Raw genomic sequence first — 63,865 nt, 5'->3', positions numbered from 1 at the left:
GTCCAGGCCAGTGAGGGACCACGTCTGAGAAAACAACGCAGGTCTCAAGCCCATGAAGCCAGCTCTCTCACCTTCGTCCTCTCAGATAGCGATTGGTGTCACCTGCCTTTCCCAGGGCAAGAAAGAGAAGCAGAGGGCTGTCCTGAAGTTAGCACCTGGTCATCTAAGGAAAGGCATGGCAATGACCACTGCCACGTCCACCATGGGAAGCCACGAGGTCACTATGGGTAATCTTGACTCAAATGGGGGCAGTTTGCCCAGGCCAGGGTGTATCCAACCCTGTCAGCCTGAAGGAATCCACCAAGCTGGGGATGGCTAGGGAATTAGTCAGATTTGGGGATTTCCAAGGAATCTTGGGAGTCAGCCTCAGAGAGCAGCAGGGGCCTGGCTCTAAGTTCACGGCCCAGTTTTAGATACAGTACCATGGACTTGCTGTGTGACCCAGCCGTGTGACTCTTCCGAGCCTCTCTTCTCCCACCGCTAAACCAATGAACAGATAGTAACCCTAGCTAAGTGCTAGGTTGTTCAACTGACTACATTGACAAAGTGTTGGGGGTTTTTTGGGGGGAGGGATTTCAAGACAAGGTTTCTCCAGTAGCCCCGGCTGTCCTAGAATTTGCTCCACAGTCCAGGCTGGCCTTGAACTCTTAATAGAGCTCCGCCTGCCTCTACCTCCAGAGTGCTGGGCTTAAAGATGTGCACCACCACTGTCCAGCTCTGTTGATTTTTTTTGTTTTGTTTTGTTTTGGGAAGGGTTTCCTGTGCTCCAGCCAGCACCAAACTCGAAAAATAACCAAAGATGACCTTGAAGTCCTGGTCCTCCCACCACCGCCACTGCCTTCCTTCCAAGTACTGGGTGACAAGCACAGAGCACCAAGTCTGCTTTCTGTGCCTGTGACGGGGAGGGGCTCGGACTCTAGAGATAAAGCCTCCTCTAGATAGGCACCCACTCCCCTGAACAGCTCTGCCCAGCCTTTCATCATTGCAAAGGACAGAAAACCCTGCCAGCCATTGCTAAGTACATTCCGAGCCCTCAGCTTCTCCTACTGGAGCACACCCCAGCCCCAGTTTCCCGCTGACAGAGACCCAGCCCTGGGCAGGTACTGAGCGGCAGGTGGGCCCGCCTGGCCAAGCAGGGATTCACTTCCTGTTTCCCCACACTCTGGAAAGTCCCAATGTTCCCAGGCTGCCACCGAAGCCTCTCCTCCTCTCAGAGTCCCCCTGGCCACTTCTGTTTTCTCTACCCACTTCCCCTAGCGGGGGCCCCCAGTCTGGCACTACCTCTTCCCCTCTCCACCTTTGCCACCCTCCCATCCCCTTTTCTCAAGCTCCATCAGGGCTTTCCTATGTGCAGAAGGGGGTACTGAGGCAGGAGCGGCTGCAGAAGCTATGCCTGCCCCCACCTCATCTCCCAGCCTCTCTCTCTCTCCCTCTCTCTCTCTGCCCAACTTTTTCTCCTCTCACACACTGCCCCTCCCCACAGCCAGCATCACCCAGCCCAGACGTCTGCCCCCCAGCAGCACCCACCTGCACCAGCTTCTTTCTTGGTGTCCCCAGATGTCTAGAGGCTGCTGTTGCAGTACCCGGGCTCCTCTCTCCTCGGGCCCCAGGGCACACAGCCAGGTCCTGCTGGGCCCCTGTTAGGGATCTGGTCTGTGCCAAGACTTCAGGGAAGAGCAAACCTGCCCGACGGGTTTGAGACCCACCCAGCCCGGCCTTCCTCCTCTGCAGGGAGAGGCTGGGACGCCTGGGACAACCACTGAAGACGTTGATCCACACGCTTCCCCTTTGTCCCGAGTGGGTCCTGAGGTGACAATGCTGAAGAACAAGAGGGCGTGTGGACAAGGGGCAGGGCCAGGGCTGGACTGGGAGCAGCCAGGAGCAGGGGTACAGCGTACCCAGAGCAGAGCAAAACTCAGGGGAGCCAGGCATGGTGGCATAGTGCTGTGTTGTTATCCCAGGACTCCTGAGATGGAGGCAGGGATGTGGTGAATTCAAAGTCAGCCTAAGCAATTTAATGAGATCTGGTTTTTAAAAAAAAGGTGGGGGGGATGGCTGCTCTTGCAGAGGACCGAGGTTCAGTTCCAGCACCCAGATGCCAACTCAACCATCTGTAACTTCAGTCCCAGGGGATCCGAAGCCCTCTTCTGGTTACCTCCGCCACTGTGTGCACATGGTGTAAGACAGACATGTAGACAAAATACTCATACCCAAAAAAAATTAAGTAAAAAGCAGGCTCTGGGATGTAGCTTACAGGTGGAGTTGATGCTTGTAGTCCCCCCAGTGAGGGGCTGAGAGCCTGGGGGCACATGTGCACACACATACCCGCATGCCAACCCACATATACACATGTATACACACATGCCAACATGCATACATACACACATAGGCACTCATACACACACATATATACACATACACACATGCCAACACACACAAAAAAAGGCTCAGCTATTGACAGACCAAACCTAGAAAAGAGAAAGAAGCCCGAGTTCAGACTCTCTCCATCAGCACCCATAGGAGCTGTGGGTAACACACTGGGGGGAGAGGATGCCACTCAGGGTTCCCCTCACCCCATGTCGAGCTGGCAGCACAGTACCAAGCCATGACTGGACTGAGGGCCTCATACTCCCGAGTGGCCGGCGACCACAGAGGGCACAGAGCATGGGGGAGCAGTTAAGGATAGCCAGGAGGAAGGCTGGCCAGGGTCAGAATTCAAGTGTCCAAAGCACAGAAGACGGGGTGCAAACAGAGTGGGGGTGAGTTCTAGTTTGCTTTTCTTTTTCCCAGGCATGTTCAGTGGGTGCTCTGAGGCCAGCCCCCAAGCCCCGTGCTGGGACCCTCAGTAGAGAACCGGACAGAGACTACTCGACACCTTGACACTAGCCTAGGGCCTCTGGGGGTGATGAAGCCCCAGCCCACTCCCTGGTGCTAACCAGCGCCACCATGCCAGCCTAGATCAATGATTTCACCTGTTCTGGGGATTCCTGGACCTTCACCCAGGAGTCACCACCCTGCCCAAGGGAGATTCCAGGACAGGGTGACTCATTCCCCATCCTGGTGGGACCAGAGGGGCATTAGGAGAAGGGTGTGGATTCCAGCCATCACCAGCTCAGGCGTACCCCACAAGGCTTGGGGTACAGAGTCTGTAATTCCAGCAGATCTGAGGGTTGGGGTTGGAACTGGTCATATACAGAAAGGATGGCGGTCAGAGCCGAGAGCACGAGCTGTCACTTCAGGGTTTGAATCTTACCTCTTCCTCACAATGCTGTGTGGCCCAGGTAAGGTTCACAGCCTGTCTGTGCTGCAATGACCGTCCTTGAGACGAGGTAGCTCTCAGAGGACTTTTATATGAGCACGCGGGTGTTGTGTTTCTATATAAGGAAGACATTGTGGTAGTTTTGGTGCTGGGGATGGAACCTAGGTCCATTTATCCAGCCTTATAGAGACGACTTTATAGTAAAAAGTAGGTAAACTGAGCCTGGACAGTGGTGGCATACGCCACACTCAGGAGGCAGAGGCGGGCGGATCTCTGAGTTCGAGACCAGCCTGGTCTACAGAGTGAGTTCCACCTGTCTCGAAAAAAACAAAAACAAAACAAGAAAAACCAAATAAAATGAACAGATAAAATATCGTTATTCAGGACATGCCGTGGATGGCTGGAGGAAAGGGCCTGGTCTGTAATCACTAGCCTGATTCAGGTAAGCACAACAGTGAGCCAGTCGCCCTGAGTCTGGTGTCCTGTGTAAATGTGCTCCTCCCTGTGCCCTGGGTTAGGAGTTCAGCAGCACTATATACAGCGGATCCTTTGCGCAGGCTGCAAGGAAGGACCAGCTAGCGCTGGAGTTCATGTCCAGACTCAGCTGGTGGCCTCCTGCCCTTCCAGATCCCCGTCCACTGGCTTTATCAGGGCCGTGCTCCTGTTGGAGTTGTTTGTTTCAGTGGTGTGTTTGAGTGCTGTGTCTTCTGTGTCTCTGTGCTCCTCGGGCAGGCCTGGTGCCCAGGAAGGTCGGTTATCTCTCCAGCCCCCACCCCTCACCACAGGGTCTCACTGTGTGGCCCTTGCTAGTCTGGGACTCCCTGTGTGAAGCAGGATGCCTTGAATCTGCAGAGATCCACCTGCCTCTGCCTCACAGGACTAGGATGAGAGGCACTCAGCTGTCATCATGTCCCCTACGCTGCCTTTTCATGCTGCTTCTGGGGGTCAAACTCACGTCCTCATGCTTGTGTGACATTTGCTGACACGCGTGTGAGAAATATGGGCCAGGGCCGTGTGGCTCGGCACTGCCATTCCGGCCAGCAGATGTGGGGAAGACCTGGGTGCACAGAGTACCGTGGCCTTTGTTTGTTTGTTTGTTTTTAAGGAAGAAGTCAGGAAAATTTGAGGTCAGCCTGGGCCACGTAGGTAGGTCTAAAAAAGGAAAGGAGGAGCTGGGCGGTGGTTGCGCATGCCTTTAATCCCAGCGCTTGGGAGACAGAGGCAGGCGGATCTTAGTGAGTTCGAGGCCAGCCTGGTCTACAAGAGTGAGTTCCAGGACAGGAACCAAAGCTACAGAGGAAAAAAAAAAAAGGACTACATGTGTCTGTAGGCACTGGAGGCAGAATTCAGGGTCATCCTTAGCTACATCACAAGTTCAAGACCAGCCCAGGCTACCAGAGGACTCTGTCTCAAAAGAAGCAAATAGAAACCAGCTATGAAGGTCAGGGAAGGCTTTTGAAGGGCACACAGGGGTCATGCTGGGGGGCTTTGGGGAGAAAGTCCTGCTCTTAGAGATGAGACTAAACCAAGACAGAGACTCATATCAGCTGACTGAGACCCCCCCACACACCAGACAGCTGAGTCAGGAGGCTGGCTGTGGACTCCCTCTCATGGGCCAATCCAGGTTTCTCCTATGATGCTTCAGCTTCCCACACTTGAGGGGGATGTGTGTGAAACTCAGCATCCAGTGGTGCCCAGGTGTGACCCTGAATCTCCTATTCAAATTTCCACCCTACCACTCAAGTTAGGGGCCTCGAGGTGGTGATCTCAAGCAAGGGAGTGAACGGATCTCCCTGCCCATTCCTCAAATGGGTCCACTGATGTGCAAGGCATGAACAGAACCCAGGGTCCTAAGCTAGGAGGATGTCATTTGATTTGTATTAGCCAGCTATGGCTGCGTAACAAAAGGAACCAAGGGTATTAGCTTGCTTTTCAACATTTCCCCATTCACTTGCCTAGTTACTGAGTTATTGACTGACAACCACTCATCCATTATTTAAGCTGTTGCCAAGGTCAGAAAGCCTGAAGTTGAGCTTCAGTGAGGCACATGAAGAGTCAGGGTGACAGTGGGAAGCCTGGGGTATGGCATGGAAGGATCCCACATAGCCCAGGCTACCTCTCAATGTAGTGGAGGATGATCATGAGCTGGTCCTGCTGCCACCACACCTATTTAATTTATCCACGTCGAGATACTAGAGATAAAACCCAGGAGTGCCAGGGAATCTACCTACCTCTGAGTCATATCCTGAACCCTGAACCTTTTATGTCATTTTTGTTGTTGTTTTGTTTTTGAGATTCCATTTTTTGTTTCTTTTCTCTCTCTCTCTCTCTCCTCTTTCTTTCTTTCTTTCTTTCTTTCTTTCTTTCTTTCTTTCTTTCGATAGGGTTTCCCTGTGTGGCCTTGGCTGTCTGGAACTCACTCTGTAGACCAGGCTGGACTCGAACTCTGCCTTCCAAGGCATGAACTATGGGCAGTGGTGGCTCACGCTTTAATCCCAGCACTCGTGAGACAGAGGCAGGCGGATCTCTGTGAGTTCGAGGCCAGCCTGGTCTACAGAGCTAGTTCCAGGACAGGCTCCAAAGCTACAGAGAAACAATGTCATGGAAAAGAAAATGCATGAACTACCATGCAGCTATTTTTTTTTTCTTTTCAGAGTGTCTGACCTGCTGCGTGCACCCCTGGGACTGGAGTCACATAGCTGTGAGCTGCCATTGCGTGCTGGGAACCAAACCCGGCTCTTCTGGAAGAGCAGCCACCGCACTGAGCTATCTTTCCAACCCCACAAAACCTTTGTTTTTATGTACTTAATTTTTGTTGTTTTTTGAAAAAAATATTATTTGCGTGTATGTATCTTGAGAGAGCTTGTTAAGTGAGTGGCTGGAAGGAGGCCTGGAGACAGACTCAGATCCACCCCAATTTCAACCTGGAGTTACAGGCAGTTTTGAGTTACCCCAAATTTAGAGACCCACCTGCCTCTGCCTTACTAGTGCTGAAATTGAAAGTGTGTCTCATGGCTGGAGGGACAGCTCCACAGTTAAGAGCCCTGGCTGCTCTTCCACAAGTCCTGTGTTTCATTTCCAGTACCCACACGGTGGCTCTTAAGTGTGCCCCATGACACTGGACTTTAATTTTTAATACAATATTTTATTGAGATTTTCTTTTTTCCTTTTTCTTTGTTTGAGACAGGGTTTCTCTGCATAGCCCTGGCTGTCCTGGAACTCAGAGATCCGCCTGCCTGGAACAGTTTTGTATTTTTATTTTTGTTTTGCTTTATTTTTCCCCTTTGGAGATAGAGTCTCAATCTGTAGCCCAGGCGGGCCTGGGACTGTGTAGTGGAGGATGACCTTGAAAATCTGATTTCCCCCTGCCTCAATCTCCTTAGCGGGGTGACAGCACATCTGACTTCTGTGTGCTGCGTCGAGACCTGGGGCTCCAGTCCTGCTAGGCGGGCACTCTACCCACGACCCCAGCCCCAGACATTAATCTGCATTCTTAACGTCCAGTGTCGGCCTTCCCCTAGTGAACCCCCCCCCCCACGCTTCTCTGCTCTGGAACCTGCTGGTTCTCATTACTAAAGAGGTAGTGAGTTCCCAAATTTCCAAATTAAAAGACTCGAAAGTATAACCGGCAGCTGCCAGACTTGGTACATGCCTGTGATCCCAGCTTCGAGGGGGAAGGAGGGAGTGGGGAGAGAGAGAGAGGCTGATTCCCCCCCACACACACACACTGCCTGATTTTTTTTTTTGTTATTGTTATTTTTTTTTTTGCATGTGTATGACTTTTGCTTGAATGTACGTACACCACGTGTACATAGTTGGAGCCTCTGGAGGCCAGAGTAAGGCGCTGAATCCACCAGGAATGCAGTTACAGTTGTGGGCTGCCATGTGGGTGCTGGGAATTGAAGCTGGGTGCTCTGGTAGAGCAGGCAGAGATTTTACCCTCCGAGCCACCCTCCAGAACCCTGCCCCGCCTCCAGGCTTCTCATCTCTTCTAGCCTGTGTTTCCTTCAACTGGCTTGATTATCTGTTTCTCTGATTTTTTTTTCTTCTTTAATTTGTTTATGTGCCTGCAGTCAGTTCTTCCTTCAGCCACCGCATCCTGCTGGCTAAACTCATGTCAAGTTTAGCGACGAGTCCTTTTACCTGCTCAGCTACCTCGCGCACCCCGGGCCTCTGTGACTTGTCCCAGCCCGCCCCCTAGTGGCCTCTACGGAGATCGTAAAGTGTGTGAAGTCTTGCGTGTGGCGGGGAGTCGAACCGGGTGAGCGCTCGCCCGTCAATTATACCCCAACCCTTATTTTCATTCATGCAGCCCAAACAGGCATACACATGAGAGCAAGCACATTTAAAACACTGGAGACGACATCTCCAAACAGAACCCTGCAGGAAAGCTGAGGCCAGCAGCGACGCCAATCTTACCAAGCTACATTTTTTTTAATGTTTATTTATTTATTTATTATGTATACAATATTCTGTCTGTGTGTATGCCTGCACGCCAGAAGAGGGCACCAGACCCCATTAGAGATGGTTGTGAGCCACCATGTAGTTGCTGGGAATTGAACTCAGGACCTTTGGAAGAGCAGGCAATGCTCTTAACCTCTGAGCCATCTCTCCAGCCCCCCAAGCTACATTTTTGACAGCTGTTATTTTACTTAAAACAAATTTTGTTGTGTGCCTGTGTGTTCCGCGGAGTGCGTTAGGCATTCATAGACAACCTGCGGAAGGAGGGTCTCACCGGGGATCGAACTCGGGTTGTCAGACTTGACGGCAAGCGCCTGCACCCACAGAGCCACCTCATTACCGCAGCTCTGAAGAACGGAGGCAGCTGCCCTGAAGCCCCGCCGGCTCCATTTGTCCAGGCGAGCTTGACCTTTGATCCCGTCCTCTCTCTCTCTCTCTCTCTCTCTCTCTCTCTCTCTCTCTCTCTCTCTCTCTCTCTCTCTCTCTCTCTCCCTCTCTCTCTCTCCCTCTCCCCCTCCCTCCCTCCCTCCCTCTCTCTCTCTCTCTCTCTCTCTCTCTCTCCCCTCCTACTCTCGGCCGTTCCCCGCAAGGCGCAGACGGGAGCGAACCCTAAACCGAGCCCCGGAATTCCGAGGTCACCACCACAAGCCGTCGCCTTTGCTGACGGGCGTCTACAACAACCATTGAGAGAGAAGATCCCGCCCCCACACACTGGCGATGACCAATCCCACCTCTGGAGCCCCACTGAGGGGCGGGTCGCTCCCTTACAGTCGCTAGTTGGCTCTAATTCCCATTGACGGGCGTCTGAGTCGACCACTAAGAACGTAGATCTCGCTTTCTGGGGCGGAACCGAGCTGACATTGACCGCCCACAGGCTCCAAATAGGCCAATCCGCGTTGGGGATCGAGGAGGGGTCGAGGGGCGGGGCTTAAGGCTACAGCCAACGGCCGCGCACGTTAGGCCTGCGAGGGGGCGTGTCCGCCGTTGAGGCGTGCGACGACGGCGCGGCGCAGGGCGGTAAACAAGATGGCGGCGGCGTGTCGGTCTCGGAAAGGGGAGGCGGCTCACGGCGTCCGAGAGTGAGGCGCGCGCCGCGGAACGTGCCGCCGGCTTGGAGTTTTCCTCGCGGGCGGCATCTTCCTGCCCGGACTTCGATTTCCCCCCTCGCCGCTCCGGCCTCCTGCCTGTCGCGCGGCGGCTCGGCGGCGAGGGGGACGCGCCGCCCGGGGTGAGCTTCCCCCCGTCGGTCTCCGGAAGATTCCCTGCCCCGACTTCGGTGCCCGCGGCCTGCGGGTGTCCCGGTGCCCCGCGTCCGGGTGGAGTCGCGGAACTAAGGGGCCTCCCGGGGCGTCTGCGCGGGCCGGACATGGAAGGCTCGGACTGGCCTCGGTGCTGCCGCCTTGGGCGCCGGAGCGCGGGGCCCAAGTGGCGACCATGACCTAGCGGCCCGCGAGCCGCGACGGCGGACCGTCGCCTCCTTCCGAAGCAGCGTCCCCGGGGACCCGAGTTTGGGGGACGCGAGGGTTGGGGGCTCGTTAATTTTTTCATATTTTTATTCTTTTCTGCTCCGTGAACATCTAGAAGAAGGGGGGAAAAATCAAAAGTGAAGAATTGGCTCCCGCGAAGGGGACGTGGACCCGGTTGAGGGGACCGGGAGGTTTGGGGAGGTCGTTCTTTTTTCCCCTTTTTCTTTTTACTTCTTGAACATTTGGAAGAAGCGGGGGGGTGGGGTGGAATTCGAATTCGAAAAGAATTGACATCCCCGAAGGGGACGAGGACAAAGACTGGGCCAGGATGGACGTGGCGGACCCCCAGCCGCTGGGTCTGTTCCCAGAGGGCGAGCTGATGTCGGTGGGCATGGACACCTTCATCCACCGCATCGACTCCACCGAGGTGATCTACCAGCCGCGCCGCAAGCGCGCCAAGCTCATCGGCAAGTACCTGATGGGGGACCTGCTCGGGGAGGGCTCGTACGGCAAGGTGAAGGAGGTGCTGGACTCCGAGACCTTGTGCCGCAGGGCGGTCAAGATCCTCAAGAAGAAAAAGCTGCGCAGGATCCCCAATGGCGAGGCCAACGTCAAGAAGTAGGTGCCAAGGGCCTGGGGCCGGCTCGGGCGCTGCCTTGAGCTTTTGGGCGGCCGGTTCTTCTTCCTCTCTACTTCCTGGGTCTTCTCTTTTTTCCCCTTCTCATTTCCTTCCTACTTTTCCTCTCCCCTCCCTCCCACTGTCCATCTGTCTCCTCTATCCCTGAGCTTCCCCGCGTGCAGAGTGCTGGGGTAGCCCTCCAGACTGCCCTAAGGGGAGGTCGTGTGGCTGACTCCGCTTACCCAATCCACTTCTTTCGTCCGGGTCTTGGCGCTGGCCGAGCTTGGCTTCCTTGGCGGGCGTTGCCAGGCGAGTGGCTAGTTTGTTTACAGAGTCAGAGGGAACCCAAAAATAATGGTGAACACAGGCTGAGGGGGGAGGCAGGGGTAGGAGGTAACTAGCCAGTGTTGGCGTGGGTCCCTGCGGTGTCCTGCCTGGTTGGCGTCTCTGGGTTGTGGGGACTCTTGATCACTTGCTGGGCTTGGCGGAACTTGGGAAACTTCACCTACTGACTTCCAAGAAGGGGCCTTATCTTGGGGCCAGCACTGGCCGGACCTCTCTGCCTGACTGGTGACCTTGCCTGTGGTCCTGTCCCAGGAAAGGCTGGGAACTCCTTGTTTTTGTCAGCAGGACACTGCTCTTGAGTGGTACTCACGGGGAGGTGTGCACCCGGTTGGTGGCCTGGTCTAGCCTGAGACCTGCTTGGCTTCTTGTGTAGGAGTGGTCCTGGGCTGGTCGGGACTGGGGGGTGTTCCTCCAGGTGGGAGTGGCTTAGAGGCCAGAGACCTGAGCTGGGGAAAACCTGGTTCCAGATCACTGTCTTCCGAAGGTGGAGGTGCTGTAGTGCTCACCTCACTTCTGGGTGGTGCCTGCTGGTCTCCCGCGGCAAGCAGCCCCTCCTAGGTCTTCAGTCCCCCTTTGCCTTCAGGGCCCTTAGGGGCCCACTGTGTCTGACTGGACCTTGGCTTGAGGTCAGCAGCACTCCGTGTCCGCATGGCACACCTGTGTGTTGTCTCCGCCTGTGATTGAGGGCTCCACGCTGCTTCAGGTTGTGGCTTGCAGAGCCAGGTGGGTTCAGGTGAGAGAAATTGGTTCATAGGTCTAAAATGGCTCCACCTTAGTTAGTGGGGAGGCATGTGAGTGACAGGTGTCATGAGTGAGCTCAGAGGGACATTGGAGTTTACTGAAGGCCACCAGCTCCTAGATTGCTAGATTGCTTTAAGGAGTTTGGACTGTTCCTCAGGAATGGGAATTGGTCTGGGCAGGTAGGCACACACCTGTCATCCTGATGCTGGAGAGACTGAGGCAGAAGGATTGCTTCAGATTTTAGACCAGCCAGGGATGCTAGCAAAACCTGTTCTCATAAGGGAAACTGGGCTTGGCAAGACAGCTCAGTAGGTGAAGGCCCTGGAGCCCGCACAGTGAAAGCAAACACAGCTTCCACGTGTATTCTATGGTACATGCATATACACACAAGACAAAAGCCAGGAGAAACTGAGGCCAGAGTTGCAGACTGTCTGGCAAACTGCCCTGTACCTAGAGCCTCACATGGCATGACCCAAGGCCAGGTGTCTGCGATGGAGTGCTGGTGTAGCCCTGTTGCCTAAGTGTCTTGTGTTGCAGGAACCTTGCGGCTGTGGGCGCCTGCCTGTATGAACCACAGTCACAGCCTGCAAGGGGCAGCTTGGCTGACAGCTGGCCCTTTCAGAAAGGCCCCTTTGTTTTCAGGAGCTTAATAAACTCCACTCAAGTTGTCTCTCATGGTGAAGTGTCCAGAACCTTCTTACCCAGTCTGCGTGCAAAGCTTTCTCTTTCCAGTAGGACACTATGCATGCCTGCCAAGGCGCCTCCTTTGGGAAGGCTGCAGAGACCTTCTCAGTGTGCTATGGGTGCCTTGCCCTAACTTACTGTGGGACTTCATGTGGGTGTGGCCCCTGGGTTGGAGCCTTGCTGCCCTTTGCTTGTGAATGGAGGTACTTGTGAGACGTGCCCTCAGGGATGGTTGAGGAAGCCACCCCACCCCCATGTGGCACAGACAGGACTCTTCCAAAGCCAGGTCTTGGCAGTTGGACCATGCTTAGCCAAGCTGCATGTCCTTTGCAAAGTGCCTGGCCACCAGCTCTCCTTGGGGACAGAAAGCACCTGCTTGTTCAGAGTGGTCTGTGCTGACTGGCGGCTGACCACTTGGGATGGGAGGGTGGGCAGTGCGCTCAACTGTTGAGTGTTGCCGCCCTGTCCAGCTGGCGGCTCTCCAGGGACAATCGGAGGCCACCCCATGGTGACTGGCGGGCCCTACCACGGGAACTGCACCTAGTTGGAATGCTAGCGAGGTGGGAAGCAGAGCCCCGGGGCTTTGTCGGCTTCCAACCTTGAGCTCACACAGCATTGAGAGCACACTTGACAAGCTGCTCCCACTGTCTGCCTGAGGAGCCATGCTGTGAGGAGGCCTGTGTACCTTCACCTACACCATGGCCTCCTATGGGTCACTTCCTGTGTGAATTTGTGCACATGTGTGTATGTACATGTAGAAGTTACAGGTCAGCCACAGGCGTTCTCTCTCCAGTGCAGTCCTCCTTATTTCAGACTGTGACCTGGAGCCAGGTGACTAGGCTGATGTGCGCACAGTGTGCACCGCCACAGTCAGGTCTTTCTGGGTGTTGGAGGATCAAACTCAGGCCCTTGTGCTTCTTGTCAAGATTTACTGTCTTAGCCGGGCAGTGGTGGCACAAGCCTTTAATCCTAGCACTTGGGAGGCAAAGGCAGGTGGTTCAATGTGAGTTCGAGGCCAGCCTGATCTACAGAGTGAGTTCCAAGGCAGCCAGGGCTAAATATAGAAACCCTGTTTAGAAAAACAAAACAAACAAAAAGATTTACCATCTCAGGCCAGGCAGTGGTGGTGCACGCCTTTCATCTCAGCACTTGGGAGAGACAGGTGGATCTGTGAGTTTGAGGCCAGCCTGGTTTACAGAGTGAGTTCCAGGACAGCCAAGACTGTTTAACAGAGAAACCCTGTCTTGAATAAACAAACAAACAAAGATTTACTATCTCCCCAATCCGCTGTTAGCCACTTTTCTCTTCAAGGAAGTGATACTTTAAGAGAGGGAGCCTTGTTGGTCCACAGAGCCAGTGCTGGGCAGTCAGCACACTGGACTATGGGTGGAGTGCTCTGGGCATCTGCTGCGGCTGTGGAGGACACTGCACCTCTTGTGCTTACTGCCTCTCCTTCCTCCTTCAGGGCTGCTGCCCTGTCACTGCTCCGCTCCCTGGGGGCCTAGTTCACCTGGTGTTGGGATGCCTGTGGCTGAGGTCCTGCTGTTTGTCAGCTCTAGCAAGTTTGTGGTCTCAGCTTTGGATAGTTAGCCAGAGAGCAGGACTATGCATCCTGCCTGGGCCTTGCCTAAGCTGCCCAAGAGGAACTGGGTGGGACCTAGCGGAAGGCACTTCCTCCCCTGCATGTACACACACACACACACATACACACACACACACCCGTGCTCAGCTTGCTTCCTGTCTGCTCTCCTGCCACTGCTCAACCAGCTTCTCTTAGCTGTCATTTTCTGTTATGTCTGAGCAGGGGCTTTCTCTGTAGCCCAGACTGACCTGGAGCTGCCTCTGCTTTACTCTAGACTACTGGTGTGTGTGCATCACCATGCCCACTTCCTTCTCCTTTCCTACTTTTCTTGGTTACTTAACAAGAAACACTGAACATGGGGTGGGTGGCACTAAGCCCTGCAGCTCTGGGGGTAGGAGGAGCTTGCAGCCAGAGGGCGGGGCCTTTGCTTTGCCTGAATCTCCCTGGGCCTTCAGGTTGCCTCCTGCCCTCAAGTACTTTCCTGTGGGTAGGAGTGGTTGCTGGGGGCTGGCTTGGTTATGGCCTTAGGCATTAGATCAAGGAGCCTCTTACAGGCAGTAAGCTTTTTTTTTATTAAAAATTTATAACCTGGCAGTAGTGACGCACTCCTTTAATCCCAGCACTTGGGAGGCCGAGGCAGGTGGATCTCTCTGAGTTCAAGGCCAACCTGGTCTACAGAGTGAGATACAGGACAGGCTCCAAAGCCACACAGAGAAACCCTGTCTTGAAAAACGGAAAAACAGCCGGGCGGTGGTGGCGCACGCCTTTAATCCCAGCACTCCGGAGGCAGAGGCAGGCGGATCTCTGTGAGTTCGAGGCCAGCCTGGTCTACAAGAGCTAGTTCCAGGACAGGCTCTAAAAAAGCTACAGAGAAACCCTGTCTCGAAAAACCAAAAAAAAAAAAAAAAAAAAAAAAACGAAAAAACAAAAAGAAAAACTTTATGTCCATGAGTGTTTTTCCCATGTGTTGTGCTCCTAATGCATACAGTACCTGGAGAAACCAAGAGAATCTCATACCTCCTGGAACTTGAGTTCCATGTGGTGGTGAGCTGCTGTGTAGGTGCCAGGAATTGAACCTGGGTTACCGGAAGCCATCTCTCCACCCTTAGTTATTTGAAAGTGTTTTGCTATGAGTGTAGCTCAGGGTGGCCTCAAACTCATGGTGTAGGCTGCAGAGCAGGGTGCCCTGGTCAGGAGACTGAGGGGAAGTTGGAACATGTTAAGTTGACTGAAGTCACAGGAAGAGTGCTGGGGTCCAGTGACCTGCAAGCACACACCCCACAGATGACACCAAGCCCAGGAACTTGATGGACCTTTGGAGGTCAGGTTCTTAGTGCTAGGGGTCTTGAGGACGTTGGTGAAGCTACTTGATCCCTGAGAAGGAGCCTCCTCGTTTTGCTGTACATAATCCGCAGTGGGCGTATGCTCAAGACTCAAGACTGGAGGGGTGCTACCAGTGCTCACCCCAGGCCCTGCAGAGCCAGGCTGGTGGTGGCTCATTGCTGCCCTTGCAGGTGTGCTCTGTTAGCTGGAAATGGGATGGGGCTCCAGGAGGGCTCAACTGGAGACTGTTGGGTGCACAGTGCATATATGTCATGGCCTGAGTTGGGGCTACTGGACAAGGGCTGGAGCTACAGCCACTGTGTGGTACAGGGGGATGTTGGAGAGCAGTGGCTGTCTCATCACTGGGGAAGCTCTAGGTGTGGAGAATGTGGAGGACTTGGCCCAGCACCAGATTCCCCCAGGAAGAGCATGGCCTGTGCGCGGTGCCTAGAAAGGAGGGTTTCAGCTGCAGAGAGGCATTGTGGCCGGCCTCCGCAAGGCAGCTGATGCTATATCCAGAAAGGTGGAATGTTGCCAGCCTTTATTGGTTTGTGCACATGCATATGCATGTGTGCATGTATGTATGTGTGTGTACCAGCTGCTGGCCTAACCTCTATTGAAGGGTGACCCCAAGCCTGAACTGGGGGTGCTGTCCTGTCCTGGGAGCTCATGGCCTCATGCTTGGGCCTCCGCTTCTCACTTCTTCCTTCTGTGGCCGTGTTGTGCACAGCACCCAGGAGATTGTATGTCCAGGTGGGCTGTCTTGATTGGAGCATTGGCGTCTGTCACAGTGGTACCCACTGATGTGCTGGGTATGGCATCTGCTTCCGCTCTCACCTTCCTAATGGGCTTTAAGCCCTGCCTTTGTAACAGCCCTGCTGTGGTGTGCGGGGGTCAGGGTGGGAGCCTTGATTCTAAAGCGACAGTGACTGCCTGAACTCAGTGTGGAAGTGGGGAGCTAGGGTCTGGTGGTTGGGTCATGCTACATCTCAGCACTGGTCCAGACATATTGAAATAGCTTCTTGGGAATCCCAAAACCGAGTGTTGTGGCTTTCTAACACCAGTGCCCTCTGGCTGTGCATCCAACCTGTGTGGTTTCTCTTTTATGTTTGTGGCCCTTGGAGATAGAAAGTGTACTAGGACTGAGCTCCAGGACCTCTTGTACCATGTTGAAGAAGGACAGTTGTGTCTCACTGGCCTCATCATGCCCCTCGAGGCCCTGAGTGTCCATCAGGCTAGGAACACAGAACAGCTCCATAAATAGCATTGCCAGCCTGAGTGGGCACTGTTGAATTTGGACCCGGGGTGAAAGCATGTCACTCAACAGCGCGTCTGCTCCCAAGGCCCCTCCACACCAAGCCTGTGACTGGAACAGAGCATAGGAGGAATGCCCAGTGGACTCTCTAGGAAGAGTTCTGGAAGAGGTGGGGCAGCCTAGGGAGCAGCGGGTGCTTCCACCCTGCTGAACTTGTTGGTGAGGGTACAAACCAAACTGGAGAGGAGACTCGTGCTTTCCTCACTCCTTGACGGCATGGCAGCCTCAAGGAGACTGTGCATAGTGTAGCTGTCCCCACTGTCTAGTTCCACAGCATTCCCTCACTCCAGAGACAGCCCCCATGAGCCATCCACCCTAGCCATACTCTTGGGCCCCAGCAAACCCTTTTGCCTCTGGATTCACTTGTTCTGTGAAGGCACACCCTGTGTGGCCTTTTGTGCCTGGGTCTCTCATAGGGCATGATTGACAGGCGTCAGAGCCTTGTTTCTATTCACACCGGTATGATGCTTCATTATGTGTCTTATCAATGTGTGGACCCTGGCCTGTGCCTTTTGGTTGCTGGGGGCGTTTGTGTGTGAGACTGTGATGGGTGCCGTGTATGCACGTGGTGGTGGAACTTCTGGTGTTGGGGTGCTGTGTTACTGTCTAGGCATCAGACCTGAGCTAAGGGGAGCCTCTGTGACTGGCTGGTGGCTCCCATTGTTGCACAGTGGTTCTCATGTGGGGCCAGTGTTTTCCTCGCTGGCACCATGGTGGCCGTTCCTGCTGCTGCCAGTCTCTGAACTTTCCTTCAGCCCAGCTGGGGGGATATCCAGGTCATGAGGTGGAATAGTGCTTGGGAGAAGCTCTTGTGGCCCTGTCGTAGCTCATTAGGTGCTGAGCCTTTGTCACTTGACATGGGGCTTTGCTTTTATGAAGCAGTCTCAGTGTCCTGATGGTCCCTGGGATGGAGCCAGGTGTTAAAGGCAAGCAGGAGACTTGACGCCCACTCCCACCCCATGTCCAGTGTGTTCCCAGATGGGCAGCTTCACAGCAGGCAAGGCCGGCTGAGCAGTGTCCTCTGTTACAGGGAGATCCAGCTGCTGCGGCGGCTGCGGCACCGGAATGTGATTCAGCTGGTGGACGTGCTGTACAATGAGGAGAAGCAGAAGATATATCCTGTGGGGTGGAGCGGGGTGAGGTGGTCCCTGTGTGTGGTAGGGAGTGGAAACCCTTTATAGCCAGACCTCTGACTGCAGCTCAGTTCGTGTGTTGTCCTGTGATGCCTGGCAACTTAGCAGACAGGGTGAGCGGGGCGTGAAGCTCCTAACCTATGCCAGTCTGGTCTGGCCACTGTGGTTAGAGCTGGGCACGATCTCGGGTTTCTGGAGCCTACATGCATTGGCACTGCCTCCGTTCTAATGGTTTCCCTTGCTGCCCCTTCCCAGGGTAGAGCTTGCACCGCCTGCTCTGCATCTGGGCAGTCCTGGGAGCACATGGAGAGCCGAGTGCCCTGTAGTTGGCTGCAGCCCAGACTCCCAGGCACCCCTTCCACTCTGGGGCGATGAGTAGACATCCCATTTCTGGTCCATTTGTATGCTATGCTGACTCCATGTGGACCAAGGTAGTGCAGTGGCCCTGTGGACTCTGAGTACTGGTAGGAGCAGGAGCAGTCTGCTGACCCAGCAGGGCCCTGCACCCTCAGCAGTGTCTGCAGTGTCTCAGTTGTCATCGGGTTTCAGGGCATCCCAGACCACTCTTGCTAGGAGCAGGGCTCCTGGAGCCTGGCGTGTGCTGCTTTCCTTAGCACCCTACGTATATGGTGATGGAGTACTGCGTGTGTGGCATGCAGGAGATGCTGGACAGTGTGCCGGAGAAGCGCTTCCCTGTGTGCCAGGCCCATGGGTGAGTGCCCTGCTAGGTGCAGGAGGAGCAGCCAACACTTTCTGTGGCACTTGTCAGCCACATTGTCAGTAAAACCCAGATGTTTCTGGGCCCCCACTTTTCAGCCCAGCCAGTGTGCTTGGGGTCACCTTCCTATTAGGCCCTGTGGGCCCACTGCCCTGTGGAGCCTGACTCTGAGGCCTGGCCATCTCTCCTAGTCTCAGCAGAGTTACGATCCCTTGGTTGACACAGAATCAAGGGAAGGGGAAGAGGTTAAGCCAGAGGGGAGGCTTGGTACCCTGGGCCTAGGCAGTGTCTGTAGTTGCCCCATGTAATTTCTAATGGGCCTTCTGACTATCATGTCTGTTACCTGAACCCCAAACGCCTGTTCCCTTGTGGGCTAGGCCTCGTGACTCTACCAAATTGCACAGCAGGCTTGTGTAGGCATTGTGATATGGGCTGAGACCCTGTGGGGCCTGAGCCGGTCCCACCCATTCAGGTACTTTCGCCAGCTGATTGACGGCCTGGAGTACCTACACAGCCAGGGCATTGTGCACAAGGACATCAAGCCGGGCAACCTGCTGCTCACCACCAACGGCACGCTCAAGATCTCCGACCTGGGTGTTGCCGAGGTAGGCACCGTGTGCAGGGCTCCTGGGCTACTTCTCCTGAGCACCCCTGACTCTCACTGCCCTCCAGGCCCTGCACCCCTTTGCTGTGGATGACACCTGCCGGACAAGCCAGGGCTCCCCAGCCTTCCAGCCACCCGAGATCGCCAATGGACTTGACACCTTCTCAGGTTTCAAGGTGGACATCTGGTCAGCTGGGGTCACACTGTAAGTGTTTTAGACCCTGTAGCAGATGGGGAGCTGAGAGTTTTCTTTAGTGTTCTTGGGCCTCTTTGTCCACGGTGATCAGCAAGTTGGATATTCCAGGTCTATGGATATGCTTCCCCTCGACCCCACCCCACAGGGTGGGTGTAGGTGCTGTGGCCGCTCATCTACCAGTTAACATTGATCCTTCTGGGAGTTGGGCACCTGGTCTCTGGTGTGGCCAGCACTGATTCTGTCCTCCTATGTTAAGCTACAACATCACCACGGGCCTGTACCCATTCGAGGGAGACAATATCTACAAGCTGTTTGAGAACATCGGGAGAGGGGACTTCACCATCCCTTGCGACTGCGGCCCACCACTTTCTGACCTGCTCCGAGGTGGGCATCTTCCTAGTGACTGTGGGTTACCTGCATGCCAGGACAGCCAGAGACAGAGCCTCTGGTCTGTGGAGGGGTCCGGAGTCGGCGGGACTCTCCTGCAGCTCCTAGGTGGCCCGAGATGGCAATGGGGTGGGGCCAGTGGCCTTCCTTGACTAATAGAACAGTCGCTGTCAGCTGGCACTGGAGGTCTCGAGGATTGTCTCCCTGGCTTCTGCACAGAGAATGCAGGGGTCTTGTGTGTCCTGGGCTGTACAGCAGGTGGCACTGGCGTCAGCTTTGATGGCCCCATCCATGAGGGTCTTGGTGCTATGCCCAGGCTGCCTGCTGCTGTCTCACTGGGGCCTAGGAAGGCCAGTAGGATGGATGGTGGGGTAGGGTGGGGCTGTGGCACGGGGAAGGCAGGCACCCATTCCACTGACCCTTCTGTGGTACAGGGATGTTGGAGTATGAGCCAGCCAAAAGGTTCTCCATCCGACAGATCAGGCAGCACAGGTAAGCGCTTCCCTTGCCGTGTCTACCTGCTGGGGTCTGAGTGCACATGAGAGCAATGGTTGCAGATGCTGGGTGGTCACGGAAGCCAGGGGAAGTGCTGTGTGAGCTTGGGGTCTGCAGGTTGCTGGCTCTGCCTCCCTCCTGGCGCCCAGTGCAGGCAGGGGTGAAGTCCCCCAGCACCACCCTATCCCAGGCTCCCTCCCTCTGCTGCCTGTTGAGGTGTGCAGGCAGGGGTGCAGCAGTTCCTCCATGGTGGGAGGATGTGGCAGTAGATGGGAAAGAGCATAGCGGGTGTGTCACTCTGGACCCCAGCTGGCCATTAACCTGTGGAGCCTGACCATCTCGGCATGGGAGTGCAGCCAGGGAGGCCAGCAGGAGGCAGGAAGGCTATGGAGCCTCCATCCTGTTCTTTACTACTCTGTTGGTGGGAACCCTGTGTCCAAGGTGGCCTGTGGGCTCTGCCCCTGCCAGTTGTCTCCAGGGCTTTTGCCACCTCCATGCTGGGCTGAGACTAATTCAGCAGGGTGTTCCCTAGGGAGGGCTTTCAGCCTGTCTCTGTTTGATATAAGTGGGACTATAGGTGCACGGCCTTGATTGTCCACCCTAGTCTGAGGAGCTGTGGTTGCCATCAGTGGGCAGTGGTTTCTGGGGTATTAGTGTGAGTGCACATGTGAGGATCCCTGAACTCCTCGCTGAGACCTCAGCATGTAGCACCCACAAGGGCAGCCATGGGGTGTTTGGGCTGTGGTAGGTCTCATTTTCTATGAGGTGTCAAATGTTCTCACCAAGGGCCCAGTACTGATGGCTCTATTGCACCTGGACTTTTGCAGCTGGTTCCGGAAGAAACACCCGTTGGCTGAAGCACTGGTGCCCATCCCCCCGAGCCCAGACACTAAGGACCGTTGGCGCAGTATGACAGTGGTGCCCTACCTGGAAGACTTGCATGGCCGTGCCGACGAGGACGAGGATGAGGACTTGTTTGACATTGAGGATGGCATCATCTACACCCAGGACTTCACGGTGCCCGGTGAGTTGGCTCAGCTTGGGTCACCCTGGAGCTGGTGCCTTTGTGCTCTCTGGGGCTTGTCCTTTCCCTTGTCCAGTCTGACCTGAGCCATCCTTGGCTGCGGCATTGCATTCTGGGCTAGCGAAGGGCTCCCTGGCTACAAGTTGTGGCAGGAGAAGACCCTGGAGGGCAGTGGGCTGGTGCCCTCAGACAGCCATGTGAGGGAGGGGCCAGTGGCCCTCAGTCCTCGCCATGCCTGACCTTATGTCGCCTTCTTCCCCAGGTGTCGAGGAGGCGGCCGAGGCAGGGCTTAGCGAGGATGCATGCGACACATGCATGTGGAAGAGCCAGGGCGCAGGCCTTCCTGGAGAGGAGCCCGAGGAGGGCTTCGAGGCCTTAGTGTAGCTCCCTGGCTGCTGCCCTGCCCATGTCCTCCATAAAGCTTTGTCCACTGTGTCTGCAGGTGGATGCTTGCCGCGACTGCCCTTCCCTGTCACTACCCTGGCAGGCTTCCTACCAGGGTACCAAAAAACACACCAGGTTCAAGGCCTGAGCCAGGCCCTCAGCACCAAGGTTACCACTGGCTAGATAGAGCTCTGAGGGCCCTTCTCCTTGTGCCCCTTAAGCCAGCCCTACTGGAAGGCATCTCCTGGCCCTTCAAACAGTTGTGTGTGGGAGGGTCAGGCCCCTGGACCCCTGGTGTCCCTGTAGCAATTGAGGGTTCAGGAAGCAGTACCAGCTGGGACCCTGGGTCCGGTATGGACCCTAGCTACAGTCGCTTTCGAGATTCACAGTCCTCCTAATAGCATCTTCTGTTCAGATAGCGAGGGCCCCGTCACCCTGAGCCCTTGTCTGGAATGTGTATTAGCTGAGGGCTGATGCCTGATGCCTGGCAGGACCTCCATGGGAGCTCATCAGTGGGGGAGGGATGCACTTAGGATGCTGACTGCATCTTTGGGACCCTCAGGGAGGCTGTGGTTTGAAAGAAGGCAAGGCTATGGGGGTCTGGGGATATTGCCTTGTGTCTGGGTGGCCAGTGGGGCCCACGTGTCACCTGGAATGGTGCTGTGCAGTGGCAGTACCTAAGGACAGCTCTGCAGGACAAGGGGGCTTCTACCTACCCAGTGCCTTGTGGGGAGGGGTTTCCTGCTACAGAGCCACCGTACCTCATGCCTCAGTCTAGCCCAGAGTGAGAGCCAGGGTGGGTGCTGCCAGTCTCCAGTCTTGGCAGAATCAGAGGTTTTGGAAGGAAGGACTCTGGATACAGGAGGGGCGGGGGGGGGGGCGCTGTTGGGTTCCCATAGTAACATCTCAAACACCTGGTGGCTATGCAGTTACATGCTAGAGACTGCCCACTTGTTGAGGAACTTTGGGAGAGGTGACTTATCCCCACTGTGATGACAGGCCAGCAGAGAAAGCTAGACCTGTAGCCCCCAGCTGGACAGTGTCCCCATGCTCAGCACAGCTAGTAGCCCCCCAGGCTGAGTGCTTCATCTCCATGGGCCTGTTGTGGGTCCAGAGCCTGACTCACTCGGAGAGCTCTGTGAGCTGATGCTTGGGCTATCCTGGCTAGACAGGCAGGTGAGCATGGGTGTGCTTCAGGGGGCCAGGGCAGACCGCTGGAAAGGCTGGGCCTGGCTGCACAGGCCTTTGGAGCCACTGAGGGATGGCACTAGAAGCTAGAAAGCATAGCCTGACCAGCCTCTGGCGCAGTCAGGGCTGGCCAGGTCCCTTGGCTCAAGCCATACCTGCCATCTTCCCGCAGGACAGGTCGTGGAAGAGGAAGTGGGTCAAAATGGACAGACCCGCAGCCTGCCCAAAGCTGTGTGTGTAAATGGCACAGAGCCCCAGCTCAGCAGCAAGGTGAAGCCAGAAGGCCGACCCGGCACCTTCAACCCTGCTCGCAAGTCGTGCTCCAGCAACAAGATCCGCCGACTCTCAGCCTGCAAGCAGCAGTGACTGCAGCCTGCAGGTGGGCGCAAGGCCAGGAAGGATCAAGAAAGACCGGCTTGGTGCTCAGTGGTTGTCTGCTGTGCTCCTGGCTCTTCCCTTGGGGCAGGGCTCCACTGGTCCCATGGGGTGAGGTTTGGTGACTGAGACCACAGCCCTTACCAGTCATGATTGTACCAATGGTAGTGTCTACCTCCCTGCAGAGGCTAGGTACTGAGTAACCTCTTCTACCTACCTGCAGTGTGTCACCAGGATTACCGGGCATGTGCCCAGCAAGGCTGCGGTTCTCGGCCCACCCATGTGGACTGGGCATTGGAGCCGAGGGTGGACCACTGCCCCAGAAAGCACTTTATGTCGAGACCACTGGCCGGCCTCGCCCGCATGCCACCCCGCAAGCCTCGCTGTCTTTGGGTTGGGTTTTTTTGTTGTTGTTGTTGTTGCTTTTTTTTTTTTTTTTTTTTTTAATAAAACAAGTGGATTTGAGCTGTGGCTGTGAGGGTGTTTGGAGCAGGCGGGGCACGGGGTGGCCTGCAGAAAAAACCCAGAGCGAGTGAATATGCAGAGACATTTATGATCAACCAGACAACACAACTACCCACACAGGGCACAGGGCAGGGAGTGGGCAGGCTCTCAAGGCGAGGCTGCCCTACATTTTGGCAATAAATAAAGCTTGGGAAACTTGAAGCTGCCGCCTGGGCTGTTCTGTCCGCGTGTCCAAAGCCCAAGGCTCTTGGGGAGGAATGGGACAAGGTGGGGCCTGTGCACATGCTGAGAGCGGGATAGGCGGTTATTGCTTGGAGAGGGAGGGTACGGCCCGCTGCAAGAGCGCACACCATGGTGAGGTAAATGGATTTGGGGCAGCGAGCTCCTCAATTCTCTGCCCCAAGGTCCCTTCCCCTCCAGTAGGTTCACGCAAGTGTATGGCAGGCAATGGTATCACCAGCACGTGTTCACTAATGGAGGGAACCTGCTTCACCCGCCTCTGTAGCCATGGCTGGGTGCCATGGTCGGACATATAAGGACTCGAGAGTCCGAATGCTTTATCCACCCTGCAGCTGAGCCGGGGTCCTGGAGCCTCGACCTCTGAAGGCCACTGCGACCCGCTAAGTGATGGGACACTGCATGTGTGCAGTTTGAATCGGGCTGCGTGCGCATCACGGCAACCCCAGGTTTCTGCAATCCGCAGCGGCCCCATGTGCCACCAGGGAAGCTGCCGAGAGGTGGGTGGAGTACACAGAGCTTAGGCCGGGCTGTGGTCGGGAGACGTGGGGGCAGCAGCAGCGACAATCAGCACCGGGGAGGAGGTGACTGGCTCAGGGAGACGGGGAGAAAAGAGTCTATCGTCGAGGCTGACTGCCAACTTGTCCAGCAGCGCCCCGGCGGGCTCGACGCACAGCCCGGAGCCTGGGCAACCACCGCTTCCGCCGCCAGGCTCCTCCTCGATGACAGGAATGGACAGGTCATCACCTGTGGTCTGCAGTGCTCGGCCTTCAGGAGGACAATCGACGCTGTCACCACGGCGCAAGGGCGCACGCGCAGGACGGACTGCCCCTGGGGGTGTGGCCGCGCGTGCGCCACCCGGGTCGCTGTGCTGCCGGCCTCTCTGTTGCCACTGTTTACGAGCGTGGGCGTGAGGATGCGCCCGTGCGCGATGGCGTGGCGCGTCATCGAAATGTGGGTCGTGGCGCAGGAACTCGTGGAAAAGTGCGTCCGTCTTCTCGTCGATGCTGTAATCGCGGCGAGGCCTGCGCGGCCAGGCTCGCGGGCTGCGGGTTGGAGCGGGAAGTTCGGAGGCTTCATCACCTGCACCTCGGCCCTCGATGCTCGCATACCCACTGTCCATCTGCAGCAGGCGGCGAGCCTCGCCGTCCTTAGGCCGCAGAGCAGGTGGAGACTCCAGTGGGGGAGGGAAGGCAGGTGCTGGGCCGCCACCCCCGGAGCCCGATCCTGAGCTGTCGCCGCTGCGCACTGAGTCGCGGTCATTGCCGCTGCTGCTGTGGTCCGATGCAGTGGCTGCATTTAGCTCGAGGGAGGTACGAAGGCTCCACAGGTCACGGTAGCTGCACTGTGCATGCTCGGCGTCCTGCGCTTGCTGTGGGTCCTGCTGCTGCGCATGCTCGGGCCCCAAACTGATGCTGTGCTCCGGAGGAGTCTCGGGGCTTGCTCCTCCCGCTGCCTCAGACGCCTCTAGCCTGCAAGGCCAGGCCCACGTGGTCAGAGCCTGCAGGCCTTGCCCTGCCCTGCCAGGCCACACGTTTGTGCATTAGGGACTATGGACATGGAGGAACCCTCATGGAGCCTGGGCCACTCCTAGATACATTCTCTTGATGTGCAAGGGGACCTAAGGGAATGGACCCTGAACTAGACTCCAACCTCTTCCTACATGGTTACTTCACCCATTGGTCATGGGATGGTAGGGCCAGGTGTGAATCACAGAAGCCAAGAGTCACCCCAAGTTTGCCTCTGTCTGTATCCTACTGGTTTTAGCATTTGGGAGTTTTGCTTTTGGGTTGGAGAGGGAGGTTGCTTCTGATAGAAGCAATCACCAAGGCTTGTGTGAGGGGTCAGGCCACTTAGCAGGAGTACAGGTAGGCAGAAGGGTTGCTGGGACAACTGAGGAGCCTTTCAGGCCTCGGAGTCTGCCACAAATTGGCAGGGTCAGGGTAGGCCCAAGCCCGCTGCCCTGCTCTGGTGGATGTCCCATCTTGGAGACCTTGGAGCCATCAACTGCCCACCTACCCTTACCCAAGCTTTCCCTGTTTCCCTCCTTCTCCGGTCTGCGCTGGAGAGGTGGCCCCCATGAAGTGGCCAGTGTGACTCGAGTTCGTGTCCACAGGGCCAGGAGGGCAGTCCCTGGGCCACCTAGGGGGGATGGGGCAGGGCAGGGGCCCACCGGCCCACCCTTAGCATGTCTACCTACTGAAAAATACCTGCCGAGAGTGGGGGGCGGGCTGGCAGGGCTGGCCAGAAAGGGGCGGGGGGGTGGGAAGGCCACCGAATCGCCTGCGCTGGCAATGTATTGAATGAAGTCAGCATGGGGGGCATCCCCCTCTTGCTCCATGCTCTCACTGGCTGCCCGCTGCCGTTGAAAGTGGTGCCGCTTAGGGGAACCTGCAGGGGAGGGGGAGGACGGTAGTCGGTCAGTCGAAGAAACTGAGGCAGAGGGCATATGTGTCCAGGTGTCCAGGCCTCGGGAAAGCAGTCCAGACAGAACACCCTGGCTGGACAGGTATGGCCAGGAGAAAGGACAGCCAGTGGCTAGCACAACCCAGTTCTTGCTGAAGCAGCAGGCACAGCAGGGGAGCTGGAGTTGTTAGGGCCAGGAAGGAGAGAAGGTGCCACCTACACGCTGTGCCCTGGCCTAGGAAGCTTGAAGGGAAACTGCCCCAGCTCCTGGCTAGTAGCCAAGATCTTCCCCAAATGGAACTGGCAGTGGGCAGACCTCCAGGTGGGCTGGGAGCCACCCACCAAACAGGTTGGGGTTAGCACCCAGACCCTGCTCCCACAGTGGTGTCTGGAAAGGGAGGGGTGTGCCCCTCTGCCATTTAGAACCACCCTTCCCTCCCCACAGGGAAGCCAGTGCCTGGGAGCCACTGCCACCCAGGCAAAGCCCGAATGTCCTCCCTACAGTGAGCAACCCTGGATCCTGGGGCTATGAATAGCTTTTACCAAAGCAAAATCCGTATTCATCTGCACACGAAAGTCACTTCCTACAGCAGAGGTTGAGATGGGACAATGTGGCCACAAAAGCCCAAACTGTTAACTGTCCAGGGCCTTATCAAAGTGCACAGGGATTAGCTGGGTAGTTGTGTGTCTGTGATCCCCTGCACTCGGGAGGGTTGCCCCCGGAGTTCAAGGTCTGTCTGGGCCACACAGTCTCTCAACAAACAGCCATTCACAGATCCTAGAATTAGCGCAATACTGTCCCCCCACCTTTTTTTTTTTTTTTTTTTTTTGAGGCAGGCTCTCATGTAGTCATGTAGCCAAGGGTAGCCTCAAGCCTACTACGTAGCTGAGGCTAGCTCTGAATTACTGTCTTCCTCCTTAGTGCCGACGTGGTACTGGAGGCAGAAGCCAGGGCCTTGCCCACTGCAGACCCTGTGACTGTTCTAATCAGGCCAAAGGACTGGTAGAGGCCCAGGGGAGCACCTTACCAGTGCACACACGCCCTGGGAATGTGGGGTGAACACTCAGCCTCGGGTCACAAGTTACAGGATGGTCATCTGCCTCGGAGACGACATGCAGGCCCTGGGAATCCTGCCCATTTGCCAGGCCTCCACCCAGATGGCCCCTGGTCACTCTGGGGTGCCTTACCTCTCGTGTCCAGACTGGACGCTCTCTGGCTGGACTCCAGCTTCCATTTCTTGACTTTGAAGTAGGGGCTTGCCCCATCCAGGCTGGCATGGCGGCGTAGCCGTGTGAAGAATTGCAGCACGGTGCCTGGCCCCGAGGAGCCTGTGCCCATCTCCCCAGGTGCTGCCTCAGGCCCAGGCCCGGCAGCCTTGGCACCCCGGGCACCTGCATCTAACTGGGGAACGTGGGGGAGGCAGGAACGATTGTCAGGCAGGGAGTCCCCCCCAGGTCCCCACTAAGCCTGTGGTCACCCTTCTAGCTTCCTCTCAGGCCGGCTCCGCCCTCCTGGACCCTGTCTAGTTCTCTTCCCTGGGCTGGAGCGGAGCTGAGCACCCTTCCCACCAGCCTGACTCTTACAGGGGACCCTCCTCACCGAGGTACCCTCCCCAGAGTCGCTGGAGCCAGAGGGGCTGATCTCCGAGAAGTCCACAGAGTTGTAGGGATCACCTGGCAGGGCGGAGCTGGGACCCACTGAGTGGCCAGTGAGGGCCTTCCCGGGGGGCTGTGAGATAGAGGGATTGAGAGAGGACAAGTAGGTGAGGGGAGGGCCCACTTCCCCCACCCCAGCCGGCCAGGACGAGGACCAGGGCTGCAGCACTGACCCTTACCTGGAAAATAGCCAAGCTGTCTTTGGGGGTGGTAGCTGGGTGGGGTGTGGCCACTGAGCTGGCCTCGCCCGGGTCACACTCATGGATAGTAGCGATCTTGAGGGGCGGTAGGTGGAGGTGGGTGAGACGGGCATTCTTGAGGTGGTGGAAGTCCCCCTCTGTCAGGGTATACCTATGTTGGGGGACCCCCGACAATCAGCTCTTGGCAGTCCTTAGCGGAACATCTATCTTACCATCTACTCCCCATTCAAGGATGACTTTGAACTTCTGATTCTCTTGCCTCCACCTGTCTACCAGGTACTGGGACCACTGCTTGTTTACTTTTCTAGACGGGGTCTCTCTGTGTAGGCCAGGCTGGCCTTGAACTCACAGAGCACCCTCTGCCTCTGTCTCCTGCCACACTCAACATCCCCCTTTTGGGCTTTTGTTTGTTTTTGTTCTTTGAGGTACCACTCTCAAGCCTTGGCTGGCCTTGAACTTCACAGCAATCCTCCTGCCTCTGCTGGCCACAGGCAGGCAATACAGGCACACACTACCATACCTGGCGTTTCCCTTTGAAGGCAGGTCTTGAAATGCATGGACCCATGCCAGCCATGGTTCTTTCTATGTGGGCCAGTCAGGCCTCAGATTTGCAGCAATCAGAGCTGGAGCAATGGCTCAGGCGTTAATAGCACCTACTACTCTTGCAAACGACCTGAGTTGGGTTTCCAGGTCCCATATTGGGTTACTCAGAACCACCTGTAATTCTAGCCCCAGGGAGATCTGACGCCCTCTTCTGGCCTCTATGGACACTTGCAGCGCCGTGTACATAAACACACAGAAACACATAAATAAACATTTAAAAATAACTCCGGTAATCCTCCTGCCTCAGTCTGCAGTGTGCTCAACACATTAACCAGAGCTGATACCTTAATATCGATACTTACTCTCTACTACCTCCCTGCCAGCCCATACCAAAACTGAGCCAGGGTCCCCAGCTTTCAGCACCAAGCTGTGACCTCCCCCTGGCTTCCCTCACCGGCGGCCCTTGTCCTGAGCCTTGCGGCTCTGTTCAAACAGGGCAGCCTCATTGAAGGACACGCGGCGGCCGGTGGAGCTGGTGGCTAGGAAGCGTTCTGTCTCCGTGTCCTGGCTCTCGGGGTCTTCCCCCCTGCAGTCGGGGTCTGTGAGGAGAGTCAAGAGAGGGTGGGCCCCGGGTGGGCCGCGCGTGTCTTGCTGCCAGGCAGGCTGCTGGGCAGGGGTGGGTCGGGAGGGGGTCGCGGGCCGAGTGAGGGCAGGACAGGGCGGGCTGGGCGGGGCGGCGGGCACTCGCTCATCCGCTCACACACTCACTCGCTCTCAGCACGCGCCTGTGCGCACCTACGCCTGGGCGTTAAGGAAACAGAGATGAGTCGGACTCGAACTGCGCCCAGTCTGGTGGGGGAGACAGACAGACAGACCGTCAGGCGGCCCGAGGGGGCGGGCAGGGGGCCGAGGGGCGGGGTGCGGCGGGAGGCACGTTCGAGTGCAGCTAAGGATGCTGCGGACCACGCGGGCCCCTCACCTTGTATAGGGTGGGTGCCGTTGTCCAGGTAAGTAGTGGTGGTCTTCTCTGCTTCTTCCATGGCCCTGAGTAAGAAAGGTGAGGAGTGAGCAGTGATGGGCATCCCCACTTGTGGGGCTCTGTAGGCACCACCTGGGCGTGTCACAAAGAGGTTCCCTGGGCATGCACCTGTTGAAGCGCTGGTGCACCTCCCAGCAGCGTTTGCAGAGCAGAAGAACGCCAGACAGCACAACCAGCGTGCCCCCGATGAACAGCGACATCACCACCACCAGCAGTACATAGTTGTCCAAGATGGGGTCGGGCTCCGCCTGAGGGGAGTGGGTCAGGTGCACGGGATGGGATGTGTCAGGGCTCCAGGGCTCCTTTCTATCCCACCCCACCCCCACTTCCAGGAGTCACCACCCACCGTGGGGCGACCGGTAGTATTGTCCCACGAAGTCGTCATGGCAACCGTGGCGGTGGTAGTGGCCTCTGTGGCCATGGTGGCCGTGGGCTGCATTTTGAGGCTACAGGTAGGGCATAGAGTCAGCTCAGGTTCAGCTCTGCCAGCCCCTCCCCACAGGAGCCCCTGAAGTCAGCCCCCATCATCCCCGTGCAAGAGCAGCAGCTGCCGTCACTGGGGTGACTCATGGACAGGTGGGGCAATGTGAGCCACACCCCCCCCCACACACACACCCACTCCCTAGGGCGCCTGGAGCCAGGGCTTTTTTCCCAGGACCTCTCTTTCGCCATCTTTATCACATAGAAGGTGGCATTGCGCGCGTGCGCAGGAGTGAGTGCATGCGTGTGTGTGTGTGTGTGTGTGTGTGTGTGTGTGTGTACAAGTGGCTCTCCTACATCCCAGCCACCTCCCTGGCTGGCCGGTGCGGCCGGCCCAGCAAGGTAGCCCAGCCATGCCCAGGAAAGGGAAATCACCCTTGGAAGAAGGGGACATTAAGTCCCAGAGTACATTCAGTCCAGATCCCAGGTGTCCTTCGGGTCTCAGAGTCTTATGGGACAGAAAAGGAATTGAAGGCAGCGCACCTGAGGGAGGGGCTGCACCAGTGACCCCCCACACACACCCAAGTCACGACTCCAGAGGGAATGGTCCCCATGCCCCACAGTGGTGGGAGTGGAAAGGACAAAAGACACTCATCTGTTCCTGGCCTGAAAAATCTGGTTCCCATGGCGACGGTACGCAGGGCCGCGCCGGGGGGCGGGTTGCCAGGCAGAGGGAGGCGGGCGGGGGCGCGGGGGAGGCCGCCCGCAGGGGCGCCCCGAGCCGCGGCCATGATGGTTCCTCTGCCAGGAGCGTGGGGAAACTGAGGCTAGGGCACGTTTCGGGTTGGGGTGGGGAGCAACATTCAGGAAGGGGCTGCTCAAAATTCCACCTGACTCAGTCAGGGAATGGAGATGATTCTGGGGTGTCAGGAGCCGCTCTGGCTAGCCATCCCTAGTTCCCACACCGAGCGTGAGCACGCAAATACCTAACCCCATCGAAAAAGAGCTCGCAGGCTCCAGCGTCGCCAGTGCTTTAGGACTGGACGGCAAGGAAATTGGGGGGGGGGAGACGTAGACCCAGATAAAACAACTGTGCTCCCCCCCCCGTGAGGTTACGTGTCCTCAGCGCTCCGGGGCTGAGAACGGCAGGCCACAATTTTGGCCGGCGGCAAGGGGCGCTAAAGTAGGTCGGGCAATGAATTCAGGCTGTGGGGGCGGGGGGGCACGGTAAGGATGGTGATGGGAGTGACGGGAAGATGGTGGAGACCCAAGGCGAATAAGGCAGAGTCATGAGGGCCAGCGAAGACGCCAGCCTAGACAAGGGGTCCCTATAGGAAGCCCCCCACCCCCGCAGTAGGATAGGGTGCGAGACAGCGCAGAGGACCGGATGCCAGGTTCATGCGGATCCAGGAGGCCAAGGCGACACTGCCCTCGCTCTGTTACTAGGGTAAACTGAGGCCGAGGGCCGGCATGGGCGGGCTCCCTCTCCGGCAACCGACTGTGCGCGGGGTGCAGGGCGGCTCAAGCCTTTCCCACTCTCCGCTCCCTCCCCGAAGCCACGCGCGATCAGGACTGGTGGGTCAGGGCGGGCCCGGGAGTTGGTCGCCATCCCCTGGCCGCGCGCATCCGCCCGCCCGTCCCCGCCCGGCCCTGTGCGCCAGGGCCCGCCGCGCCTACCTCAGCGCCGGGGCGTGCGGCCCATGGGCGGCGGGAGGGCGGGTGGCGGATGCACGGCGCTCCCGGTTGGCTCTGGAGCTCGGTGGCCGCGGAGCCGGCGGAGAATTTATGAATGGAGAGCGCGGAGCGCGGAGGAGGTGTGCGAGAGAGGAGGGGCAGCGCACGTGACTGCGTTGGCGGTGCGCCCGCTCAGGCCCCTGGCTCGGTGCACCGGGTAGTCGCCCGGTCCCGCAGCCTGACCGCCCCCGCCGCTCTCGCCGCCGCGTCTGGCTCGCTGTGCGCTGGCCACCGCCTCCCCTTCCCTTCTGGCGGGGGCGGGGGGCGGAGCCTGAGCTCCCGGCGCCCCCTCTCGCGGCCGGGCGGCCCCGCCTCCCCGCACCGCTGCACGACTCAGCTTACCTGGTGCAGCAGTGCGTGGGCGCACTGCGTCCTTCCCCCTCCCCTAACACTGAGTATCTCAAGTCTGGGGGACCCTAGGCTCTCTAGTTTCTCACCTGCCACTCGGGTGCTCAATTCCAGTATGTAGATCCCCGTAGTCTACAAGCCATGAGGTCTATGTACATTTTTCTCCCACACGCCTGGCTTCTTTCCCCTACACCCCAGATATCCAATGATACCCACACAGCTCAGAACTTGCACCCAAAACTGGTTGTGATGATGCACACCTGCATCTGGGAGATGAAATCAAGTGAATCAGGAGTGCAAGGCTGATCAAACGACACAGAATTCTAGGCCAGGTTGAGATGCCTGAGAACCTTTCTCAACCAAAAGAAGTGTGTGGTGCGATAGCGCAGCAGACAAGGGTGCCTGCCGCCAAGCCCAAGCACCTGTGGTCCATCCCTGGGTTCCACAGGGTAAGAATCCCTACTCCCACAAGTTGTCTTTTGACATCCGAATATTTGCCGCCTCCTTGCCCACTAACTAAATGAATGTATTAAGAATTTTAACTTGCATCTATAGAGGTCTGTAATGGAATGACCCATTCCAGACAATCCCTTGCAACCAATTATCTTTTCTTCCTGTTGATGCTCGGGTTCCAACCCAGGATCTGTCCCATTCTAAGAGCCCACGCTCCCAGGTCCTACCTGTGATGCCTCACAGGCAAGCAAGAGTCTGTCTTGTAGGTGGGCGCCTTACACTGATCTCTGGGACACCAGCCTCCTCTGATTTAGTGAAGGGTATCGACGCAGGGATTCACTCAGGACCGCAGGCTTGTCTGCAAGTCACTATGTAGATAGAGCAGGCTGCCTCTTAAGCTCAGCTGTGTCACCGCTCCCGAATGTTTGTAATACTAAATTCTCTATGTGTGTGCGTCGTGTGTGCGTGTGCATGTGCGCACACACCAGAAAAGGATAGGTCTTATGAAGCTGTCCCACATGTACACTGGGAATTGAACTCAAGTCCTCTGGAAAAGTAGTACTCGTTTCTCCAGCACCCTGGGTTTAGTTTTTCAAAAAGACTCGTTCAATGAAGTTCTGGTGGACAGAACAGGACAGGACACGCATGTCCTAGGTCTGGGTTCTTGCTTCTTGGAGCATTGGGTAGATACGGGGTTCTGGGACGGGGATGTGTGTTTAAGAGCTGAAACATTGGTACAGGAAGCATCTGGAGAAAGGAGTGGAGTTTCTAGCCGCCCACTGCCCAGGAAAAGTGTCCAGGTTATAGGGATTGGGAACCCATTGTCTCTCGTGGCACTTGATTGAGGCCATGACTGCTAGGCTATTGCATAGATCTGAGGCCCAGAGTTTGGAGAATCACAAAAGGAATCACATTCGTATCTGCCAGACCCCGGGTTCAAGAGTAACCACTACCATCTAGCTGCCAGCTGCTTCCTTAAGGTTCAACACTGAATCCTTTAAATCAAGCCAACGATTTTCCTGCTGTGCGCCCACCAACTCTAAACCTGCATTTTTTTTGTGATCCAACATGGGAGGGTGGTATGGGCACCAAGAGCTCAGCAGGGGTTGGAACCTGCGTGATTGCGGGGGCGGGATGGTGACGTCATGGCCGAGAGCAAGGCTGCGCAGACATAACAGACGTCAATGGAGCCTCCCGCCCCCCGCCCACGCTTTCCTGCGTCAGCGGCGTGCGGGGGCGGAGGCCCGCAGGGAGGGTGGGGACTGCGGACAGGAGCGAGTCCATCTCCAGGCTTCGCGCGCCCTCTGCCGGCTTCGGGCTACATGCCACTCTGTAATCTCAATTGCCCGCCTCCCCTCTCTAGACACGACCTCTCTCCAGCATGCACCACAGCCGGCATCATAAATTTGTCTTTATGTATTTATTTATAGACAGGTTCCCATTATGTAGACCTGGAAAGTCTTGAACGCATAGAAGCCCCGCTTGCCTCAGCCTCCGGAGACTTGTGATTAACTACACCTGGCATAAATTTGGTTTTTAAAAACATATTCTGGTGCACCTTTGGAAAATGGCTCTTACTGTGTATCATGAAATTCGGTGATCCTCCTCTGTCGGCCTCCTGAATGCTGGGATTTGCAGGAGTGTGTCACCTCACATGGCTAGTAGTCTAAATTTTAATTATCTCCCAACATATTACAGGTTTGCTTCTTTTTTACCTCGAATGCACGCTAAACTGATTGGCACCTGTCATCAAGCGGGCATCCCTTCAACGTAAACGTCCCCTCCTGCGAGCAGGTGTCCGGTTGCAGAACAGCCTAACCGAGGGCGTCATTTGCAATTTAAAGGCGAAGAAAACTACAATTCCCAGGATAAACCACACTGACTAGGCTTCACCCATTCCTAGGCAGCATTGCAGGCGGTGTTGCTCCCAGAATGCCTAGAGCGCTCTGCCTCACCCGCGGCCTACCGGGAATTGTAGTACACGCCTGCGTACTTGTGAGAACTGCGCCTCCCAGAAGGCTCCGCGCGCGTCGTCGTCCTCCTCGCCCTCCCGCAAGGCCGCCTCTCTGTCCCAGTGTGTCCGCTAACCGAGCCACCGGAATCCGTTGTCGCTCTCGCCGCCATGCTGCCCGCCGCACTGCTTCGCCGTACGGGCCTGCGCCGCCTGGTACTCCAGGCGCGTGCCTACGCTGAGGCCGCTGCCGCACCGGCCCCCACTGCGGGGCCCGGACAGATGTCCTTCACCTTCGCCTCTCCGACGCAGGTGCGAATTCACAGCCCCCAGGGTCTCCAAGTCCCCGACTTGACCCATGTGGGGTCACCTCTATTGGGCCTCAAGTTCTACCCCCACGGGGGCCGCATGGACCCCCAGACTCCGCCCCTTGACGGGGTCACCTAGACCCCAAGCCTGTATTCACTGAAACTTTACGCGTGCCCCCACTTGGGGGTTCACCTATGCCTGAACCCCGGATTTTGCCCTCTAAGCAAATCCTGGACTGCATGTCCTACACCTTGATACAGGTCATCCAAGCCCCATCCTTGGGTGGATCACTGTATTCTAGGCCTTATGAACCCTAGGCCCCATATCCAAGACTTAGGTGGTGTTACCTGAACCGTAGGATTCATCTGAACCACGGACAGGCCCATCCCCTTGGGGTCACATGGATCCTCCTCCCTACCCATGGAGGAGTCAGCAGTACCCACATCTGGAGCTGTTTTTAGTAATTGGCTAGGCCCAGATCCTGCCACTGAAGGGTCGCCTGAGACTGACCCAAGCTACTTGTCCCAAAACCCTGCACTGCCCAGGCCCTAGCCAAGGTTCTGCCAACTGCACCTGGCCTCCTCACAAGGCCACCTAGGGTGTTCTTGCACCGTCCACCCTTGTATCGCAACTCCTGAGTAGGGAGGACAGCCTTAGGGTTTCCCAGAAACCCCATCTCCAAGAGGCCAATCCTGCAGTTCAGATTGGCATCATGCCCAGCATTGCCCTGTTTCAGTCACCTCGACACTGCTAAGCAGACACGGGCATCCCATTTCACAGGTGAGCAAGCCGAGTCCACTGTGGGCACTAGATGGCGGCTGTGGCCCATCGTCCAGCAGGAAATCCCTGTCTCCTCCATGGCACAGGGTAATACCCACTTCTACGCTCTGCACTCTCTTGCAGGTGTTCTTTGATGGTGCCAACGTCCGTCAGGTGGATGTGCCTACGCTGACTGGAGCCTTTGGCATTCTGGCATCCCACGTTCCCACACTGCAGGTCCTACGGCCTGGGCTGGTGGTGGTCCATGCCGAAGACGGCACCACAACTAAGTACTTTGGTAAGTGTGGCCCAGGGTGAATAGAGGCTCAGATCCCCACAGGTCATGGAGAAAGCAAAGGAGAGACTTGAGCAGTTCACTAAGACCAAGATGCAGCCATCTGGGGCAAAGAGAGACCTCACCTCAGCTGACAAAGGAAGAGACATACAGGTGGCTGTTGAGGAACTACAGGGTAGGTCAGCTTTGGTGTAGGAAGGAGCCAGTCTGAAGGACCTATGTTTCCGGGTGGATGGTCTTCTCCCATGTCACCCCTTCTCCAGATGAAGGAGAGTGTCTTGTCTCTTCTCATATCTTAGTATTTAGCAGTACTAAGGCTGGAGCCCAGGGCAGTGAGAAGCATTCTAGACAGGGGAGCCACCTGCAGCCATCACTGGGGGATTCTAGCCTAGGGCTCTAACCCTGAACTGTCCCCAGACCCCTCACTGGGGGATTCTAGGCGGTGCTCCACCCTGACCACGTCCAGCCCTATTTTCACTCTATATAGTTGGTATAGGCAAGTGGCAGGGTGGGCATGGGGGTGAAGGGTGTGTGTGTGTGTGTGTGTGTGTTATACACACATATAAAGGCACTATCCTCCTTTGTAAACTGTCTCAACTCCTCTGAGAGGGACTGAAGCTGGAGTATCCCCCTGACCAAGGGCAGCTGGCCAGTGAGCTGCATCACTGTCCACTCCCCAGTGTTAGGCTTGCAGGCACCTCTGGCCATGCCTGGCTTTCCCATGAGCACAGTAGGTGCTTCTTCTCCTAAGGGGCCCTGGGCCTTCCTGTTCCTTCCCTTTTTGTTTTTGTTTTTAGGGAGTGGTTTCCTATGCCCAGGCTGACTCTGAGCCCCTGATCCTCCCCTCCCCTGAGTGCTGGGGGTGACAGGTTTCTGTCAGCACACCCTGTTTCTGCCTTTTACATAACGGGCAGACGTACTGCCAGCTGAGGACTAGAGGCAGAGACTGGGGGTGTCATGGGGAGGGGTCTGCTCAGCCCTTTCTTCCCCGCAGTGAGCAGCGGCTCCATCACTGTGAACGCAGACTCCTCAGTGCAATTACTGGCCGAAGAAGCTGTGACACTGGATATGTTGGACCTAGGGGTGAGCAGATGTGGAAGCAGGTTCAGGGCTGGGGCAGGTACTGCCTAAGAGGCTGGTAGGGAGGCAGCTTGCAGGAATATGGATGTTTTGCTTGGCCTTGCCTGGCCCTCACCATGGCCCACTCCTCTGCAGGCAGCCCGGGCCAACCTGGAGAAGGCACAGTCGGAGCTGTCTGGTGCAACGGATGAGGCAGCACGGGCTGAGATCCAGATCCGTATTGAGGCCAATGAGGCCCTTGTGAAGGCCCTGGAGTAGGTGTGCAATGTCTGTCACCCACAGGGAAACTGAGGCAGGTACCGGCAGCTGAAAACTGTTTCCTGAAATCCGGACAGAGGGTTGCTGCTGAAGTTCCCACCAGAGGGCAGCAGTGCTCCAACTGCTGGCTTAAGCGTCCTGGTGCCTTGCCTGCCTTGGAGGTCTTTCCCCAGCCTTCACAGCCTGGGACCCCCATCGCCTGGGAGAGCTGGCACTGCTTCCCCCTCGGAGTCTCCTGGACAGTCAGCTTGCCCCAGCCTGCCTCCATTAAACACCAGGAACCAACTGAGCATTCTGGTTTCTGACTCTGCATAGCACAAAGCTAGGACCCCCAGAGGTGCAGAGACAACAGTGGGTGGGGTACATGCTGGCTGGCTGTTGGGCTGCTGCCTGCGGGGTTGGGTGATTAGGCAAGGATTGAGAGCAGGGCAGGCAATGGTGGATGCGGCTACAGCTGCTGGCCAGGCTCAGCGCCCTGACCACCAGCTAGACCAGGCCCTCCCTTTAAGGCCCCCTGCCCTACCCTACAGGCTCTGGGAAGAGGCAGGCACCACCTGCTCCCACGGAGGCCCCGCCCTAGGCACACCCCACCTGTGGGTGGCCCTAGCCTGGCTGGCTACCTTCCCAGTCCCTGGTGCGGTTGGTACCTTCTTAGGCATTTTGGCCTTGGGTGGGGTGGGGTGGCACCACTGCATCCCTTTCTACACTCCACCCTCACCCCAGATGGCTGGTTACTGTCTCACCTGCGTCCTCCTCAGGGGCCTGAGAGGGCACCAGTTTGGGGATCGGATGATGAGCAGGGTCAGAGCCTGCCATTATGAGGTCATCTGAACCACCTCGACAAGTGGCCAGCATGCCAGCTAGGGTCTGAGTACAGCCTGTCACGTTGCATCAGGGCCCTCTGGGTGACTCGCCATGGCCACAGGAGCCTGATCTGGGAGTGAATGTGCTCAAGCCCTCCATGCATTAGCAGCCTGGGGCTATTCCCAGGTAAGTCACGGGTCATGCTAGGTCCCCACTTAGCCCAGCTCAGGCTGAGAGGTGTGTGGGCGGGCCTGCCCAGGTTCCACCCTCTGTTCTCAGGCTGAGAGCCCAGGTCTTGGCTGACCAGGCCATTAGGGACCCTGTCAGACCAAAGATACAGCCTGGGCAGATGTCAACACGAGCCTTTGGAATGGCCTGGCCTGGCTGAATGCACCTCGTAGTGTGAGTCGCTCAGACCCTCCCACTCCTTAGAGGAGGTGTGAGCTTTGGGGCCAGGCCTCAGGACAGGACAGCCTGCGCTGGCTGAGATGGAGCCCAGAGGGCAGGGCCTGGAAAGAGCCACTGAGTCTTGGGGCTTCACACCTGACCATATAGGAATAAGAGCTAGGAAGCAGGAAGTCTAGTCAGCATTTATTACCAGCTTCCAGCTTAAGTGTCCTGTCAGAGCCAGCCCACCTCACCTGCCAGCAGACCACACCACAGTCCCTTCTGAGGCCAGCCTTACCTCTGACCTCCTCACCTACAGCTCTGAATGGTAAATGTCTCCTTACTTCCTGCCTGAACCAACTCCTGCTCTTCCCTCAGAGCTCCTGGGCCTCCAAGTGTTCTCTGGACTGGGAGTGTTGGGGCACACCTCCCTTCTTGGGGGCCCAGCATGCCTGTCCAGAATGATCAGTCAGAGCAGGAAGGAGACCTAGGAAGGAACTGGCCTGGGAGGGGCCCCAGGGTAGGGCGGTGGAGACACTCAGGCCAGATAAAGGCCGGACCCGAAAAGTGGACAGGAGGTGGTAGAGCAGGGTCTAGAGTACCTCGAGGATCCAGCCCCACTCAGTCACCTATGGAAAACCCCCTGCTGAGGCCACTCAAGTGGCAGCCTTGGCCAAAGGGCTGCTTTCCTGATCCACAGGGTTGGTAAGCGTGCACTCCAAAGGCCAGTGTGTGCCAGTGCATTCGTGAGGTGATGACCAGGGGTCACACACCTGGGGGTGCAGGATGCCCGTGGAGTCTCCTCTAGGCGTCTGGCTACACCAAGGCCGATGACCTGGGCTCATTCCTGGGACCCGTATGCAGTGGGGAGAACTACAGGTTAAACCCTGACCACATGTGCCATAGCACAGTGCGTCAGGGACTGGGCTACTCAGGAGGTCACACAGGTGACTGACTGGCCTAGGCAGGTCAGGAGTGGTTGAATCATAACAAAAATGGCCTCTGAGGTCACTGGTAAAGGATGCAGAGGCCAGGCTATCAGGCAGCTGTCCGGGACACCCCACTGTCTGGCAGGTGACACTGCCCTGTTTTCCTGGACCCAGGCTGCTGACTCAGGAACCCCTTCCCGATTCGCCCCCCTTCCCCACGCGGGCGCCCCTAGGCGGAAGCACCAGGGCAGCAGGGAAGGGGGCGGGGCAGGGAAACAGGCCAGAAAGCCCCCACTCCCATGCTAATATGAGGTGTTTCAGAGTACTTGGGGAGTCAGGAGTTACCCCAGCCGGTCGCAGCGGCCAAGGCACTGCCCTGTGGGTGCTGTGAAGCCCTAGGGCCGGGTGTCCCGGCCCAAGGCCAGCAGGCGGGGGGGGGGGGGGGGGGGGGGAGGAAAAGTGCGTCACCATTGCCCAGCCCCCCGCCCCTTGCCCGCCCAAACTCCACCCCAGGGAAGGCGGCGCGGATAAAGGCTCAGGGGCCGCCCGCCTGTCCCCAGACCGGCAGGGCCACCTCTCACCACGACCCGCACGCAGGTCATCTGGAGCAGTGGTGACCTAGGACCTGCGTCCTGCGGCTCCGGGTGAGTAGGGGCGGGGCCACACGAGGGGCAGAAGGGTCTCCACCCGCCGTGGACTCCTTATGCTGTCCCACTCTTTGTTCTTTGAACCATCTGCACCTAGGGTGTCTTGGGACGGGGAGCCCCCCAGCTTGTGGGGTAGGAGGGACCACGCGCAATGGGCACCGCCCTGACAGGACCGCAGCCCACGCCCCCCAACCCCCCCACCCCCGCGCGCACTCCCCCCTTTCTAGCCAGTGACCTTGAACTACTTGCAAATCCAGACTCAGATTCCCCGTCTGTGCGGTCTTAGACATCTCCGCATGTTAAATCCAAAGGTTCTTAACGGGGCCTCCCCACCTGCAGATCTCAAAGTCTCTGCGCCCCCTTTCCTCGACCGAAACGCACGGCACCCCCTCCCCTGTGACTCGGGCAGCGCTCCCCGGCGGGGACTGCAGAGGGCGCGCCGGGGCTGCTGACTCACCGCTGCCCGGAGCGGGGCGCGCGCGGGCGCAGCCGGGGACGCCGCGTCACGTCACGGCTTGGGCGGGCGCACCTCGGGAAACGGGCCGACCCGGGATGGGGGGCGCACAAAAAATAGGGAAGGGTGGATTAGGCTGGGACGCCAAGTGGCACAGGTTCGGTAGGGACGGATCTAATCGGAGCCACGTCACGGAGCTGCAGGGCCCCGCCCAGGCCGTGGGTCCCGCCCAGGTTCTCCAATATCGTTGCATCCACCCACCCACCCACGGGGTGGAGGATTGGCCTGTCTTTGAGAGTCCTGCCCGCGACCCTTGGCCACGAGACTCAGGGCTCAAGCTGCAGCTTCCGCAGGCAGTTGCTTCCCGGACAGACCCAGTGGGGAGGCCCCACGATTTCCTGTTCCTCCCTTAGTCAGGAACAATGGTCGGCCCTTGCCTCTTCCCCAGACCTCTCCCTCTTGAGGAAGGGGGGGGCTGTGCTCGCGCGGAGGGTAGTTGGGGGAAAGAGAGGTGCCAAGTCTTCGTACTCGGGTCTGCTCCGGTCCGGGCCCGCCCGCCCTTTGTTGAGAACTCTGGGCCTTATGAATGGCTCTGGGCGCGGGTGGAGGCGCGGGGGCGGGTCAGGACCCGCATCAGCCCAACCCCCTACGCGTCTCCATTGGATGCAGAAGGGACGGGGCGGTGTTAAGGGGGGGGAGGGTCTCGCTGCCACGTGGGGTAGCCCTGCGGCGATTCCCATTGGCCCGGGATCGCGACGGACTGGGCGATATATGTGTGTTCATTGGCTGCCGCCAGGCCGGCGGAGTAAGTAGTGAATGGGAGGGGGCGGTGGTCCCGCCCATTGGAACGTTGATACATGATAACTTTTTTTTCTTCGTACTTTCACCCCCAGATCTTGCGAGCGGCGGCTGCTGCTGTTGCTAAGGGAAGGGACGCGCGGGGTAGCAAGACCCGAGAGGAATCCAGGCACCGTGCGAGCCGGGATAGCTCGCCCCCTTCTATAGGACCCTCCCTGCGCCGTGCCCAGTTCGCCATCCTCCGCCCTAGAAGAAACCAGATCGTAGACCCCACCCCGGGGCGCAACCCAGGGATCCCACGCGACCCCGGAGCACCACTCGGATTCTTGCTTGCCGGCTCGCTTGCTAACGTTGGGAACCTTCCCTAAGGGGCACACGCACTGTTCCGGTTCCTGAGCACCCGCAGAGCGGAGGAGGACCTAGTTTCGGTGGGGGAGTCCCGACGAGGATTGGAGGCGACCCGCGGCCCCCAGGCCTCCTGCGCTCGCCGGGGATGGAGCCGCAGCCCGGCGGCGCCCGAAGCTGCCGGCGCGGGGCCCCCGGCGGAGCCTGCGAGCTGAGCACGGCCACGGAGTCGGCCTCACCTATGACCCTGGCGATCCACAGCACCACGGGGACTCGTTACGACCTGTCGGTGCCCCACGACGAGACCGTGGAAGGGCTGCGCAAAAGGCTGTCCCAACGCCTCAAAGTACCCAAGGAGCGCCTGGCTCTGCTTCACAAAGACACGTAGGTAGTGCGCCGCCCCCGCCTGCGCGCCCCCTGGCACCAGGCCGCCCCCTCGGCCCGGGCGGAAACAAAGAGCGCGCCGCGCTGGGAAGCTGGGGGCAGCCAGACGGGGGGCGGGGGCGCGCCGCGCGCTCTCGGGCGCCCTCTGTGCGGCCTTACTCGCCGGGAGGCCCCCTCCCCCGCCAGGGTCTGCACAAAGGCAGGAGCGCCCTGCGGGGCCCCAAGATGCACGGGAACTACGGGGGTGGCACGACAGACGTGGGTCCCTGGGATGGCACTGGGAGGGGTCCAGTCTCTGTGCACTTTGGGGGGGCGCACAGCCGCCCCCTCTTGTGCCCGCAGTCTCGCCGCTTCCGCATCTGCTCAGCGGGCCCCCTCTGCGTCTGGCTGTCTCCCCATCACTTACGTCTCTCTGCCCCCCTTTGTTCTCGCTTCCCCACACCTCCCCCAATCCGGTATTTAAATCGCCTCCAGGCCAGGGAGTCTCCCCTCCCCTCATCCCCTCGCGGGCCTCTGGGGACATGCAGTGTCCATCCCCAGCGGAGGGGCCCTGGTGGGGGAGGGGCGATGGGGGAGGGTCTCCTTTGTTTGAGCAGCAGACTGTGCCGGGGAGGGAGGGGGAGAGCCCGGGTCGGCGGAGCCCCCGAAGGCCTTTATCAGAAAGGGCCAGAGCCCCGCGGTGCCCACAAAGACGAGCCCGGGCAAGAATTCGGGAATTGTAGGCAGGAGCTGCCCAGGAGGGGGGCGCGGGGGAGGGTGGCAAAGAGCCCACGGGGGTTCAGGTGATGGAAAAGTCTCTTGTTCCTTGCAGATGGGAGGCTGCTTTAACCTGGAGTTAAGTCAGCTGGTTAATGGGGAGGGCCTCCCCACGGGCACTTGGGTCTGGGGAGAGGTAAGGGTGGGAAGCGCTCCCCTGTTGTTCCCCCCACCCCCTTGCGCATGCACAGCCCTCCTCCTCGGCCTCCGCTTCCGCGTCTCTGTGTTGTCTCCCGTCTCACCCTCTTCCTTCCTACCCCCAGCCGGCTCAGTTCGGGGAAGCTGCAGGAATTCGGCGTGGGGGATGGTAGCAAGTTGACGCTCGTGCCCACGGTGGAAGCTGGCCTCATGGTAAATTACTGAGGGGCGCGTGCCCTGGAGGCTCCTGTCTCTTGGCCACCTCATTGCATAAATGCACCATCCTGCCCCTTACAAAGAGCTCTCCCACCCACCCCAGCACATAGGGCCCCCTCCCCATTCCCTGCTCTAAACCTACACTGAAGACCCTTTTCGTCCCTCTCTTGTAGTCCCAGGCCTCGAGGCCGGAACAGTCCGTTATGCAAGCTCTGGAAAGTTTGACCGAGACCCAGGTAAGCAACCGCCACCCTCTCCCTAACCCGGGGGTAGGAACTGCAGGCAGTGGCTACGCCTAGGGACCATGCAACTCTCTGGACACCCTTAGAGCCTCCCGTTGTTTGTGCTTCCCTGGTGGCCTGTGGGGGAGGGGATGAAAGCCCCGCCTCGGTGCCAGCTTGGCCTGGTCACCACGCTTCCTCTTCCTCCCTTCCTCCCCCAGCACCTGACCACCTGACCTTGAGAAGTTTTCTCTCCCACGGTGACTGCCAGGGAGGGGGGAGTCCAATTTTTTGACCAGTCCTAACCGAGGGTGACCTTGACCTGAGCTGGCTGGAACTTGTATCCTCCACTGCCCGGCACACTCCTAATCTAGAGTTCTCTCCCAGCCCCCTCAAAAAATCTGAACCAAAACAAAAATCCTCATTTGGGAGAGCTATGCCTCTGGGGAAGCCAGCCGACAAAACTTAGCACAGCACGGCCAAGGCAAAGCAGCGGGAGTCATCCTATCCCCCTTCTGTCCCTGGCCTTTGTTCCTTGCCCTGGCAGGGGGAGGGGCAGGCAGGGCACCCAGCCCTGGGCCAGGGAGGCCTAGACAGGATGTTAAGAAAATATTTAGTAAGCAGCCCAGAGGGAGGCTGGGCCTGGCTCTGAGGAGGCTTCCAGGTTTTGTTGAGCACCCCCCCCATTCTTGGCCATAACAGGGCCTCCTCTCTCACAGTCGGGGTCCCTGTCTCCTCTAGTTCTCCAGCACAGCCACATAGGCAGCTGGAGTTTGTCCCCAGGAGGAGGGGAACAGCCCGAGCAAGGCCCTCACTCCATAGACTACAAACCAAACCTACAAACCTAACCGTAGCATCCTGCCTAGTGGCGAAGCAGACACAAGGGCCTCAGAACACTCCAGTGGTCCTGCCTCTCTGGTGGGGTTACAGGGAGCTATCAGTGGGGGCTGAAGGTGACTGTTGGGACTAGTTTAAGCAGACTTGCACTTGCTGGCCTGTGGAGGGGGGGTTCCTGGCAGGAGGGAGTTAGTGGGTGCTGGGTGTAGCCTTGAGGTCACCAGAGTGGATTACTCAGCAGGCCGCCCATTTGCCCTTCCCCTGGGAGAAAGGGGTGATCCCAGCTGCCCAGGAAACCACTTCAGGCTCTTCCCTGTAAAGGATGTCAGTCATGGAGGAGGGAGTGCATGGGTGGGGGCTGCTCTCCTGCCTACCCACCCCTTCATCCCCTCCCATGGGGCCCCAACCCGGGAAGGTTACTCCAGGCCTCTACCAACGGAGCCAGGGGAGGGAGGGAGCTCCGCGAGGCGGTCTGGTGACTCATAGGCCTGTGTCACTTCTCAGAAACCTCCCCCCCCCCACACACACACACCCTGGCCTCTGGGGAGAACAAGGCAGATAGTCTGGGTCCCAGAGGTGGGAGAGAGGGTGCCCAGGGCATCCAAGGGTCAGGTAGGCCCACAAATCAGCCCTACAGAGTGTCTGGGGGAGGGGAGGGTTGGCAGGTCATATGAAGCCCTTGGGGACTGGCCTCCAGGCTCCCCCCCCCCCCCCAGCCCAGAATATATAAATATTTATCTTGGGAAAGCAAAGGTTAACCATTAGGAGCTCCTTCAGATTCAGCCTGCCTCTTGGGTGGCTTAGCTATAAAGGGGATCTTGAGGAGGGTTCTCTTAGCTAGATTCATAGGTAAACAGGATCTGGGGTCTGAGGGTGGGTGTTCAAGGGAGGGCAGTGACCATCATCCGCTGGGCCCCGCCCCATCTGGGCTTAGTTTCCCCTTTAACGGACCCAGAACCAGAGGCCCCAATCTGACCCACCTCTGTCCCCCCCACAGCCCCCAGCGACACCCGGGCCAGGCCGGGCTGCCGGAGGAGGCTTCCGGAAATACAGATTGATTTTATTTAAGCGTCCGTGGCACCGACAGGGACCCCAGAGCCCAGAGAGGGGCGGCGAGAGGCCCCAGGTCACACTGCGGGGAGAGCTGGGCTGGGTTGGGCTGGGGGCATCAGGGATGAGAACCCCCTCAACTGATGAGTGTCTCCCTACTTCTCTCTTTAGGTCAGTGACTTTTTGTCAGGCCGCTCACCTCTGACTCTGGCCCTTCGCGTTGGGGATCACATGATGTTTGTACAGTTGCAACTGGCTGCCCAACACGCCCCGCTCCAGCACCGCCATGTGCTTGCAGCTGCTGCTGCAGCCGCTGCCGCCGCCCGAGGAGATTCCAGTGTAACTGCCCCAGTGTCCTCACCCTGTAGGCCGGTGTCCAGTACCGCCAGAGTCCCCCCGGTATCCAGCAGCCCTTCACCTGTGTCCCCCTCACCTGTCACCGCTGGCTCCTTTCGATCCCATGCAGCTTCCACAACCTGTTCTGAGGTGAGGGTGGAAATATGTATCTTTGTATTCGGGGCGGATTTTGAGGGCTCCAGCTGTAGCCTTTGTATCAGATGCTCTTCCCTGACCCTGATGAGCCCGATGAATTTGTACCTGGAATCCCGGACTGAGGGGCAAACTGAGGCTGAGGAATGGACCCATCATGACCCTACCATTTCCCAATCTCTCAGCAGCAGATGGAGTGTTCCCCGCCGGCTAGCAGCAGTGCCTCCTCAACCCCAGGCAGCAGCCCTACCCCTCGCTCCCGCAAACCCGGTGCTGTCATCGAGAGCTTCGTGAATCATGCCCCTGGGGTCTTCTCAGGCACCTTCTCTGGTAGGTGTCACACCACAGGAGTGATCTTGAGGTCTCATGTACTGGGTAAATGTCTTCCCCAGCAATCTGGGATGTGAACTAGTGTGACTCTGGACACACGGGATGCCATCTGTAGTTAATGTGTGGTCACTGATATTGGGGAGAGTACCTGGGCCACTCTGCTGCTGAGTCGTGCCCCAAGCCTACTATGCTTTTTATTTTGCAAGGGGGTCTTTTCTTTCTGAGTCCCCCCAGACTGGCTTTAGGGTTTCAAATCTCAACATCCTGAGTAGCTGGGGATAACAGATTGTCTGCCACCAGACCTGGACTACCTTGAGACTCACGATCCTTTCCACTCGCAGGCACACTGCATCCCAACTGCCAAGACAGTAGTGGGCGGCCACGGAGAGACATTGGCACCATTCTGCAGATACTCAATGACCTCCTAAGTGCCACGCGGCATTACCAGGGCATGCCACCCTCCCTGACCCAGCTCCGCTGCCATGCCCAGTGCTCACCTGCCTCACCAGCCCCCGACCTCACCCCAAAAACTACCTCCTGTGAGAAGCTGGGAGCCACTTCCCCCACCTCCCTGCTCCAGGGCCAGAGCCAGATCAGAATGTGTAAACCCCCTGGTAAGTGGCCCTGTTTCCAGCCTTCCGGCTTCTCAAGGCTTCCTCTGTGTACTGGTGGGTGAGGGGACAGCTGACCTGACTGGGGACCTCCTGGAGCTGACAGCTGCTGCCCCCCCCAGACCTGCCCCAGCTGGGAAGAAGAGACAACTGTGTCTACATAGAGTGTCCTTGTGAGCTCCAGGGGGCTCCTGTACCACTTCCTCCTTCCCCTTCCCAGGCCCATCTCCAGATGGCCTTGGGTACTTTCATGAACGACTGAGTCAGGTCTAGCCCTCCAGACACAGCCAAGATATGCCTACTCCTACCCGAGCTATGGGATGATAATGAGCACTGCTCAGCCTAGATCACCTGCTTCTGCAGCCATGTTTATAAAGTAGGAGACTGAGGCACAAGCTTTTTAACACTTGTGATTCTAAAACAGGTTCATTTCATTATTTTGTTTGACTTTTGTATTTCTTTATTAACAAGACTGCCAGCCCCTCACTAGGGAATTTTAGGCAGAGGCTCCACCCTGACCACGCCCCCAGCCCCTCTGCTTCCTAAACAATCTGCGCATTGACTAAACTACATTTATTTGTTGTTTAGCTTGTTTGTTGTTTGAGACAGGGTCTTGCCATGTAACCCTTGCTGTCCTGGAGTTTACTATACGTAAACATAGCTAGTCCCCCATCCTCCTGTCTCTGCTTATGGAATGCTGGGATTAGAGGCATGTGCTACCAAGCCCAAATTCCTTCCTGCACTTCTCAAGTGGCTGACTAAATTTCTATCTTTTTCATTGATCAAATCCCTGTACAACACTTACTCAGGCGGCCCTCCCCAGCGTGTTTCAGTAACTATAGTGTGAGACTGGGGCAGTGGGCTTCCTTGTGCCTTTCAAGAATCCAGCTGACCGTGACTGGCAGCGTCTGCAGTGGGGGCTTGAGACTCACAGGTGCCGGGTCTCCCTTTGTAGGAGACCGTCTGCGACAGACAGAGAACCGTGCCACACGCTGCAAAGTGGAACGCCTCCAGCTCCTGCTGCAGCAGAAACGCCTGCGGAGGAAGGCGCGGCGGGACGCTCGGGGTCCCTACCACTGGACCCCCAGTCGTAAAGCTGGCCGCAGTGACAGCAGCAGCAGCGGGGGCGGAGGTAGCCCCAGTGAGTCTGGAGGCTTGGGCCTCGACTTCGAGGACTCCGTCTGGAAGCCTGAAGTCAATCCAGACATCCAGTCCGAGTTCGTAATGGCTTAAAGGATCCAACCCCCTTGGGTCTGTCACATCTCCACCCCAGACACGGGGCGGGTGGGGCACTCCAGCCTGGACACTGAGCAGCCCAGCTCTGGGGGGCAGGAGATCACCTCCATTGCCACTCACCAGCCTTTCTGATTCTTTTTTAACTCTTGCCCTGGTTGCCCTGCATCCCTGGTCACACGCCCATCTCTTTCTTCCCTCACCGTGGTCTGTTCTGGTGGCCTCTGCGCCAGGGCCCTTCCCTCCCACCTTCTTCAGCTCCAAATATGTAGCAATCTGTTCCCAGATGCCCAGACGGAGGAAGCCACCCACCCCCAGCCCTTCCGTTCTGCCTAGCTCTTCCCTACCCCCCTTCCATAACCCGATTCAGGTTTTAAACTCAAAATGTAGATTCTCCAAGAAGCACTTTACAGATGAGGGTTGGGGACCCCAAGATGAGTATCTACCACCCCCACCCCCATCTGCAGACTTGGCCTCCATTCCAGGCCAGCTGGATCCCTCCACCCCTTCCACCCCAGCTCACAGGGGATACCTTTGTCCACCATGCCTCCTTAACTCCCAGCCTTCCTTCTGCCTCTCAGGCCTTCACCACTGCCTGGCTGGCCCTGCTATTGCCATAAAAAGCTAGTTAGATGGGGATGCCAAGGCTGGTGGTGGTTGGTCGGGTGGGGATGCTCCTCTTCCCCGCAGGAAAGACTCCACCTCCTCTATGGACACCAACCCCGCTGTCCTCTCTCTTCCTCCCCACACCCACTTATTTCCCTAACCTTCCTTCCCAGTGGAGCTTGGGGAACTATTTATAGATTTCATTTCTGACTGAGCCAGTAATGGTTGCTATTCTCTAGGGAAGAAAAAAACTGGGGTAGGTGGGGGGGGCAGAGAGACACCCCTGTACCTCTTGTCCCCAAGCCCAACTTAAGGGGCGACCTCACCTGTACCCAGGAATGGGCAGTGGGGTGCTGAGCTGTGAGTGCATCAACCCCTCCCCCCCCCTCGGGGAGGACGAGCTGCTGGCCCAAGTTGGCCTTACTGATCATGGACAACTGCCCTCCCCTCGAACTGGGGCTTTTCAACAAGGGTGGTCTTGTGGGTATTTTTTTCCTCCACATTTTTAAATTTTGTGCTAATGGGATGTGTGCCCGCCCCCAACATCTGTCAATTTTGTCTAGGCTCCACCTGTCCTCTGCTCCTTTGTTCTGTCTGTGAACCCTGGTGTTCCGCCTCCATCCCTGCCTCCCCCACTGTGTTTAACCTTAATGGTTTGGGATGTGAACGAGTCTTGACCTTAGCTGTAAAGTTTTTTTGTGGAGGGTGGGTGGGGAGGGGGATGGATTCCAGAGGGTAGAGGCCAAGAATTTGGTTTATTTTTTTCAATCTTTTTTCCAAAAAGAAAAGGGAGGGGGATACATGGGTGCATTTTTTTAAGCTGTCTTGGATATCTATTTAAATGTGTGTGTTTTTTGGTTTTTTTATGATTTTTTTTTAACTGCCTGTGATGTGTCCCCTGAGCTGAGGGTGGAGGCCTCAGGCAGGAGCCGAGCCCACCCATAGTTCCCTCTTTCCGCTGACGGACTTCCCCCAGATAGCATTAGCCACCCTCGGGGAGAAAATCCGGCTGTGGGGATCCACCTCGCCCAAGTCTCCTTTATGGAAATGAAATTGGGGGGGGGGACCTTACACGAGCACCTAATTTCAAATAAACGGAAACGAGACGTGAACTTTAGTCCTTGCTTGCTCCTTCAGGGTCCCAGGCTCATTGTTAAGGAGTGAAGTGCCCTGGTTCCCCCAAAAATGGTTTCCCACGTCTCTTTCCCCCAGCTTGAGGCTGGCAGGAAGCTGCCTAGGGTGGAGGGAGGGAAGGCTTAGCCACTTCCTGCTACCCAAGGCCGGAAGTCCCTTTGGGCGTGGGGCTGGGGCATGCCCTGGGCGAGGCTTTCGCCCTCAGTGCTGTCAAGTGGGCTGAAGACGGGAACTTCGGAGTCAGTATCAGGACAGACACTCCCAGCTCCCAGTGGTGGGAGGAGTTCTGAGCAGAAACGGAAGTGCTTCTTAGAGTCGCTCCACCTTCCCCCCCCCTCCAGGCCCGAGTAACCTGTCCCCTCGGTGGCCACACTCTGAGGACCACGCACCAATTTTCCATGTCTTTGCTCCAGCCATACCCTTCTGGGCACTACAGTCTGGTTATGATTGGAAACTTCCCCAGGTGGCTTGCCCACCTTTTCCTCCGCCACGCCCCACAAAGGGCTTCTCTGAGATCCCCGCTCCAAGCCTTCTGGGCCTGGGCTGAGACAGTTAACACTCTCTGAGCTCCTGTAATAAAACTCGCACTTCATAGCCCAGAAAACGGAGGACTCCAAGCCAACACAGGGCATAGAGATCCAGACCTGTGGCTGGAATCTACAGTCTCTATTCCTTGCCACGAAGGCTCGAGGGTTGAGGGAACAGGTGCCTTCCCCAAGGGTGGCCTGGGCATCTCCACAGTGCTTTCGGCCCCTCCGTCCAGTCACCCCAAATCGTCCCCACGCCCACGCCAGGAAGGCGGATGTCCCGTCAAGCTTGATCCCAGGAGAGTTCATGGTCAATAGGCCCAAAGGTTTGGGGACATCTGAGGCCACACGACATAGTGAGGGTGAGAACACAGTGGGTCAGGCCTGGGGGAGGGGCGGCTTCTACTTCTCGCTCAGCGCTACTTGGGGGACCAGGGAGGCGCCTGCGTCGCCAGCCACGTCCACAAGCGGGCGGGGGTGGCGTCCCAGAGGATCTCAAGGTCTCGCCCCGGAGATGGGGCATGTATGTTGGGGACCCTGTCAAACCACGACAACCCCAGGGGGCGATCAGCGTAACCCCGAAGTGGAAGCCCAGAGCGTCTGGCAGGGACGGAGAGGGAAACCGAGGCTCAGAGAGCAAAGGCTGCCGAAGTCGCAGAGGGGCGGGGTCGGCCCTTCGCTTCCTTCCGCCTCCCCCAACACCCCATTGAGGAAAAAGCTGAATGGGAGGGGGCGGCCCCCGGAAACTCGACAAGATGGAAACGCGGTTGCCAGGGCAGCGCGCCGCGAGAGGCTCCCGACGTCACCGCGGGGAAGGCTCCCCGTCCGCCCCCGCCTGCGCCTCGGTCCAGGCTCCGCCCGCCCGTGGGGAGGCTTCATTGGTGGAACCGCCTTTCGCTCTTCCGGAAGCACCAATAAACGCGAGGTTTTCTTGTGGAGGCGGGACTTCAGCCGGGAAAGACGAGTGCTCGAGCGCCGAGGCGCAGCGGCCCCGCCCCGCTGCCCGCGCGTCTGCAACTTGGGGGCGGGAGACGCAGCCGAGGCTTGACGGCTGAGGCTGGGCCTGGACGGAAGAGGGGGCGTCCCTGGGGGCGTCGCACGTGGACCCCCCCAGCACAGGCACGCCACGTGCACCGCGCTGTGCACACCGGCATTTCCTGCTGCATCCCCGCCGGTTCGATTGACCCTCGCCCGGTTTTCTTGCACTTCCCAGCCTTTGGGAGGACTTGAAGAAGGGAAACTACCCGTAGGAGGGGGCTTTGTGGGACGAATAGGAGTTTGCCAAGTATTGTTGGAAGAGAAAAGGGTGTGTTGCGGGGCAGCAGTCAGGTCAGGTTGTGAAGCGACGGGGGGCGGAGGTAAGAAAAGGCTAAGCTGGCAAGGGCGCTGGAGGAGATCCCCCAAGTCTAGACTTGAGCTAATGGGGCGGGGTGCCTGATCATGACCCTGGTTAGAATCACCCTTTGGGAGGTGGAGGCAGAAAAAGTAGAACAGGTTTGCCTGAAAATCCCAATAATCTGGAGGAAGCTGCGAGAGCTGATAGCAGGGATGGAGGACGAGGATTTTTTTTTTAATGCACGCAGGCAGTTTGGGTGAGAGAAGGATCCCCAGGGCGGGAATTCCAGGTCATCAGCTGCCTTTGCTTGTGGTCTTCGTAAAGAAGTGGGGAGGAGGTGGGTGTCGCACACCTGTCACAACACTCAAGAGGCTGAGGCAGAAGGGTGACTGCTCAGGCCGGCCTAGGGTGGGGGCTGGCAACAAGGAATGGTGTGGTTTGCCAAACCCTCCAAGGGGGTACCCTCGCAAATGGGCAGAGTTCTGTGACCAGGCAGGTGGGGGCGGGCAGAAGGAGGCCACTAGGGGTCATGGCTTCCTGCCAAAGGCTGGAGTCCCCTGGGGGGGAGGGGTGGCCACTTTCCAGACGTGATCTGGGGACCTGGCAGCAAGCTCTGAGATGTCAGAGGTCTGGAGGTGGCTGTACGTGGGCAGTAGGGAGGAGCAGAACCCGTGGAGGAGGCCAGAGATGGTGCCCGCAGGGCAGAGCCGCCCCCGTGGGGCTCTAAACAGCTCCACCCTCCTGCCCGGCCTTGGGAAGGAGACTACGCTGGCGGCAGCTGGGCGTGGAGCTCTCCCCTAGAGTCTGGTTCCAGCCCCACCCACGGCCACCTAGTCCTCCCCGGTGTCACGCGGGGCAGGTGAGCCCGCTCAGCCTGCCTGGTGGAGGAGGAAGGCTGCCTCGCTCCGGTGCAAGGCTAGCTGGTTCCCTGGTTCAGTCTCTTCTAGCTTTTCTCTATTTCTGGCTCTATTCAGGTCCCCCCTACTTTCGTCCTTTCACTGGCTGTCCCACCTCTCCCTCCCCCACTTCCGCCCCTCCTTCACCCTTCCCCCACCCCTTACATTCCAACCTCCGCCCCCAGCCGTGGAGCCAGCTGCTGCTTTGGGTGTCCTGGGGACGGGAAGGGAGGTGGGTTCTGCCCTGGGTCAGAGGTTCTCCCTCAGAATGGCTCGGACCGAACCTGAGAGGGTGCCCCTAACCCTGCTGGAATGTGGGCGGGACCGGCCCCCGTCGAAGAAGGAGGTCACCCCTCACCCCAGCAGGCAGCCTCAGACAGCTGTCATGCCCCACAAGACTAAGCTGAACACCACCAACCCCAGCCAGGAGCATTTACTGAGGACTGTGGGGCAGGCTCCCGGTGAACAGTACCTACTTCATGACCCTGATCTCGACCCCGCGCTTGGTTCTTGCACAGCCTGAACCCTGCATACCCCAGTGGTCTAAGACTGTTGTCTTAGCTGCTTCCCAGAGGAGATTTTGAGTTCAAGGCCAACCTGGGCAATTTAGACCATCCCACCTCCCCCATCCCCCCACCCCGGCTGGCAAAGTAAGGAACAGGTTGGCTTCATTTGCTCTGTGGTGCTGGCCTAGCTTGCCTGAAGTTCTGTGTTCCCCACCGGAAACAAAAAGAAGATAAAGAGTTGGTGTTTGTTTGTTTTTATTGTTTTAAATTGACTTATATGTCTGAGTGTGTGTCTGTGCACCATGTTCATGGTTGGTGGCCACAGCAGATTTAAGAAAACTTCTTTTGGATCCCCTGGGACTGCAGTTACCTTACGGACAGTTGTGAGCCACCATGTTGGGAAGCGAACCCAGGTCTTCTGGAAAGAGCAGCAGCTGTGACAACCTCCTAGATAGCTCCAGCCCAGAGAGTTGGAATGTTTGCCCAGGATGCCCTCCCTCATCAAATAGCAAGGGCCACCAAGGTCACTGCCTTGTGACCAGTCCTCTGTGGTCATTTCCTGGTGGGAAACAGGAGTGTTCATAGGTGCCTGCTAAGGAAGTGGCTGCCTTTTGTTAGCCAGTCATCTGGGTACTCTAGAGATGAAGGCAGGGGTCAGGATTTCTAGGTCACTCTGCACTATAGAGAGACTTCAGAGACAACCTGTCTCACAAGGATAATAATAAAGGAAAGTCTTGCCAGGCAGTGGTGGCACACACCTTCAATCCCAGCACTTGGGAGGCAGAGGCAGGAGGATCTCTATGAGTTTGAGGCCAGCCTGGTCTACAAAATGAGTTCCAGGACAGCCAGGACTGAATACACATACACCCAAAAAAGGAAAGTCTTTTGCAGAATGTTGGAAATACACTCCAATTGGGGCAGTTAAGTGACAGAGGAAGAATTAGCTGCCATGGGACAGCAGGAAGGAAACTCAGCAGATGCCCTTGACCCAGTCCCTTTCAGACCCTGGAGACTCCCCAGGTCCCACTCACTCCTCAGATGAAGCATGAGGCCAGAGAGGTGCCCAGGTGCCACTCCCTCTGCGGCTGAGTGGACAGGTGTTCCAAGGGTTCGAGGGCCATCTGTTTGCATGGAGACCCTCTGGGCACCCTGAGGTTGACAGATGCAGCTAAATGCAGAGGAAGTACCTCAGGCCTCCGGCCCCAGGCAAAAGTTGCTGTCTGTTTGTGCTTTCCCCTGCATGGGAAGTCATGCCATAGTCAGGTATGTGCTTGGGCACACTGAGAGGACAGGGCAAAACAGGGGTGGCTCTTCCTGCCCCTGGGATGATGAAGGTGGAGGAGGATTTTGGTAAGCAACATCTGAGGACCCCTGGGGGTAGTGTGTCCTACAATCTTCCCCTCCATCCTGCAGAAACCCAAATAGGTCATTTCCCAGGCAGATGAGCCACCTAGCTTCTGGGGTTTCCTGGGCGTCATTACAGGGTCACTGGTGTTTTTTGGGCATCTGATACAGACCTTGTGGATGAGTGCGTGTCTCCACATGCCCCTGTGCCACATTGCTCTGTTCCAGCCCCAGCAGTTACTGAAGATAGACAAGCAGGCACGGGAAGCCCTAAGGAAGGCAATCTACCGGATGCCAAAGGCATGTCGAGTTTGTGACTGAGCCTGGCGGGTCTGTGGCAGAGGATGAGGGTGTGCACGTGTATAGCATGGCCTGTCATAGGATGTGTGCGCTGGCTGGGGCGTCCCTTTGCCGGTCAAGGCCCAGTCTGAGCCAGAACCTCAGGGGCCAGGCCTCCCAAGCTTTCTTATTCCCATTCCTGGGGTGTGACTCAGGGCTGCGGGGAGGGATGAGTCATAGGAACTTGGGCCTAGCGCCCCTGGTTGCAGACCCTGTCCAGAAGCCGAATGCGGGCCCTCTGGGTGGCAGGAGGCCAGACCTCTCCTCAGACACCTGGAGTCGCCTGAGGGCTCAAGGCCCACCAGCAAAAGGCAAGTTCAACTCCTACAGCTGGCTCTGGACTTTAGCTTCACTAATTGGGAGGCCCTGGGTGTCTCTGACACAGCTCTAGTGCCCACCTCTGGAACATGAGTCATGCCAGCAAGCATAGATGGCTCCATTAGCACCTACCCCAGTCACGCACACCTAGCCCTGCCCTGAACATCTACATCCAGGTCGTGCTCGCATTTGTCAGCATCGTGCAGCACCCTGTCCACCCACCCTGTCCTTAGGGAACGCGGGTCAGCCGTGCAAAATTAACCACACATGGAACAAACCTGCTTCCCCGTCCACGGAAGCCAGATGTTTCTCCAAATCCTCGCTGGTCTCCTGCCCACGTGCACACATGTGCGCCACACCTGGCAACACACACACACACACACACACACACACACACACACAGGCTGCATCTCCACCCTGGCGCTGGTCCCCGAGGACGGGCACCATGCTTGGCCATCACTGTCCCACTGTGCACCCCCTCCGGGCAGAGGCCAGGTGCAGAGTCCCTGGCCCCCGCCAGGCCGAGAAGGGGGCGGTAATTACGCGGCCCCAGGGTGCCCCCACACAAGCGCCTTTCATCCCGGGCCACGCCCGTCCCCAACCCAGACGCTCATTACCGCCTCCCTCCCGGTCATTAGCTCAGGTCGGGGGAGGACCTGGCAGGGGGTGGGTGGGCGCAGTGCCCCTCGTCGTCTCCATAGCGACACCCAGGAGCCGAGCTCGGTGCCAGGAACTACAGATTGAGTGGGCTCGCCTTCAAAGGGTACAGGTGGCACCCTGCATCCCTCGGATTTATAAAAGTCAGTTGGGATTCAAGACGGCCCCCAGTGGGAGCATACACGATGGACTCGACGGGTGAGTTCTTGGCCAAGTTCACTGCCATGACACGGGGAGTGAACCTCGGGCATGGAGTCCAGCTATTCTGATCTCTTGTACAGGAAAGCCGCCTGCGAGCTGGGCACGGCGATTTTAAACCAGCGCTGTCCTGGTTTCTGTCCGCGATGGCTGTCCAGGGCAGCGACGTCTAGCGGCCAAGTAGCTGGCGACCCTACAGAAAGAAGCGGCGGGACGTCGGTCCTGAACGCTCCAGCCGAGGTTGCAGCGCCCTCTCGTGTCCTGTCAAGCACGGAGCACCATTTTAAGACGGGTTCACTGAATGGATGGAGGGGTGTGTGTGAGAGAGAGAGGGTTCCAGCTCCTTTTAAAGCCCACCAAAAGAAACAAAGGGTTATGGTGGCACGCTGAGCCATCTGGCAATGTGGACACAGGTAAGTGCACGGGGACACACTTTTGACACAAGTACACCAGAGACTCAAGAGCTGCCAATTGGAGCGTTTTCCACGGGTCACATATATTTGCTCGCCCTTCTGGGGATTCGAAATGGCCCTGGGTACTGGCGGAGTCCGGCCCAAAGGAGCTGGTTGGTAGTAAGCTTATTAAGTGGGTGCCGGTTAAATGAATGAATGAATGAATCAATGAATGAATATGGCAATTCCCAAAACCAGGAACTGGAAGGTCTCGTAATGGGAACGAGACCAGGGGCTCAGCATGACTCTGGGAGCTGGGATTACAGGGATCCAGTTTTCCCTCCGGAAGGGGGCACACACGGGGGCCGCCTTATTTCTGGCTCGTCTGGCTTGCAGTCCAGCATTCCCTTAGAAGCACGGTCCCCTCCCCTTCTGGATGGTGCGCGTTGAAGGGAGGGAAGGCATGTTGGTTTCTCAGCTCTTTTTAATAACCTCCTTGCGTGAGTGGCTGACGCAGCAGGCTGCACTGACGGGGATAGGAGGGCTGAGTGCCGAGGGGATGGGGGGAGTGAGGTGCAGAGGGGGTGGTCATGAGTCACCAGCTGCCATCTAGGAGGAGGGAGCATTGTGTCCCTGAGGGGTTCTGGCATCCTCCTCCTGGGCGCAGATGGGTCACCTCGACCAACATCATTCAAGGGTCAGTGAGCCTGGGACTTGGAGCAGACTTGAGCTGCTTTGGTCCTCTGTGTTAGCAGATCACACCCAGCACATCTGGGGAGAGGTCGCCACCAGCTGCTCCCTTGGGCATAAGGCACTACCGTGGTCCTTAAAATCGTAGTGAAAGGAGATGCCATGTTATGTATGGCTGGCGTTGAGGGCGTTATCCCAGCTCCTTGGTAGGCTGGGGCTACAGAGGTCAAGGACAGGCCAGGAAACTTAGGGGACTTAGTGGTCAAGAATACTGGCTGCTCTCAGAGACAGTCTTCATTCAATTCCCAGCATCCACATTGAGGTTCAAAACTGTAACCAAACACGGCCTCAGTGGGTACAGGGCAGGCACATGATGTACAGACATTCAGGACAAACACCCAAATACATAAAAATGCAATTTTGGTTTTTTTTATATGTGTATTTTTAAGAAAGCTAAGGATATAGGTGCCCCTGCCTAGAATCCCCCAGTGAGGGAATGGGGGTGTGGCTCAGGCATGCTTGAGGCCCCAGTTCGATCCTAGTGCGGGATGCAGGCTCTCTGCCGGCTGTGTTATGTGGTGATGTGCACCTGCTTGGGGGAGGGCAGAAACCAGGGTTCAGGGCAGTTATGGAGCAGGTGGGTGGAATTTGTAGGCAAACTAAATTGAGTGCACGTCAGGTACCGCAACAAGACTGAAGAGGAGGGAGTATTGACATTGTGGTCACTACTGGGATGACCTTGTGGGATGTCGGGGAGCCTAGGCGTCAGTTGTATCGGGAGACACTAGGGAAGTCAGATGGATTCGGGTTAGACGAAATGGCTCCGTGGGTAAAGCCGTTTGCCGCTAATGCTGAGCTTGGTCCTCAGGATGGAAGGAGAGACTCCAGAAATCTGTCCTCTGGCTTCCACACACGCACTTCAGCTAAATAAATGTAATAAAAATATCGGGAGAAAGAAAAAGACTGTAGAAGTGTGAAGTCGATAAGTCAAGGTTCGTGCCTAATTTGTGAGTCCCGCAGAGGTAGCAAAAGCCTTGAAGTTCTTTGTTCCCCGCCGCAGGCCAACCGGGCGGGAACGCGGAAGTGGGTCAGCTCCGCCCCCGAAACGCGCTGTCCCGGCCCCCTGGCCCCTAGCGGGCGGGAGAATGCGGCCTGGGCATATGGCAGCCAATCAGAACGCTCAGCGCCTCCGCGCCGGCAGGAGCGGGGCCGGGACAGTCCCGCCCCTCCACTGGAGCGGAGCTGCCGGGTCTGGAGCGTCGGATTGGTCAGTGCTGCCTGGTGGGCGGGGCAGGGGCGGGGCCCCAGGGGAGGGGTATATCAGGCGAGACTCGGGCTCTCCCCCCTCGCATTCGCGCGTTAGGAGGCTTGGGTGTGTGTGGCGCGTTGTCTTCCCGCCCGCGTCAGGGACCGGCCCGACTCAGCGGTGAGGGCCCTGGCGGCACCGGCTCTGAGGGGCCCGGGGCGGCGGGCGGCCTGTGACTCCCGGGCGAGGCGGAGCCGCAGCGGCACGCCCCTGGGATTTGGGGGCGGGCCCGGGTTGGAGTCCACTCCGCCGGCGGCGAGGCGGGCGGCGGGACACCGGGACCTCACGCTTCCCGGAGGGCGTCCTCCACCGCGCGACATCCCCGGGCTGATGCCGACTTAATGGTTGGCTTTGTAAAATGGCGGCTGTGAGGCTTTGAAAAGCTTTGCCGGCGAAATGGCGGGACTGCGGAGTGCCCGGATGGAATGGCGCAGGGTGCGCGCGTGGCGCATGCGCTGCTCCGTGGGCGGGGCTCGCCTAGCTCCAGAGCCCCGTTGTCCGCCGATGTGGAGCTGGGTCGCCTGTGACCCGTTACTCCAGCTGGCTGTGCCTCGGTTCGTCTTCCCTGTGTGGTTTCACGAGAGGAAAAAAAAAAGCATATGTAGTTTTGAATGTTGCCCTTTTACGTCCCAAATTTGTTTTTCCCAGGTATAGTGGCCCAGGAATACTATAGTGGACTTGTTCTCCAAGCCATTAGGTCTTCGTTCTCCCCCAGCCAATAATGACTTTATTAAAATGCCACGCCCCTCTACAGCCACGCCTCTCGGGCCAACCTCTCTCGGAGTCCACCAAGCAAAAAGCACTTCTCTAGTCCTTGGTTGATGAGTGAGCTGTGGCCCCATTTGCATCCCATAAGTGTCACAGCTCCCTGACAGCACCCAAAAACGTATTTCAGTGATGAAGCTTCTCTGACCCAACAACTGTCAGCTGGTGAGCTAGGAAGTCGCTGTCATCTCTGTCCTCTTGCAAAGTGAATAAATTTCCAGCATGCCATTCTGGCTGGGTGATCCAGACCTTGGAGTTCTCTGGACAGGACTAATAAAAGCCCACTGAAGGAAAGGGGCTAGAATTCACTGTCTTAAGCAATAGAACCACCATTTACGGTCAGCCTGAGTTATATGAGAGTCTTAGATGTGGGTTTGGGATGATGAAGCCAAAAAGACTTCCTTGTGTCTGGTTTTGATAGGGAGCATGTAGCTGAGGCTCGTGTCAGACTTGCTGTGTAGTTGTGAATGGTTTTGGACTTCTGACCCTTGTGCCTCCGTATCCTAAAGGCTAGGATGATAGGAGTGTTTGCAAGCAGTCTCCCAAGTTGTTCCAGAGTCCTTTGTCTCACTGATGTTTTCACCGGAGTGGCTTGAGTGGCTGGATGACGGGTGTGAGCCAGGTTCCCCAGGAAGATCATGGATCACTTCTGTATACAAAAGTAGAAGGAAAGGGGCAGGAAACTCCTCAGAGCTTTCAGGGACTGCATCATCCTAGCACTTAAGCTCATGCAGGGAGTTTCAAGGCCGTCCTGGGCTGTAAAGGGAGGTCCAGTCTCAAAGTTTTAAAAAAGGCTGAGTATGCTGTCTGGCTTCAGTCTGTGGAGGAGGGGTTAAGGCAAAACAAACATTTGTGGTGTGTGCAGGCTGCCATGGCGTCAGATGAAGGCAAGCTTTTCGTGGGAGGGCTAAGCTTCGACACCAATGAGCAGGCACTGGAGCAGGTCTTCTCCAAGTACGGGCAGATCTCTGAAGGTGAGACTTGGGTAAGGAGCAACGTTCTTGGTTTCTGCTCTGGGGCAGACTGGGCACAACTAACAACTCTCCCTTACAGTGGTGGTGGTAAAGGATAGGGAGACCCAGCGATCCCGAGGCTTTGGGTTTGTCACCTTTGAGAACATTGATGACGCTAAGGACGCCATGATGGCTATGAATGGGAAGGTGAGGATCAAGTCAGCCAGTTTGGGCTGCATGGGTCTGGTATGGAGTGGGCATGCTGACTCTCCCTCTGTTCGGCAGTCTGTGGATGGGCGGCAGATCCGAGTTGACCAGGCTGGCAAGTCTTCTGACAACCGGTCCCGTGGATACCGGGGTGGTTCCGCTGGAGGCCGAGGCTTCTTCCGCGGGGGACGCAGCCGGGGCCGTGGGTTCTCTAGAGGTGAGTGCTGGGGGCCTTGGACTGGTGGTGGGTCTGCTGTAGGGACTCACTGACTGTTCTGTCATCTACAGGTGGGGGAGACCGAAGCTATGGAGGTGGCCGCTTTGATTCCCGGAGTGGAGGTTATGGAGGCTCCAGAGACTACTATGCCAGGTGAGCCAGATGGGAGCCCCAGGGAGATGACTCAGCCTTGATAGCAGCAGCTGCGCCTAGGCTATAAGCAGAGGGAGGGTTGCCCCAGCTGAAGGGTGCAGGTGTTCTTGTTTTGTTCTCTGCTGAATACCCAGCTGGCACCAGGGCCTCAGTACAGGGCAAGCAGCCCCCACTAGGAATCCACTCTTGCCAACGGCACTTGGTGCGGGGCTGAGCCCAGTGTTGCTAGGCATGTGCCCTTTAGTGTCCATGTGTGTCCTTCTACAGCCGGAGTCAGGGTGGCAGCTATGGTTACCGGAGCTCGGGCGGGTCCTACAGAGACAGCTATGACAGTTACGGTAAGTCTGGCTCCAAGGATGCCACCTAAGTGGCCTGTGGTTGGGCTTGGTGAACCCTTGTGCCCTCAGCAACTTAGGCCACTCAGCCTGGGGCACAGCTCTTAGAACTGCCGCACAGGACAGGGCGCCAGGTGCATGGGACCCTGTGCCACCTCCCCCGTGAGGGCGGAGCACAAGCTCCAGTGCCTTTACACTGTCCCGCTTCTGTCCTCAGCTACACACAACGAGTAAAAGCCCTCTGCGTCCAGATCGTCCTTCCAAGGCTGTAATTAAGATGGGGGAGCTTCGCTGAATGTTGTGTAGTGAGCACCTTGTTCCCACTTTTGTAGTCCTTTCCGTTCTGACCCATCAGCAGCCTGCTTCTGACCGAGATGGCCGCGTGACCAGACTTTTCTTTTTAAGGAAGCGCTGTCTTTTTAAGCATTATAAAAACATTTTTGAAAGCACTTCAGATTTTGCTTTTTTACAAATGAGCCATGGGTTTTTGTTTTTTCTAAATTGTCGGGGTTGTGTGGGTTTTTGGTTGCTCGTTTTTGTTTTTTCGGGTTTTTCGGTTGTATTGTTTTTTTCTTTTTTGTGTGGGTGCCCATGAAGTCTGGCACCGCACCCCTCCTGGGATGAAATGGACTCTATTTGAGCAAGCCATGGCTCTCCAGCTCCCCAGCTTCCCTGTGGAGCAGAGCAGGTCCTGCCCATTGGGCATAGGTCGCGGCCCATGGGGATGCTTAGCAGTCCAGCAGGTTGTGGAAGTGTTTATTTATATTGTCCTTTTTTTTTTTTTTTTTTTTTTACCGAAGACATGCATACTCCATCGATGTTGTATTCACAGTGGCTAAAGAATTCTTGTACGCAGTTTCTTTGGCTTCACGAAGCCGATTAAAAGACGGTGTGAAACAAACCTCACTCTGACCATTTCCCTTTCATTGCCGACACACTGAGCTGCGGCTCCGTGGCCAGCAGAGCAGCTAGGAAGGCAGGGCAGTGCGGGAGGCCCAAGCAGCCCAGTGGAAACGGGAGTGGGCAGTGTTGAGAGGTAGAGGGGCGGAGAGGCCTTGGCCAGTGTAGGGCCGGGTACAGGGAGGGCCAGCGAGGCTGCCTAGCGGCTGCGCCCCGCCAGTTCCAGGCATTCTCTGCTAGCCTCCGAAGCCGCAGCCCTCGGGGGACAGACGCGAGCCACAGACCCTCCGAGACTCGCCTGCTGCTCCCCCCGCTAGCTCTGTGCAGCTGGCCTGTGCCTCGAGGTAACACCTTCGCTCGTGTCGAATCCCTCTGATTTATAGCTCACTTGGACGGAAACTTAGGCCTGGGGTTGACCCTTGCTTCCTGGAAGTCGGGTCAAACTGGTGGTACCTCCTGCCAGTCCTCCCTAGGCCGGCCAGAGCCACCGGGTGCCTGCCTTTGTGGACATGTTTTTGTTCCTTGCTTGACAGGCTTCAGACCTGCACTGCTGTCCTTAGTTTTTGCCCAGAGTCCGTGAGGCTGCTGAGCAGGGCAGAGCCTGGCTCTGCCCAGGGGCTGCAGAAGGGCGCTGATGCCCTGGGCCTTGGCCACCTTGGGACGAGCCACATGGGCGCCGCGAGGGTGGGAGCAGAGAGGCTGGGAGGTGGGAGGGCGCTGCAGAACCACGGGGACGCCGGAGTGACGCGCCTCTGTTTGGCAGGATGAAGGAGAGCCAACCTGAACCATGGGAGAATGGCTATGGCCGTGACTTCGGGTCCTAGGAGGCTCCCCAGGAGCAAGAGCCGCAGACTGCACACAGTAGGCCAGGTGAGTGCACGGGGTCTGGGGCTGGAATCACTGGACGCCCAGGGTTCTCAGAGGTCTGGAGTCCCCCGGGGCTGGACTGGGCTTTCCTCACCCATGTCCCTCTTCCTCTTCCCTTCCAGGCAATTCCTGAGCTGACACCCTCTCCTGTGCGACGCAGGCTTCCTGCGGGACCAGAGAACGAAGCTGGGGCTGGCGTGGTTGCTGGGGCAGAATGTTGGGGGGCTGCCTGAATAAAGGGCTGTGACCCAGAACCCTGCTGTGTTGCTTGGGTCTAAGATATGGTGGGCGTGGCAGGGAGGAGTCTTGAGGCCCACCTGTCACCCCAATCAGGCACTGAGAGGAGAAAAAAAACAGGCAGACGCGTTGGGCATAGGGGGCGGGGTGGGGCGGGGTTGTGCTCACTTCCGCCTTGGCTTCGGCATGGCGCCGCGCACGCTGCTGCTGCTCCTGCTGCTGTTCCTCCCGTGCGCCATCTCGGGTTCCACCGAAAACTCGAGCTGGCCAGCTGTACCTCGCAATTATACACACGCGGGGCCCTCGGGCACGGGTCCCACGCTGCTCCGCTTGTTCTACGTAATTACCGGGCTCAGCGGCCTGATCTCGCTGTACTTCCTCATCCGGGCTTTTAGGTGCGTTAGCGCGTCCAATCAGCATCTAGTAAGTCACTGTGGGGTGGGCGGGAGAGCACGTGACGCGGGCATCCGGCCTAGCTCTTGGTCCTGACTCCTGTGGTCTAGTTCTAGGCTGGCCTAAGTGGGCAGCGGCCTCGGGATGGCCGTTCTTGTCCCTCGGTCTCCACGTTGCTGTGATGACAGGCGTGCAGAAAACCGCGCCGGACTGCAAGAACTGCAAAATTCGCTCTTCCCTTCCGCCTTTTCTCAGAGGAGGCACTTTCTGTTCTCCTTTCTCTTCCCCTCTCTGCCTTTCCCGTTTTCTTCCTTATTCCCTTTATCTCAATAAACTCCACACTCAAAAAAGAAAAACAAAAGAGCAAACAAACAAACCGTGCAGAATTGAAGCTCTGTGGCTAAAGCTTTGTGCCTAACATGCGGAGACCTGGTGTCATTCCCAGCATAGCGTAGGGGTGTGACACACCTGTCATCTCAACACTTGCGAAGTGGAGACAGCAGTTAAGGGGTCATCCGATCTAGAGAATTAAATGGTCGTGAGCTGGAGAGATGGCTCAGTGGACCTGAGTTCAATTCCCAGTACCCACGTGGCAGCTCACAACTGTCTTTAATTCCGGTTACAGGGAACCTAACACCCATGGCAAAATACCAATGTGCATAAAATAAAAAATGAATTAATTTAGAAAAATTAAATGGTCAGCCTGGGCTGCAAGACACTGACTTGGGAAAAAAAAGCCTCCATTCTTCCATTTTTTCCTAGCTGTCAGACAGCAGCAGCTTATGCTTTAAATAGGGAGCTGTGGCTGGCAAGCCAACCGTGCATGTGCCTCCTTGGCTTTCACCATGCCCAGAGTTGCTCCAACAAAAGGACTCACATCATGCAGGCGGCTTGGACCTTGGGGGTTGGAGTGGGCAGGAGCATGTTAGTAGGCTCTGAGGGTGTCTATGCCCCTTGCAGACTCAAGAAGCCACAGCGAAGGAGGTATGGACTTCTGACCAACAAAGAGGAGCATGAAGAGATGGCGTCTCTGGACAGCGAGGAAGAGACTGTCTTTGAAACCAGGAATCTGAGATGGTAGGAAGGAGTTCATTGAGACAAATTAGCAAAACACCATGTCTCTAAGTAGGGTTCAGGGTCTAGCTCAGAGGTAGAACCTTCACCTAAAGTCCCCCAGTGAAGGGCTGGAGGTGTGGCTAAGCCCTCAATGAGAGTCAAGAAGGCGGGGTGTCAGGAAGGTCTTGGTAGATTTAATGGAAACAGACCCTGGGGGAGTGTTCCAGGTGAGAGCCTCACAGGGAAGTGGCATGTGGACAGAGTATAGCTGCACTGGGGATGAGCAAGTGACATCAGGGCTGACTGTCCTGTCATGGTGGTGGCTGCTGTAGAGCCAGGACCCATAGTCACTAAATCTGGCTTTCCAGGGCCCCTGAAGGAGGTTGACACCAGCTTTGGCACCTTCTGTGGTTGCTCTTCCCTACCCTGGTGGACTTGGAAGGGGCATCTCT

At 57.4% G+C, this 63,865-nt stretch overlaps 6 protein-coding genes across 13 annotated transcripts in view; 5 read left to right on the top strand and 1 right to left on the bottom strand.

Moving 5' to 3' along the window:
- The first annotated feature begins 8,710 nt into the window (after positions 1–8,710).
- Positions 8,711–22,969, top strand: Stk11 (serine/threonine kinase 11). Of its 4 annotated transcripts, none has more exons than XM_038328491.1 (10): positions 8,711–9,804; positions 16,826–16,909; positions 17,551–17,640; positions 18,119–18,251; positions 18,319–18,455; positions 18,703–18,830; positions 19,268–19,325; positions 20,156–20,352; positions 22,102–22,303; positions 22,523–22,969. In XM_038328491.1, exons 1-10 carry the CDS (start codon positions 9,515–9,517, stop codon positions 22,833–22,835), a joined length of 1,632 nt encoding a protein of 543 aa, XP_038184419.1. In that variant the 5' UTR covers positions 8,711–9,514; the 3' UTR covers positions 22,836–22,969. The 4 variants fall into 4 exon arrangements, with proteins under 4 accessions (XP_038184419.1, XP_038184454.1, XP_038184444.1 ...); XM_038328516.1 differs by having other exon boundaries at positions 8,713–9,804; positions 22,097–22,303; positions 22,523–22,659; XM_038328526.1 differs by lacking the exons at positions 22,102–22,303; positions 22,523–22,969 and adding an exon at positions 20,615–21,195 and having other exon boundaries at positions 8,712–9,804.
- LOC119813295 (CACN subunit beta associated regulatory protein) lies at positions 22,741–31,071 on the bottom strand. The gene is made up of 10 exons (XM_038328539.1): positions 30,943–31,071; positions 29,192–29,291; positions 28,954–29,093; positions 28,786–28,850; positions 28,261–28,405; positions 27,243–27,414; positions 27,008–27,136; positions 26,596–26,809; positions 25,212–25,392; positions 22,741–24,473 (listed from the first exon to the last, which is right to left on the bottom strand). The coding sequence occupies exons 2-10, from the start codon at positions 29,282–29,284 to the stop codon at positions 23,522–23,524; spliced, it is 2,091 nt and encodes a 696-aa protein (XP_038184467.1). The 5' UTR covers positions 29,285–29,291; positions 30,943–31,071; the 3' UTR covers positions 22,741–23,521.
- A 2,725-nt stretch (positions 31,072–33,796) lies between these two features.
- On the top strand, positions 33,797–36,737 carry Atp5f1d (ATP synthase F1 subunit delta). The gene is made up of 4 exons (XM_038340659.2): positions 33,797–34,063; positions 34,964–35,117; positions 36,109–36,197; positions 36,330–36,737. Exons 1-4 carry the CDS (start codon positions 33,923–33,925, stop codon positions 36,450–36,452), a joined length of 507 nt encoding a protein of 168 aa, XP_038196587.1. The 5' UTR covers positions 33,797–33,922; the 3' UTR covers positions 36,453–36,737.
- Positions 36,738–39,118: 2,381 nt separating this feature from the next.
- Midn (midnolin) lies at positions 39,119–48,804 on the top strand. 4 transcript variants are annotated; one of them, XM_038310312.1, is made up of 9 exons: positions 39,119–39,216; positions 40,567–41,200; positions 42,220–42,307; positions 42,484–42,546; positions 44,366–44,494; positions 44,590–44,904; positions 45,096–45,237; positions 45,579–45,851; positions 46,804–48,804. In XM_038310312.1, exons 2-9 carry the CDS (start codon positions 40,965–40,967, stop codon positions 47,079–47,081), a joined length of 1,524 nt encoding a protein of 507 aa, XP_038166240.1. In that variant the 5' UTR covers positions 39,119–39,216; positions 40,567–40,964; the 3' UTR covers positions 47,082–48,804. The 4 variants fall into 4 exon arrangements, with proteins under 4 accessions (XP_038166240.1, XP_038166231.1, XP_038166253.1 ...); XM_038310303.1 differs by having other exon boundaries at positions 45,093–45,237; XM_038310325.1 differs by lacking the exon at positions 44,366–44,494.
- Positions 48,805–57,407: 8,603 nt separating this feature from the next.
- On the top strand, positions 57,408–61,981 carry LOC119824951 (cold inducible RNA binding protein). 2 transcript variants are annotated; one of them, XM_038345552.1, is made up of 8 exons: positions 57,410–59,069; positions 59,149–59,255; positions 59,334–59,472; positions 59,544–59,625; positions 59,893–59,963; positions 60,178–61,204; positions 61,624–61,730; positions 61,850–61,981. In XM_038345552.1, exons 1-6 carry the CDS (start codon positions 58,967–58,969, stop codon positions 60,192–60,194), a joined length of 519 nt encoding a protein of 172 aa, XP_038201480.1. In that variant the 5' UTR covers positions 57,410–58,966; the 3' UTR covers positions 60,195–61,204; positions 61,624–61,730; positions 61,850–61,981. The 2 variants fall into 2 exon arrangements, with proteins under 2 accessions (XP_038201484.1, XP_038201480.1); XM_038345556.1 differs by lacking the exon at positions 60,178–61,204 and having other exon boundaries at positions 57,408–59,069.
- Positions 61,982–62,133: 152 nt separating this feature from the next.
- The window catches only part of Fam174c (family with sequence similarity 174 member C), a 2,122-nt gene continuing 390 nt past the window's right edge, over positions 62,134–63,865 (top strand). Inside the window, exons 1-2 of the mRNA XM_038345567.2 lie at positions 62,134–62,359; positions 63,318–63,434. Coding sequence (XP_038201495.1) covers positions 62,151–62,359; positions 63,318–63,434 — 326 coding nt within the window. The 5' untranslated portion in view covers positions 62,134–62,150. The remainder of the gene's footprint in view (positions 62,360–63,317; positions 63,435–63,865) is intronic.

This window comes from Arvicola amphibius, chromosome 1, assembly GCF_903992535.2.
Source record: "Arvicola amphibius chromosome 1, mArvAmp1.2, whole genome shotgun sequence".
Lineage (NCBI taxonomy): Eukaryota > Metazoa > Chordata > Mammalia > Rodentia > Cricetidae > Arvicola > Arvicola amphibius.
This window is presented reverse-complemented; position numbering and strand designations above follow the sequence as displayed.

Bases quoted from the DNA above. Each gene is read 5' to 3' on its own strand.
- Atp5f1d (XM_038340659.2), top strand. From the start codon at position 33,923: ATGCTGCCCGCCGCACTGCTTCGCCGTACGGGCCTGCGCCGCCTGGTA. The intron at 34,064-34,963 runs GTGCGAATTCAC...ACTCTCTTGCAG, and splicing joins CCTTCGCCTCTCCGACGCAG to GTGTTCTTTGATGGTGCCAA. The intron at 35,118-36,108 runs GTAAGTGTGGCC...TCTTCCCCGCAG, and splicing joins CACCACAACTAAGTACTTTG to TGAGCAGCGGCTCCATCACT.
- Stk11 (XM_038328491.1), top strand. From the start codon at position 9,515: ATGGACGTGGCGGACCCCCAGCCGCTGGGTCTGTTCCCAGAGGGCGAG. The intron at 9,805-16,825 runs GTAGGTGCCAAG...CCTCTGTTACAG, and splicing joins GGCGAGGCCAACGTCAAGAA to GGAGATCCAGCTGCTGCGGC. The intron at 18,252-18,318 runs GTAGGCACCGTG...ACTGCCCTCCAG, and splicing joins CCGACCTGGGTGTTGCCGAG to GCCCTGCACCCCTTTGCTGT.
- LOC119813295 (XM_038328539.1), bottom strand. From the start codon at position 29,284: ATGCAGCCCACGGCCACCATGGCCACAGAGGCCACTACCACCGCCACG. The intron at 28,851-28,953 runs GTGCATGCCCAG...TTTCTTACTCAG, and splicing joins GTGCACCAGCGCTTCAACAG to GGCCATGGAAGAAGCAGAGA. The intron at 24,474-25,211 runs GTATTTTTCAGT...CTGGCCTTGCAG, and splicing joins CCGCCCCCCACTCTCGGCAG to GCTAGAGGCGTCTGAGGCAG.
- LOC119824951 (XM_038345552.1), top strand. From the start codon at position 58,967: ATGGCGTCAGATGAAGGCAAGCTTTTCGTGGGAGGGCTAAGCTTCGAC. The intron at 59,070-59,148 runs GTGAGACTTGGG...TCTCCCTTACAG, and splicing joins GTACGGGCAGATCTCTGAAG to TGGTGGTGGTAAAGGATAGG. The intron at 59,256-59,333 runs GTGAGGATCAAG...TCTGTTCGGCAG, and splicing joins TGATGGCTATGAATGGGAAG to TCTGTGGATGGGCGGCAGAT.
- Midn (XM_038310303.1), top strand. From the start codon at position 40,965: ATGGAGCCGCAGCCCGGCGGCGCCCGAAGCTGCCGGCGCGGGGCCCCC. The intron at 42,308-42,483 runs GTAAATTACTGA...CCTCTCTTGTAG, and splicing joins CGGTGGAAGCTGGCCTCATG to TCCCAGGCCTCGAGGCCGGA. The intron at 42,547-44,365 runs GTAAGCAACCGC...TCCCCCCCACAG, and splicing joins AAAGTTTGACCGAGACCCAG to CCCCCAGCGACACCCGGGCC.